This window comes from Papio anubis, chromosome 1, assembly GCF_008728515.1.
Source record: "Papio anubis isolate 15944 chromosome 1, Panubis1.0, whole genome shotgun sequence".
In the NCBI taxonomy this organism is placed as follows: Eukaryota; Metazoa; Chordata; class Mammalia; order Primates; family Cercopithecidae; genus Papio; species Papio anubis.
Window position 1 is genome coordinate 89,769,045 of NC_044976.1, and position 72,089 is coordinate 89,841,133.

Below are 72,089 nucleotides of genomic sequence, written 5' to 3' on the forward strand. Positions count from 1 at the left end.
TTGTAGGGTACATGTGCATAAAGTGCAGGTTTGTTACATATGTATACTTGTGCCATGTTGTTGTGCTGCACCCATCAACTCGTCAGCACCCATCAACTCGTCCTTTACATCAGGTATAACTCCCAATGCAATCCCTCCCCTCTCCCCACTCCCCATAATAGGCCACAGTGTGTGATGTTCCCCTTCCCGAGTCCAAGTGATCTCATTGTTCAGTTCCCACCTATGAGTGAGAACATGTGGTGTTTGGTTTTCTGTTCTTGCAATAGTTTGCTGAGAATGATGGTTTCCAGCTGCATCCATGTCCCTACAAAGGACACAAACTCATCCTTTTTTATGGCTGCATACTATTCCGTGATAACCAGCTAATTTTTGTATTTTTAGTAGAAACGGGGTTTCACCATCTTGCCCAGGCTGGTCTTGAACTCCTGACCTCGTGATCCACCCGCCTCAGCCTCCCAAAGTGCTGGGATTCCAGGGGTGAGCCACCGCGCCTGGCCTCTCTTTGCTTTTTAATCATACCTTTTCACAGCTTTTTAAGAAGTTGCTTTAGGTATTGCAATATATATTCTTAAACTTTTCAGTCTGCTTAGAGTTATTACAGTATTTTTTGTAGCAATCTAGGTCTATTTACCCCCATTCTTGCCATAATTTATGTTATAGTTGTTCTATATGTTACTTCTACATTATATTTTAAACCCCTCAAGGCAATGTTCTAATTTTTGCTTTTCAAAATTATATACATTTTAAAGAAATTAATAGACAAAATTGTTTTCCACAGTTACCCATATATTTAGCATTTCTCATACTTCTCATTTCTTCCTCCACACCAGAAGCAATAAATTGGTATATACAATATTTATGTACAATAAACTTCACCTATTTAAAAATACAATTTAATGAATTGTGATAGTTGTATGTATCAGCAAAATCACTACCTTAGTAAAAAATACAGAACAGGACTTATTTTAAGTCTTGTATATTACTAAAATATTAGGCCCAGATATGTGATTTCCTTGAATACACCAAGACTTGTATAAAACGTTCTTTCTAGCTTTATCCAAAACCAGAAAGTAAGATTATCTTTCAGTATCTTACTCTATGTACTCTAAATCACAAAATCTCATATTCTGTAACTAACAAGGCTACACTTTCAGTGTGTTAATAGGAACTTTCAAACAAATTTTTAGGATTATTGCTTTATAAACTTACCACAAAAAGGAACTTCTGCCTTCATTTCTTTATAGTAGCTATATCGCTCCCAACTTGCAATGTGTTTGCTTATTTATCGTTAATAATTTGACTTAGAAAAGGAGGAAACAGAAAATCTTAAAGATATAGACTTAGAAATCTTGGTCATTTAAAGATAAGTCAAAATTGGGGATAAAAATTCTCTGCAACCGTAATGTACAATGGTAGTTTCAAAAATCATAATTTTCAGAATTTGAGAATATTTTACAATAAATGGTGTACACAACTGTAGTATGAACAAAGTTCAACTATATATTGCTTTAATAATAGGTGTAAAATCATTTGAGTGATTCTGTTTAACTTTCTCTATTCTTCCTGGATAGATACTGCCAAATATTCACCAACATCCATTTTTCTCATCTTTCATATAAATGAATTTATAACTGGGCTTATCTCACCAAGGACAGCGTTTGTAACCCCAACTTGCAGTTCACTGGAATAACACAACTGAGTCCCTGCCAATAAAATGTAATGAAAGTGAAGTGTGTTACTTCTGATTCAGACATTCAGATACATTCTCTTTCCCACCAGTGAGAACTCACAGTGACCCAGTTTTAACCATGCAGATGGCAGCAGTGCCCCAGGGATGACAGTACAACATGATGGATGAAACATGGGTCCTTAAATTAACACCATCAGAAGGGCTGTCTGCCAGCCTGGGACAATCACAGCAGACTATTATATGGGTGGAACAAACCTTTACTTCTGATATAGTTTGGCTGTGTTCTCACCCAAAATCTCATCTTGAATTATAATCCCCAAAACCCCCACTTGTCAAGGGCGGGATTAGGTGGAGGTAATTGGATCATCGATGCAGTTTCCCTCATGCTGTTCTTATGACAGTGAGTGAGTCTCAAACAATCCAATGGTTTCATAAAAGTCTGGCATTTCCCCTGCTTGCGTTCGCTCCATCCTGGCACCCTGTGAAGAAGGTGCCTGCTTCTCCTTTGCCTTCCGCTACGATTGTTAAGTTTCCTGAATCCTCCTCAGCCATGTGGAACTGAGTCAATTAAGCCTCTCTCCTTTATAAATTACCCAGCCTCGGGTATTTCTTTATAGCAGTGTGAGAGTGGACTAACACCTTCTTTAAAAAACTGAATTTATGTAGGTGTCTTTGTTTCAGCAGGCGAGCCTTATCCTAACACACCTTGGGTTCGGTCTCAGTACTTCTAGGTGGTAATAAGGACAGAGAGAATAGTCAAAGCAGCAGATTTTACAATTCCATGTGCTTTCACATGGAACACCAGAAGAATATGTACCTGTCATTCCAAGTGTGAGATTCCTTCCAGGCAGCTATGTGAGTTGATTAAGCAGAGAGACAATGTAGATACAAGTTATTGCCTACACCAACTTTAACCAAGGTTGACAGAAGAAATAACAGATATGCTTAATTCCCAGTAGCTCTCTTACATGAGAAGACCAAAATCAACTGTCTTAAAATAATTCACATTCTTCACCTCCTAACCTTATTTTCTGGGACACAAACCCTATGCACTTGTCCCCAGTCTTCTCCCAAAGTGAAGCTAAGTGGTCAGGAACACCATTTTAAACAACTCTAGGAGGTGGCATTCACATGAGTCTAATTGCTGTTTTTTCTGTATGATAATATTATTACCGTTAAGGACAGCTTCCATTGTCAGGGATGTTGGGAAGTGGCTAAAAGCCTGAGGATTTCCTCTGAGAATTTAACTCTTTTTGGTGAAATATGTACTATATTCTTGACTTCCTTACTCTTGAGGGCAAAAGAATGCAAAATATTTTATAGTCCTGCCTGCCTTGTCTATTTTGTTTCCCTCTCCTTAAAGTCTCACTGACCTGTACAGTATCTCATGAATTCACTAACTTCCCAACAGTCTGCTTCAGATATTAATCTTCATATATTTCTTCCTCTAATACAAAAGAAGTTCCATCTCAATTTTTATTCTAATTAATATCTCCCTCACAAAACCTCTTTCTCTCAAATGGTGAAAGGCTGTTCCTTTTCTGACTTCTTTTTTAAATCTCTGAATGCAACAGGATTCCTAAGATGCCATTTTGTAACTCTTTCTGTTAGAATGCCCATTCCCTGGCAGCTCTTTGCTGAGCATTTCTCTAGTCACCTCATGGTCTGTCTTGGGTTCCAGATATGTCAGAGATATCAGGAGCCTCACTAACTGTGTTTGTTCTTCCTCTGCACAGGATTTACTACATTTCCCAGTCCCACTGTCTTTTATAGGATCAAGAGACTAATTCTTACTGTGTGATTAGAAGGGATGTGTCATCCTGGGGCCAAGGCAGTTAACAAATAGTGTGTCTTTTCCACTTTCTATTTGCTCCTTGGCTGTCCAGATAGAGGGGATCCAGGAGGAACTCAAGATCCTAGAAGAAAGCAGAGTCATGAGACAGAAAGAGCCCGAGTCCCTGAACCTTCAAGTGGAAAGCCACCTGTCAAACATCTCATTAGACTGTTAAGTGCAACAAATAAACTTTTGTTGTTTTAAGCCATTGAGATTTGGGAGCAGGGTGGTGAAGGGGAGGGGAGAACATTGTCACCACATTCTAGCTTCACCTACCCTAATACGCTATGTAATTTTTCTTCAGTTATACCTGACTATCCTCTCACTGGGATGTTAGAATAGAAGTAATCATATGAACTTAATTAAATCACACAAAAGATAAATTTTAAACACTTTTTCTGAAATGTTTAACTCTAATAATTTCTGCTACTAATTTTTCTTAATAAGTTGTTATTCAGGTTATAGTCACCAATGCCTTCTCACTAAGTAGAGAGATTTAGAGATTTGGATGGTCTCAATTCTTAAGCAAATGCTTTGAGTTATAATGCACCTACATACAGAAAAGTACAAAAATCCTAAGTATATAGCTTCATGATTTTTTACAAAGTGAACACTCTTGTATTCCCATCCCATCCCATGATCAAGAAATAATCTCCCTCCAAATACAACTTCCATAGATTAATATTGCCTGTACTTGAACTTTTTATAAATGGAATCATATCATATGTACTCTTATGTTACAGCTTTCCTTTGCTCAATATTACCTTCATGCTTATGACTGTTTCATGTAGTAGATTTGTTGACTTTCATTGCTGTCTAGTGTTCCAATTTAAGAATAAACCAAATTTGTTTAAGCATTCTTTTGCTGATGGATATTTTGGTTGTTCCTGTTTGGGAGCTATTACAAATAATGTTGCTGTGAGCATTCATACACATGTTTCTTAGTGCACTTATGAATGTATCTCTGTTTGGTTTATACTGGGAGCAGAATCTCTGGGTCATGCAACATGCACATGTTCAGTTTTAGCAGGTACTGCCAAGCTATTTTTCAAAATGGTTGTACCAGTTTACACTTTTACTAATTGCTCCACACCCTAGCTAATTCCTTTTTGTTTTTTGAGACAGTCTCATTCTGTCACCCAGGCTGGAGTGCACTGGCACAATCTTGGCTCTCCACCTCCCAGGTCCAAGCTCTCCTCCTGCCTCAGCCTCCAGAGTAATTGGCACTACAGGCGCACACCACCACGCCCAGCTAATTTTTGTATTTTTGGTAGAGGTAGGGTTTCGCCATGTTACTCAGAATGATCTCAACTCCTCTGCTCAGGTGATCCACCCGCCTCGGCCTCCCAAAGTGCTGGTATTACAGATGTGAGTCACCACACCCTGCCTAATTCTTGGTAGTGTTAACTTTTTAAATGTCAACCATTCTGAAAAGTGTGAGGTAGTATCCCCTTGTGGTTTTAATTTCTATTTCCTCCCCACCTTTTTTTTTCCCGGAGTCTCGCTCTGTCACCCACCCTGGAGAGCAATGGTGTGATCTCAGCTCACTGCAACATCTGCTTCCTGGGTTCAAGTGATTCTCCCACCTTAGCCTCCCAAGTAGCTGGGATTACAGGCACATGCCACCACACCTGGCTAATTTTTTGTATTTTTAGTAGAGATAGGGTTTCACCATGTTGGCCAAGCTGGTCTCGAACTCCTGACTTCAGATGATCCACCCACCTTGGCCTCCCAAAGTGTTGGGATTACAGGCGTGAGCCACTGTGCCTGACCTAATTTATATTTCTCTTATTGCCAAGGAGCCTGGACACTTTTTCACATTTTATTGTCTATTTATGTAACTTTTGAGGGGCATATACGAAATGCCTGTCCCAATTTTTACCTCCTCTTAATATGGTCCTTTGATCAATGGAAGTTCTTAATTTTAGCGATGCTCAATTCATCAATATTTTCCTTTTTGATTAGCTCCTGGTTTAAGAAATCTTGGCCTATCCCAGGTCACAAAGCTATATGTTATCTTCTAGAAGTGTTACTGCTTTCATTTGCACAAGTATTGATTTTGTGTATTAATTTTCCATATGAATATTCAATTAATCTGGCACTATTTATTGAAAAGACCACCTTTTCCCTCACAAAACTACAGTGGCACCTTTGTCATATGCCAAAGGCGAGTTTGTTTTTGAGCTCTGTAGTATTTCATTGTCTGTTTTTCTATCCTTATGCCAATATCACATTGTCTAAATTACCACTTTAAAATAAGTCTTGGTATTCGGTAATAGAGGTTTTCTAACCTTATTCTTTAAGACTTCCTTTTTATATGAGTTTCCATATAAATTTGAGAATTGGTTTGTCAAATTCCACAAAAAGTCCCGCTGGGATTTTTATTGGCATTGCATTGAGTCAACAGATTGATTTGAGGAGAACTGAAATCTTCCAATATTGTTATTATCAGCTGATTTCCTGTTTAGTAATTTTTAAAATTTTGTCTTGTTTCATAAACTGGGATATAAAGCTCAATGTTTATTCCTCTTATTTAATGCTGTATTCTGGAACTGAAGAATACTTGGCACATTGTGGGTTCTCAGTAAATATTTTTTGAAGCAGCGAATTAATATTCTACTGGGGTACCTATTTTGTCCTCCTCACCCCCTTTTCTTGACCAGTCCAGCTAATTCTTCAGATCTGAAATCATATGCTGTTTCCTAAGGGGATGGTCCTGGCCTGATCTCCCAGAGTCAGGCTCCCCTGTTGTCTGTCCCTGTTTTGACATCCTCCATTGTTATATTCATACTGTTGCATAATAAAACATTATAAAATAATTATATAATTATTTAATATCAGTCTTCCATCTGCAGTGTAAGCTCCCTGAGAATGGGGACCAAGTCTGTCTTAATTTCTTACTCACTTCTGCACTCCTAGTATGTAACCTATTACTGTGCACAAGGCAGGTGTCAACAAATATTATTAAATTACTTTCTAAAAGAGGCCTAGACCCCCTCTGCTGTTTTTTAAAAATATGTTATTATATTGCCAACATTTTGCTACCCTAACATCAAAAATCTCTGTAGATGTTTTCTGCTGCTTTTATCCTGTGGCTTATCTAATGGATGTTTTCTATCAGATTTTCTAGGGTGGGAAAGGGGGTTCTTCATGTCCCCCACCCCAGCCCAGATTGGCTGAATTGGCAGACTCAGTTCTAAGCCGAAGTCCTAAATTACAGCTGGAGAAGCTACATTGCTAACAAACTCTGCAGGTAACTGCTGCACTGGCGAGTTCGGCACCCATTCTTTGGTAACACTGCTCTGGGTCCAGATTCTCTCATCATTTCAGCCCGTGCTGCGTTCTGCTTTTGCTCTTAAGGCTGCAATTTTTTCTTTGGCCACCTGCCCTTTAAGGACAGCTGGAAGGCCACCCCAGCTGCCTAGTTAAGAAGCTCATTAATCTCATCTTTATCTTCCTGGTCATGCCGACCAACCCAGCTTTATGGGCCACAGATTGTCACAGCTCTCTGATCCAACTTCATAGACAGTGCAAAGGAAATAGCCCAAGATTTGAAATAAGGAAACCAGAATGCATCTCCACACAATTGTTTGCTATCTGTGTGACCTTGAAAATATTACTTAACTTTTCATTGCTTCAGGTATAATAATAATATCTGTCCTCCTTACCTCAGAGACATGAGGATCAAATGACATGATGTATTATGCCAGAACTTTATAAACTGTAAGTGGATATATACATATTAATTATAAATAATAATCTCAGGCATCTTGCTCTTTGCATGACAGAGGAACTATTTACACACTGACATCTTTAACAAGAAAAGACAGTCTTCCTAGCACTGTCTTGTTCCTTCTTTTTTAAAAAAATTATTTATTATACTTCAAGTTCTGGGATACATGTGCAGAATGTGCAGGTTTGTTACATAGGTGTATATGTACCATGGTGGTTTGCTGCACCCATCAACCCGTCATCTAGGTTTTTAGCCCCACATGCATTAGATATTTGTCCTAATGCTCTCCCTCCCCTTGCTCCCCACCCCCGACAGGCCCTGGTGTGTGATGTTCTACTCCCTGTGTCCATGTGTTCTCACTGTTCAACTCCCACTTGTGAGTGAGAATATATGGTGTTTGGTTTTCTGTTCCTGTGTTGGTTTGCTGAGAATGATGGTTTCCAGCTTCACCCGTGTCCCTGCAAAGGACACGAATTCATTCTTTTTTATGGCTGCATCGTATTCCATGGTGTATATGTGCCACATTTTCTTTACCCAGTCTAACATTGATGGGCATTTGGGTTGGTTCCAAGTCTTTGCTATTGTGAATAGTGCCGCAATAAACATATGTGTACATGTGTCTATATAGTAGCATGATTTATAATCCTTTGGGTATATAACCAGTAATGGAATTGCTGGGTCAAATGGTATTTCTGGTTCTAGATCCTTGAGGAATCGCCACACTGTTTTCCAGAATGGTTGAGCTAATTTACACTCCCACCAACGATGTAAAAGCGTTTCTATTTCTCCACATCGTCTCCAGCCTCTGTTGTTTCCTGACTTTTTAACTACCGCCATTCTAACTGGCTTGAGATGGTATCTAATTGTAGTTTTAATTTGCATTTCTCTAATGATCAGTGATGATGAGCTCTTTTTCATACGTTAGTTGTCCACATAAGTGTCTTCTTTTGAGAAACATCTGTTCATATCTTTCGCCCACTTTTTCATGGGGTTTTTTTCTTGCAAATTTGTTTAAGTTCCTTGTAGATTTTAGATATTAGACTTTTGTCAGATGGATAGATTGCAAAAATTTTCTCTCATTCTGCAGGTTGTCTGTTCACTCTGATGATAGTTTCTTTTGTTGTGCAGAAACTCTTTAATTAGATTCCATTAGTCAATTTTGGCTTTTGTTGCCATTGCTTTTCGTATTTTAGTCACAAAGTCTTTGCCCATGTTTATGTTCTGAATGGTATTATCTAGGTTTTCTTCTAGGGTTTTTATGGTTTTAGGTTGTACGTTTAAGTCTTTAATACATCTTGAGTTAATTTTTATATAAGGTGTAAGGAAGGAGTACCGTTTCAGTTTTCTGCATATGGCTAGCCTGTTTTCCCAGCACCATTTATTAAATAGAGAATCTATTCCCCATTGCTTGTTTTTGTCAGGTTTGTCAAAGATCAGATGGTTGTAGATGTGTGGTGTTATTTCTGAGGACTCTGTTCTGTTCTATTGGTCCATATATCTCTTTTGGTACCAGTAACATGCTGTTTTGGTCACTGTAACCTTGTAGTATAGTTTGAAGTGAGTTAGCATGATGCCTCCAGATTTGTTCTTTTTGCTCAGGATTGTCTTGACTATGCATGCTCTTTTTTGGCTCCATACGAAATTTAAAGTAGTTTTTTGTAATTCTGTGAAGAAAGTCAATGGTAGCTTGATGAGAAAAGGATTGAATCTATAAATTACTTTGGGCAGTATGGCCATTTTCACGATATTGATTCTTCCTATCCATGAGCATGGAATGTTTTTCTATTTGTTTGTGTCCTCTCTTATTTCCTTGAGCAGTGGTTTGTAGTTCTCCTTGAAGAGATCCTTCACATTCCTTGTAAGTTGTATTCCTAGGTATTTTATTTTCTTTGTAGCATTTGCAAATGGGAATTTACTCATGATTTGGCTCTCTGTCTGTTATTGGTGTATAGGAATGCTTGTGATTTTTGCACATTGATTTTGTTTCCTGATACTTTGCTGAAGTTGCTTATCACCTTAAGGAGTTTGGGGCTGAAATGATGGGGTTTTCTAAATATACAATCATGTCATCTGCAAACAGAGACAATCTGACTTCCTCTCTTCCTATTTGAATACCCTTTATTTCTTTTGCTTGTCTGTTTGCCCTGGCCAGAATTTCCAATACTACATTGAGTTGGAGTGTTGAGAGAGGGCATCCTTGCCATGTGCCAGTTTTCAAAGGGAATGCTTCCAGCTTTTGCCCATTCAGTATAATATTGGATGTGGGTTTGTCATAAATAACTCTTATTATTTTGAGATATGTCCCATCAATACCTAGTTTACTGAGTGTTTTTAGCATGAAGAGGTATTGAATTTTGTCGAAGGCTTTTTCTGCATCTGTCGAGATAATCACGTGTTTTTTGCCATTGGTTCTTTTTCTGTGATGGATTACATTTATTGATTTGGGTATTTTGAACCAGCCTTGCATCCCAGGGATCAAGCTGCCTTAATCATGGTGGATAAGCTTTTTGATGTGCTACTGGATTTGGTTTGCCAGTATTTTACTGAGGATTTTCACATCAATGTTCGTTAGGGATATTGACCTAAAATTCTTTTTTTTTGTTGTATCTCTGCCAGGCTTTGGTATCAGTATGATGCTGGCCTCATAAAATGAGTTAGGGAGGATTCCCTCTTTTTCTATGGATTGGAATAGTTTCAGAAGGAATGGTACCAGCTCCTCTTTGTACTTCTGGTAGAATTCGGCTATGAATCTGTCTGGTCCTGGAATTTTTTTTCTTGGTGGGCTATTAATTAGCACCTCAATTTCAGAACCTTTTATTGGTCTACTCTGGGATTTGAGTTCTTCCTGTTTAGTCTTGGGATGGTGTATGTATCCAGGAATTTATCCATTTCTTCTAGATTTTCTAGTTTATTTGCATAGAGATGTTTATAGTATTCTCTGATGGTAGTTTGTATTTCTGTGGAATCGGAGATGATGTCCCCTTTTTCATTTTTTATTGCATCTATTTGATTCTTCTCTCTTTTCTTCTTTATGAGTCTTGCTACCAGTCTATCTCTTTTGTTGATCTTTTCAAAAAACCAGTTCCTGGATTCACTGATCTTTTGAAGGGGTTTTTATGTCTCTATCTCCTTCAGTTCTGCTCTGATCTTAGTTATTTCTTGTCTTCTGCTAGCTTTTGAATTTGTTTGCTCTTGCTTCTCTAGTTCTTTTAATTGTGATGTTAGGGTGTCGATTTTAGATCTTTCCTGCTTTCTCTTGTGGGCATTTAGTGCTATAAATTTCCCTCTACATACTGCTTTAAATGTGTCCCAGAGATTCCAGTACATTGTGTCTTTGTTCTCATTGGTTCCGAAGAACATCTTTATTTCTGCCTTCATTTTGCTATTCACCCAGTAGTCATTCCAGAGCAGGTTGTTCAGTTTCCATGTAGTTGTGTGGTTTTGAGTGAGTTTCTTAATCCTGAGTTCTAGTTTGATTGCACTGTGGTCTGAGAGACAGTTTGTTGTGATTTCTATTCTTTTACATTTGCTGAAGAGTGTTTTACTTCCAATTATGTGGTCAATTTTAGAAGAAGTGTGATGTGGTGCTGAGATGAATGTATATTCTGTTGATTTGGGGTGGAGAGGTCTGTAGATGTTTATTAGGTCTGCTTGGTCCAGAGCTGAGTTCAAGTCCTGGATATCTTTGTTAAGCTTCTGTCTCATTGATCTGTCTAACATTGACAGTGGGGTGTTAAAGTCTCCCATTATTATTGTGTGGGGGTCTAAGTCTCTTTGTAGGTCTCTAAGAATTTGCCTTTTGAATCTGGGTGCTCCTGTATTGGGTGCATATATATTTAGGATAGTTAGCTCTTCTTGTTGAATTGATCCCTTTACCATTATGTAATGGCCTTGTCTCTTTTGATCTTTGTTGGCTTAAAGTCTATTTCATCAGAGACCAGGATTGCAACCCCTGCTTTTTTTTTTGCTTTCCATTTGCTTGGTAGATCTTCCTCCATCCCTTTATTTTGAGCCTATGTGTGTCTTCACACATGAGATGAGTCTCCTGAATACAGCACACTGATGGGTCTTCACTCTTTATCCAATGTGCCAGTCTGTGTCTTTTAATTGGGGCATTTACCCATTTACATTTAAGGTTAATATTGTTATGTGTGAATTTGATGGGTTTTGAATTTGGTGGGTTTTGATCTTCTTCCCCTTCTTGGTGCTTGTCAATTTCTGCAATAAATTCAGACATGGACAGATGCATTAAGCTGATTCCCCTACACACATAACAATCCACTGTCTAATCCTCATACAGGGACCTCAGGCTCCTCAGCATAAGAATAGGACACTGTGAGAGATATATTTCAGGAGGCCTGAAGGCTGGTCATGATAGAGATTCCTTGGTTTTTGTCCCAGAAACTAAGGTAAAATGTCCCTATTCTGGTAGATCATTATCCCAATATCATTTGTTCCAAGTTTGTGCAAACGGTTATGCCATATTTTCCCAATCAATTTAAAGCAAATGCCCTCAATGGTTTCTAGGAGAAAAAATTGCAATCTTCAGCCCTTTCTCATCAAATACTCAGATTGTTCATGGTTGTGAGGATTTTTGACACTGAAATTAGATTGAAAAAGAAAATCTACAAACCCTTGAGTCAAAATTATAGTTCTCTGAGTTTATCACATCTGCCCAGGTCCAATGTCTTCAGAGTAGAATCAGAGTGCCATGGGCATGGCCTGAGACTAGGAAGATAGCCATGCTCACTGACCCATCCCATGTCTGGGCTTCCACGTAGAACTAGAGTTTCACTGAACCTACATGTACCTATAGGTCCTCACTGTAGCAATGACATCTCTCAGCTCAGTAATGGCCACTTGGAGCAGGAATATGATCTCTATAAGGAAGACTCAGTGGATCCTTATTACCTTCATAGAAAGGTACTCACCGTCCACATCAAGAGAAAAGCCAATGTGTTATTCCTCCAATGAGTAAAAGGAATTTCCGTAGGACTGGCCTGAATTTGGCAGTTCAAGATAACTGGAAGGAGTCGAATAATAACTATTCAGTGAGTCCTGCAAGACTTCAGGCTCTACTACCTGCAGCAGTTCCCTGCTGAGCCTGGAAAAGCAGAAAAAGTAAAGAATAAGCCAGGGAAAAACAGACACAACAGAGCCCCAACTAGATTTCATGGGTAGGATAAGGAAGTGGTTAAAAAAGAAAAAGGATAGATCCATTAATGAGGTAACAAATTATTGCCTTCATATTGGGACAGTAAAGGGCCAAATGGAAAAGAATTAAAGAGAAAGACAGAGAGACAAAGAGAGAGAGAGAGAGAGAGAGAGAGAGCTCAGTGAATTGTCCAGGTGACACACTGATGAGGGAGTAACAGGACACTCTGAGTTAGTGCCCTCAGGACACACAGTATACAGTGATCATGAAAAGACTGTGCTCAATAATTTTCCATAAAATGTGCTCAAGATTCCATGCAGTCACCATGAGAATACAGCTTTTGAAGTATGGTCGGCCTATAGTAGGTTTGTAAATGATAAGGGGAGAAAGAAATGGAAACCTAAATATCTACTGCAATGAAAACCAACAGTAATGTTAGTAGGAATAATTCAGGCTTGGTTGAAAATATGTAATTGATATTGTCGGCCCGCTCTGTTTTCTCTGAACCAGGAATCTCCAAGTGTCAACACAGAATTAGCTGTTCACAATTGCTCAAAGTTACCTGGGGCATGGTGGGCCTTGGTCTTCTCCCTCTTCTTCCTTTTTAATTCCTGCAACAAATTCAGACAGGGACAGACAAAATAAGCCAATTCACCTACACCCATAACAGTCCACTGTCTAATCCCCACATGGGGACCTCAGGCTCTTCAGCATGAGAACAGGACAATGTGAAAGATATACATCAGGAGCTCTGAAAGTCGGTCATGATAGAAATTCTGTGGTTTGCATTTCAGAACCAAGGGTGAAATATCCCTATTCTGGTAGATTGTTATCCCAAAATCATTTATCCCAAGTTTGTGCAAACAGTTATGCCTTATTGTTCCCATCAATTCAAAGAAAATGCCCCAGATGATTTCTAGGAGGAAAGCTGCAGTATCCAGCCCTGTCTCATCAAATACCCAACTTGTTCATGGTTCCAAGACACTGAAATTAGAATAAAGGAGGAAATCTACAAACCTTGAGTCCAAATCATAGTTCTGTGAATTTCTTAAATCTGCCTGGATCCAATGTGCTGACAGTGGGATCAGGTTGCCACAGTCATGGCTGGAGACTAGGAATACAGCCATGCTCACTGACCCATTTCATGTCTGGGCTTCCAACTGAAACTACAGTTGCATTACAACCTATATGCGCCCATAGGTCCTGCCTGCAGCAATGACATCTCTCAGGTCAGTAAGGGCCACTTGGAAGAGGAATATCACCCCTATCTGGAAGACCGGGTGGAGCCTTATCTCCTTCATAGTAAGTTACTCACTGTCCACATCAAGAGCCAAGCCACGGTGCTGTTCCTCCAATGAGTAAAAGGCACTTCTGTAGGGCTGACATAAGTCAGGCAGTTCAAGATAACCAGGAGGAGTCGAATAACATCTATCCAGTGAGTCCTGTAAGACTTCAGCTCTTTCTCATCCAGCAGTTCCCTGTTGAGCCTGGAAAAGTAGGAAAAGTAAAGAATAAGCCAGGGGGAATCAGAAACCACACAGCCCCAGCTAGATTTCATGGGTAACATAAGGAAGTGTTTGAGAAGAAAAAGGACAGCTCCATTAAAGAGGTAACAAATTATTGCCTTTATGTTGGGATAGACCAGGACCAGGTAGAAAAGCATGAAAGAGAAACAGAGAGAGAAAGAAACACACACACACACACACACAGCTCAGTGAATTGGCCAGGTGACACACTGATAAGGGAGTCAAAGGACTCACGACACATTTGTGCCCTCAGGACACACGGTGAACAGTGATCATGAAAAAAGTGGGCTCGATAATTTTGCATAAAATGTGCTTAAGTTTCCCTGCAGTCACCATGAGAATACAGCTTTTGAGGTATGGTCAACCTTCACTAGGTTAGTAAATGATAAGGGTAGGAAGAAATGGAAACCTAAACATTTACTGTAATGAGAACCAAAAGCAATGTTAGTAGGTGTAATTCAGACTTGTCTGACAAGATGAAATCATTATTTTCAGCATGTACTGTTTTCCCTGGACTTGGTGTCTCCAGGTGTCAACATCAAATTAACTGTCCACAATTTCTCAGACTCACCTAGGACCTGTTGCTTCTGCTGGTGATACCCAGGCAAACAGGGTCTGGAGTGGAACTCCAGCAAACTCCAACAGACCTGCAGCTGAGGGATCCACCTGTTAGAAGGAAAATTAACAAACAGAAAGGAATAGCATCAACATCAACAAAAGGACATCCACACCAAAACCACATCTGTAGGTCACCATCGTCAAAGAACAAAATAGTAGATAAAACCACAAAGATGGGAGAAACCAGAGCAGAAAGGCTGAAAATTCCAAAAACCAGAAAGACTCTTCTTCTCCAAAGGAACTCAACTCCTCACCAGCAAGGGAACAAAACTAGATGGAGAATTAGTTTGACAAGTTGACAGAAGTAGGCTTCAGAAAGTTGGTAATAACAAACTTCTCTGAGCTAAAGGAGGATATGGAAACCCATCGCAAGGAAACTGAAAACCTTGAAGAAAGGTTAGATGAATGGCTAACTAGAATAAACAGTGTAGAGAAGACCTGAAATGACCTGATGGAGCTGAAAACTATGGCACAAGAACTACATGATGCATGCACAAGCTTCAGTAGGTGATCTGGAAGAAAAGGTATCAGTGATTGAAGATCAAATTAATGAAATCAAGTGAAAAGAGAAGTTTAGAGAAAAAAGAGTAAAAAGAAATGAACAAAGCCTCCAAGAACTATGGGACTACATGATAAGACCAAATCTACATTTGATTGGTGTACCTGAAAGTGACGGGGAGAATGAAACTAAGCTGGAAAACACTCTTCAGGATATTATCCAGGAGAACTTCCCCAACCTAGTAAGGCGGGCCAACATTCAAATTCAGGAAATACAGAGAATGCCACAAAGATACTCCTCAAGAAGAGCAACCCCAAGACACATAATTGTCAGATTCACCAAGGTTGAAATTAAGGAAAAAATGCTAAGGGCAGCCAGAGAGAAAGGACAGGTTACCCATAAAGGGAAGGCCATCAGACTAACAGCCTATCTCTAGGCAGAAACCCTACAAGCCAGAAGACAGTGGGGGCCAATAGTCAACATTCTTAAAGAAAAGAATTTTCAACCCAGAATTTCATATCCAGGCCCACCTTACAACAGCTCCTGAAGGAAGCACTAAACATGGAAAGGAACAACTGGTGCCAGCCACTACAAAAACATGTCAAATTGTAAAGACCATCGATGGTAGGAAGAAAGTGCATCAACTAACAAGCAAAATAACCAACTAACATCATAATGACAGGATCAAATTCACACATAACAGTATTAACCTGAAATATAAATGGGCTAAATGTCCCAATTAGAAAACACAGACTGGCAAATTGGACAAAGAGTCAAGATCCATCAGTGTGCTGTATTCAGGAGACCCATCTCACGGGCAGAGAAACACATAGGCTCAAAATAAAGGGATGAAGATCTACCAAGCAAATGGAAAGCAAACAAAAAAAGCAGGGGTTGCAATCCTAGTCTCTGATAAAACAGACTTTAAACCATCAAAGATCAAAAGAGACAAAGAAGGCCATTATGCAATGGTAAAGGGATCAATTCAACAAGAAGAGTTAACTATTCTAAATATATATGCACCGAATACAAGAGCACTCAGATTCATAAAGCAAGTCCTTACAGACTTAGAAAGAGACTTAGACCCCCCACACAATAATAATGGGAGAATTTAACACCCCACTGTCAATATTAGACAGATCAATGGACAGAAGCTTAACAAGGATATCCAGGACTTGAACTCAGCTCTGCATTAAGCATATCTAATACACATGTACAGACCTCTCCACCCCAAATCAACAGAATATACATTCTTCTCAGAACCCCATCACAATTATTCTAAAATTGACCACATAGTTGGAAGTAAAACACTCCTCAGCAAATGTAAAAGAAGAAAAATCAGAACAAACTGTCTCTCAGACCACAGTGAAATAAAATTAGAACTCAGGATTAAGAAAGTCACTCAAAACTGCACAACTACATGGAAACTGAACAACCTGCTCCTGGATGACTACTGGGTAAATAACGAAATGAAGGCAGAAATAAAGATGTTCTCAGAAACCAATGGGAACAAAGACACAATGTATCAGAATCTCTGGGACACATTTAAAGCAGTATGTAGAGGGAAATTTATAGCACTAAATGCCCACAAGAGAAAGCAGGAAAGATCTAAAATCGACACCCTAACATCACAATTAAAAGAACTAGAGAAGCAAGGCAAACAAATTCAAAAGCTAGTAGAAGACAAGAAATTACTAAGATCAAAGCAGAACTAAAGGACATAGAGACACAAAAAAACCCTTCAAAAAAAAAAATCAATGAATCCAGGAGCTGATTTTCTGAAAAGATCAACAAGAAAACCCTGTTTGGGTAGTTCATCTGGCTCATCTGATTGCAAGTTCCTATCTTGAGAGGACTATGAAATTAAAACCAATACAAGTGCCACAAATAACACACATTGTTAATAAGGACAATTTGTAACTGGGTGAATGGAAGAAATATTTCTATTCATCACTTCCTCGTTTTCCCTAAATCTACAATCTCCTGGTGTCACTACTGAATTAACAGCCCACAATTCCACAGCATTACCTGGGAGACACTGGCCCTTTTTCTTCCTCTTCCTCATAATCACTTTCATTTTCTGTAAATAAATTCAGAGAAGCAGGTCACATTAAGCAATTCACACTTCACATATGACCAAATCACTGTATAGTCATAGCACAAGAACATAACTATTCTCAGTGCAAGAATATGGATTCTGACAGGAATATTCTAGGGTGCCCTAGATTAAGTCTGGTGAGAAGTAGATGACCCTGCTTTCCAGACCCACAGGCCAAAATCTCCCTCTCTGTGTAGACCATAATGCCATATTCCCTGCCTGAGTCAAAGTTAAACAAAAGTTTTCCCCCAAAAAATCTCCGAAAACTGGTCAAACAATTTTCTAGGAGTGTTGCTGCAATGCTGACTTATATTACCAGGTAATATGGACATTAAATGTTTAGAGGCATCTACACATGAAACTTGACTGATAGATAAATTAGAACAACTCTTGCTTTAAAAAGAATCTGTGATTTGGGAGGCCAAGACAAGTGAATCATTTGAGGTCATGAATTCAAGACCAGCCTGGCCAATATGGGGAAACCCCATCTCTACTAAAAATACAAAAATTAGCCAGATGTGGTGGTGTGCACCTGTGGTCCCAGCTACTCAAGAGGCTGAGGCAGGAGAATCACTTGAATCTGGGAGGCGGAGGTTGCACCAAGCCAAGATGGTGCCACTGCACTCCAGCCTGGGTGACAGAGCAAGACTCCATTGCAAAAAAAAAAAAAAAAATCTATGACGCTACAAAGAAACAACATTGGATCAGCCATTGCACTGATGGGGTGGAGAACCAGGGTCCAGCCTTGCTTTACGGAAATATATCAGCAAAGTAAAGAAGAAAAGTTTCTGTCCTGATTTCAAGGTGACTGCACAGCTAAGCAAGCTGACTTACAGGAGATCAAGGTTAAAGCTGAGAGCAGTGAAGCCTGGAGAGCAATATATCCAAATACAAAGGCAAGGCTGCTAGTCTCCTTCAAAAGGCATAGAAACTCCATGGACATTGTTCAGGGACAGATGACTTAATCACAGGTGACAAGAGATACTGAATCAAAGCTAGGAGGCCTGACAGATACTTCCTGTGCATCTCCTGCACAGATGACTATGAGATCATCACGCTTGCGTAGGGTCCAGTAACTTGATACTGGGGACTGGCAGACAAAGGCATGACATGAGTTGAGAAAGACAAAAAAACTCACTGATATCTGTGTTTAGAATCCGATCGGAGTTCTTTATTCAAACCAATTTGTGCGTATAGAGCCTGTCTTCAGAGTTTATCTTCCTCAGCCTAGACAGAGGTATGAGACACAAGGAATACAGAGGCTACCTGGGATAATTTGTACAACATCCTCCCATTCATCATGAGAGGATGAGTCAATGACAGTTGAGTCGACTTTGTCTTCCTCAAATGTGATTTTGGTGTTTCTGTGTGGCTTGTTGGAGTCACAAGGGCTGTGGCTATTTGAACAAGGGACGGCACATACCTCCAGTGAGTCCTCAGGGATTTCCCTTTCTTCAGCCTTCTGCACCTCCCTGATGAGCCAGGTGGGACAGAGATGGCAGAAGATTAAATACAGAGGGATTAAGACCCCAGGGAGTCCTAGCTGGTTTTGACAAGAGGCATTAAGAGAGTGGTCCCAGAAAGCAAACAGGAGGTTCCCTTTGAGAGGGAACAGGCAAACCTCTTCTCTCTGCAACAGACCATGGCTGCCATGGGAGCCAGAGAGGAAGAGAGCAACTGGTGTTCATTGCACTGGACAGATAGGAGCTGAGGAGGATGAAGACTCAGCTACCCCGTACGGTACAGACATGACACTCAGCACATACAGAGAAACACAACACAACAGCTGCTATACACTGTGTCTAAGCTGGGTTGAATTTCACATACTGTGGCTAAGGGAATGCAGGCCTATCGGGAGAACCCGCTCCCGATGTTTAAAGTGGGTTCTTTTCTATTTCCTAAGTGTCTCGGCTGGGTTGAGAAATAAAGGGAAAGAGCACAAGAGAGAGAAATTTAAAGCTGGGTGTCCGGGGGAGACATCACATGTCAGTAGGATCCGTGATGTTCCCCAAGCCGTAAAACCAGCAAGTTTTTATTAGCGATTTTCAAAAGGGGAGGGAGTGCACGAATAGGGTATAGGTCACAGAGATCACATACTTCACAAGGTAATAAAATATCACAAAGCAAATGGAGGCAGGGCTAAATTACAGGACCACCAGATGAGGTGAAATTAAAATTGCTAATGAAGTTAGCATTAGCAATTTTTTTTTTTTTTTTTTGAGACAGAGTCTCCCTCTGTCCCCCAGGCTGGAGTGCAGTGGCCGGATCTCAGCTCACTGCGAGCTCTGCCTCCCAGGTTTATGCCATTCTCCTGCCTCAGCCTCCTGAGTAGCTGGGACTACAGGCACCCGCCACCTCGCCCAGCTAGTTTTTTGTATTTTTTTTTTTTAGTAGAGATGGAGTTTCACCAGGTTAGGCAGGATGGTCTCGATCTCCTGACCTCGTGATCCGCCTGTCTCGGCCTCCCAAAGTGCTGGGATTACAGGCTTGAGCCACCACGCCCGGCCAGCATTAGCAATTTTAATGACGCATTGTCATTGATAACATCTTACCAGGAAACAGGGTTTGAGAGCAGATAACCTGTCTGACCAAAATTTATTGGGTGGGAATTTTCCTCCACTTAATAAGCCTGGGAGTGCTATAGGAGACCGGGGCTTATTTCATCCCTTCGGCTTCGACCATAAAAGACGAGAGGCCTTAAAAAAGGGCCCAGTCTATAAGCCTACCTTCAGGGTGCATTCTCTTTCTTAGGGATGTTCCTTACTGAGAAAAAGAATTCAGCGATATTTCTCCTATTTGCTTATGAAAGAGGAGAAATATAGCTCTGTTCCATCCGGTTCACCAGCAGCCAGTTCAAAGTTACCTCTCTTGTTCCCTGAACATTGCTGTTATTCTGTTCTTTTTTTAAGATGCCCAGATTTCATATTGTTCAAACACACATGCTCCACAAAAAATTTGTGCAGCTGATACAATCACAGAGTCCTGAGGTGATATTCATCCTCCTCAGCTTACGAAGAAGATGACAGGATTAAGAGATTAAAGTAAAGACAGGCATAGAAAAACACAAGGGTATTGACTGGGGAAGTGACAAGTGTTCATGAAATCTTCACAATTTATGTTCAATGATTACAGTAAAGACAGGTGTAGGAAATTATAAAAGTATTAATTTGGGGAACTAATAAATGTCCATGAAATCGTCACAATCTATGTTCTTCTGCCACGGCTTCAGCTGGTCCCTCCGTTCGGGGTCCCTGACTTCCTGCAACACAGGGCTTTGGCCTATCATAGCTGCCAGAGAGGGTGTGCCTCCTAGACCTTTTTCATATGTTACAACCCATTACTTACTCCTGAGTATTCAGTGTTACCTGGGGGCACATGATTCCTGTACTTTCTCAGCCTCCTCAACTTTAACATCTTCATCCTCATCTTCATCATTTTCTGTAAATACAGAAGTGTTCCTTCAGATATTTCCCACTTCACACTCTGCAAGCACAGTCAGCCCAATGTGCACAGAAACATGAACATCTAGGCATGAGTCATCGTTCAGCTGAAATCTCTCATGTTTTATCTTTAACAAAATGCCCTGGCATGGTTTACAGATCCATCAGGCAATGCATTTCTGATCTGGAGGGCCACCATCAAGATGTGGCCAAATATTGAAAAGACCCTTTGCTCCCCATATCACTGGAGGCTTGTGCAGCCTCTCTCTGGACTTTGGCAGCTGTCTCCCTCATCCTGCCACAGATCTGATTCCCAGGCACAGACTTGGTGTCCTGTCATAGTTCGCATTTCGAACCTAATTCTTTCTCTTAGGAGAGGACAAACTTGCCCCACAGTCCTCTATGCATCAGGAGACTTCACAGGCCCTCCATGTGGCTTCTGCTGTGTTATTCAGGGACATGCTCTCCATGGGGAGTGCTCCAGTCTGAAGCACTTCCTACCACCAAATGCCCCCACATCAACTGCCTTCTCCAACACCACACAGTGAGGGGCTTCATCTCATTTTGAAAAGCAGTTGTTAAGTGTTTCCACATTTGGATGCTTCAGACCCTTGCAAGAGACAATTTGCCTGCCTTTGCAGATGGAGACAGAGAAACTCAGGAAGGATAAATCACTCACTGACAGTTACTAAGAACATTGCCAAAGAGACAGCCTGGGAACCTTCATTCTTAGTCCAGAGCTCTTTTCACTCTAACAAGCGCCCTCCTGTCACGGCCTCCTTCTTGTCCTTTAAAACCAGATAGATGCTGCCTCTTGCTCCAAAGACCACCTTCCATCAAGGAAGGAGGGACATTTGTAATACTGTGACCTCCAACCCCATGGGTTTCCCATCTCTGTTCTTACCCAGGAAGTCCTGGTCATGTCATAGCCACATATGTTTAGTGGAAAAAACACCACCGATACAACTGTCATTGTGAAAGTATGGAGGTCTGGAGTCTCTCATAAGCCTGGGGTTTTGGGTCATCAGGTCCTATGGAAACCTTACCTGGGGTGAGCTTTTGGACAAGGTGCTGTGCCAGCCTACAGCCTTCGGCCAGCTGTTCTTGGAGGTCCTGCCCTGGGACTTGTCTGGCTCATCCGGAGCGAGGAGGGCCTGGACATGCTGATTCGATGAGCAGGAGACATCTCTCCCTTCCCATAACATCTCCCTTAACTGGCTCAGCTCTCGTTCCTGAGAGTGAACCAGGACTTTATATTGCCTAAGGTGAGATAGTAGAGAAAATTTAACAGTGGAAAGGGGTGAGTGATCAGTTCGAATATTGCGACAGAGATTTCTGAGACAATGTCCTCAAGGAGACCTCCAAGGAGAAGGTCAGCACATGTTTAAAGGAATGTCTGTGGCCAAGAGAAAGAATAAAAAATGGTTTACAGCCTTCCTCTATATCAGAGAGGCCTCCTGTAAGATCCTCGATGATGTTCCATTAATCTTTCCCTTCTGTAAACAAAAGTAGGTGTCTTCCTTATTCAGTTTCAAAAAGACATCCTTTCAGTTCCTCACTCTGGCCATGGACATTTCCATGTGAAAATACACATAGTGCATCTTGCAGTGACTAGATACAAAGCCATGTACAGAAATGAGGCCAGGTGCAGATGGGGCCAATTGAAAAGATGAAACAAGAAAAGAATGACAGGCTCCAGAAGGCAACATTGATTGAGTGAAAGGATGAGAAGCCGCAGTCAGTCAGGAGGTGATTCTCACTAAGGGTAAGTGGGGTGGTGATGGCACACCATTTTGAGTACACTGAATGCTGCTGGGTGGTTCCCACTCCTTTGGTTAATTTTGTGTTATGCAAATTTCACCTCAACAATTACTTGTTTGAGAAAAAGAAAACAAGGCTCTGAGAAACAACTGCAACCCATAACTTACTATTATCCTTGTTCTCTGTTGGATAAATATTTGTGTGTCGTGAGCCTGCCATGGCAATTCCTGCCCTTCCCCTGGCCCAGCTTAGCTCTTACTTTTCCCCGCTGAGCTGCTGTACTTCAGAGATTTACACACCTGCCCACCTGCCTACCCCCACGGGATCCCCTCACCTGAGCTCCTTAGCCTGCCTGAGCTGCTCTGCAACCTTCTCCTCCTTGAACTGAAGCTCATCCCTCAGCATAGATTTTATGAGGTCTTTGCACTCTTCATACTCTGAGAAAAGACAGACATGCCTGCCTCAGTGGAAGGCTGGACATGCTGCTGTGGTCACTGCCTACAGGGCAGGAGTCAGGTCCATCCCAAGGACAAAACTGTCCCCAGTACCAGGCTCTAGGAAGGGATTTCCACATCTTTACTCTTCAGTCTCCTGACTTTCTAGCATCTGTTTCTCCAAAATTTAGAGATGAAGAAAGAGAAACTCAAGAGCACATCAAGGAAGTTGACCAGATGATTCAACCACAATGAAGTGGAGTCAGAATTCACAGCCCCTGAGGTCTGACTCTGAATGTGGAGCCACTTGTCCAAGCCTTGCAGCCTCTCCTCTAAAACACTGCACTGGGGCATGAAGTAGTGATTTCTTGTATGGTCGGAAAGGCCCCTAGGACTATGGGACAGATGGTTTCCCTTTTACCGGGAATTTCAAAGAAAAATACGTCAAAGATTTTTAAAATATTTGATTTTTAAATCATAATCGTATCTGAAGCATAAAGTATGAGACATAAGGCCATGAGGGAAATATGCCCAAATACAAATAAAGCTTGTGTTAATTTAGAAACAGTAGAATAAAGAACTAATAGATAGTGTTTACTCTGTGCCAATAAATGTTCTAGGAGATTGACAAGAAATAGCTCATGTAATTCACTGCAGCAATTTACAGAGGTAGGTATTATTGTAGTATTGTATGAACAGATGAGGAAACTGAGGGACAGACAAGACAAGCAACTTGGATGGAGCCCAGGAGACAGGCCCAGGGTCCCTGCTCTGTACACTGCACTGCTACTTCCACACATTCTTGGGTGTGATCTTTCTTCCTCTTTAGGAACAAGAGCCTGTGCCCTAGGACTTCCCTCTTACCAGAGTACTCTCTGCTGTTTATTTTTTTATTTTTGTTTGTTTGTTTGTTTGTTTATTTTTGACCAGTCTTGCCCTGTCACCCAGGCTAGAATGTAATGGCACAATCTTGGCTCACTGCAACCTCTGCCTCCTGGGTTCAAAGGATTCTCCTGCCTCAGTCTCCCGAGTAGTGGGGATTACAGGCACCTGCCACCATGCCCAGCTAATTTTTGTATTTTTAGTAGAGATGGGGTTTCTCCATATTGCCCAGGCTGATCTCAACTCCTGACCTCGTGATCTGCCCACTTCGGCCTTCCAAAGTGCTGGGATTACAAGAGTGAGCAACTGTGCACGGCCCCTACTCCCTCCTCTTGATTCTGTCACTTATAGATACCACAGGTTCTATTAGGAGCAGAGTCTTCTTGAAGCTCCTCAGAGCAGGTACTGGGCACTATCACCAAGTTTCCCTCAGGGTCACTAGAACAGAGCTTTGCCTATAGGGCCTCAACAGAAGCTTGAACTGAATAAAAGTTCACTAGTCCCAGACATTTAGAACAGACTAGACGTTATTTGTCTGCAGGATTTTATATGGTACAGACAGTAGTCTTGAAAACATGATTTAGCCTCTTGGAGAAAACAGGTCGTTCTGTGCCTGTGACAGAAATCAACTGAGATTTTAATTCTAGTCCCACCCCCACCTAACTGTAAGTATGGAAAGTTGTTAAATACTTTGGTACCTCTGTCTTCCAACTTTAACAAAATGCTAAAACACCCATTTCTATTTTCCTAGAAGTACGAGAGGGATGAAATTATTTTTGATGGAGAGTGCATTTAGTTTCTCAGAGAGAAGACAGGACATCATTCATCACTTTTGTGATGGTGAGCCTATTGAACTTACGGTATGTGTTCTGCTGGTTGGCCAGGAAGTAGGCCACTTGAGTTATAAGAAATTTCTCTTTGATATTTCTGAACTGCTGTTTGTTCTCTGCCAGCTGGGGATGCAAATTCTCACTGATTTCTAGAATGTTCATCTCTGCCTTCTCACTGGACCAAGGGCCAGCAGATACCACCATGCTGACATTTGTTGCAGAAAAGGTGGAGCTAGGGACTGGGGAGAATAAACACAAACACAGGATGGGTTAAAAACTGGTGAAATCAAATAGGTTTAATTAGGACTGAGGGATGTCAGTAACTAAAATTCTTAACTTACTGTTGAGAAAAACGTGATCACTCCCCACAGCACTTTAGGATCCTTAACCACAAAACCAAGGTTTGAGGTGCCTGAGCTCAGAGCTGAAGGCACTGCCAGTCACTCAGTCTCTGACAAGAGTGAGGATGATTGTGGCCAGCATGCCACGTAACCGTCTGCAGTTGCAATAACAGAATTAGAAGGTGGGGGTGTCATGGAATCTTAGGATCCCTGCATTCCAATTGCCCAGGCTTTGCTGAAACACAGGCACCCTGGTCTCACCTGAGGGTAACCACCAATGGGGATCATTCCTTCAGCATTCACTCTCAGTATTCATGTACCCTTGTGACAATGCCACCGACCCATCTCTTTCCCAATACATCTAAGCATATTCCTCACTGTTTATCTCTTGTCCGTACAACATCATCAAGGCAGAAACACTTCCCAACAGGTTATATGAATTCCTTATATACTCTAGGTACTAGACTCCTGTCAAATATATAATTTGGAAATAGTTCTCCCATTATATGGATTATCTTTTCACTTCCTTGACAGTGTCATTTGAAGCATATAAGATTTTTATTTTAATGAAGTCCATTTATCTATCTATTTTTGGGTTGTTTGTGCCTACTTAAAAAATGTCTAATCCAAAGTCACAAAGATTTGTACCTATGTGTTTTCTTCAAGACATCGTTTTTTGAATGAGAACTTTCCTGGGTTTTAGTGGAGGGTGGACATTGTTTATTTATGCCTCCTGTCCATTACCAATGTTTGTCCTGATTGTTATTCATATGCTCACCACCCCTCCATGGAGCACCCCATGGCCTGTAACAGAGCTCTGGGGACTGATATCCTTCCACTGACTTTGGCGCTGGTGAGAGCCCTGGTCGTGTGGTTCAGCTTGGCCTTAACCCAACCCACTTGCACATATTCCTCAGGGCCTTTAGAGTTGAAGTTGAGAGCCTCTCTGAGAACGCTTGCCAGCCCATGCTGTTCTAAGGCTGGAGCAAACTTCCTCCGTCTATTCCAGACAGAGGGGACTGCAGGGGTTGGACTCAGTCAAGACATCTCTGGTGTTAGAAAGTAGACCTGTTTCAGGGTTTGGGGAAGATTGTTCAATATGAACTAGGTCCTCTCTAATTATTTTTACTATATGTGTGACTTCTTTCTAGAAACAAAGGAAAAATATTTATGTTAGAACATTTTGTCTATTCTTTGTCAATTGTTGTTTGTCTACAATTTTAACATCGTTAAAGAAGAGCTCAGTGTAAATATATTCTTAAAAATTATGGTTCATGTCCACTGCCATGCAATCATATTTAAATCCATGAACAATCCTGTTACTTAGGTATTATCCTGCTCCTGATGAGAAAACAAACTCAGAAAGATTGCAAAATTTCCCTAGGTCACAAAACTAGTGAGGAGAGGAATAAGAATTAGAAACCAGTTCCTTTTGGCCTTCAAAGCTAACCTTGTACCATTAGATCAAACTGATTTACATACTTTTGCTGGAATTAGTCTCAGAGTTTGTGGTTCTCACTTGATTTTCCCAAGGAAACAGTGTGCCACTTTAATATCATTTCAAACTTTGAAATTTAAAACTTTTTATTATACTTTTTTAAATCTTTGTTTTATTCCATTGCTTTTGGTTTCTTCTCAATGGATCCCTCTTATTTATATGCTAAATATTTGCTACCTATTTTCTGTCAATTTTCACTTTTTTTTTTTTTTTTGAGACAGAGTTTTGCTCTTGTTGCTCATGCTGGAGTGCAATGGCACAATCTTGGCTCACTGCAACCTCTGCCTCCCAAGTTCAAGGGAGTCTCCTGCCTCAGCCTCCCGAGTAGCTGGAATTACAGGCATGCACCACCATGCCCGACTAATCTTTTGTATTTTTAGTAGAGACGGTTTCTCCATGTTGTTCAGGCTGATCTCGAACTCCCGACCTCAGGTGATCTGCCCACCTCAGCCTCCCAAAATGCTGGGATTACAGGCGTGAGCCACCACGCCCGGCCAATTTTCACATTTTTGAGTGTTTGTTATCTCTCTCTTTGTTGTATGCTAACAGTTCTTCACTGAGGTATAATTTGCAGAGAGTATACTGCAAAAAACCTAAAGGTACAGCTTAATAAATTTTAATATAACTATACATTGTATAATAACACCCAGTTAAAGACAGAGAACATTTTCCCCCATGCCACAAAGTTCTGATGTGGTCCTTGCCAGTCAATACTCATCCCCCATATGAAGAATATATTCTGAATGTTGTCACTGCCTTAGTCCTTTTGTGTTGCTGGAAAGGAATACCAGAGGCTGGGTAATTTATAAAGAAAAGAGGTGCATTTTGCTCATAGTCCTGCAGGCTGCACAAGAAGCATGGCACCAGCATCTGCTCCTAATGAGGGCCTGAGACTGCTTCCACTTGCAGCAGAGGTGAAAAGGAACCAGTGTGTGCAGAGATTATACGGTGAGAGAGGAAGCAAAAGAGAGTAAAGGTGAGAGGCACTTTTTAATAACTAGATCCTATAGGAACTGAGAGTGAGAATTCACTCACTACCTTCTCCCAGGGTGGGGTTTAATCTATTCATGAGGGATCCACTCCAATGACCCAAACACCTCCCATTAACCCCCTCCTCCAACACTGGGGACCACGTTTAAACATGTGATTTGGAGGGGACCAATATTTAAACTATAGCAGCCACCATAGATTAATTTTGCTTATTCATGTGCTTCATAAAAATGGAATCATTTTGGTCAGGCCTGGTGGCTCACACCTGTAATCCCAAGACTTTGAGAGGCTGAGGTGGGCAGACCACCTGAGGTCAGGAGTTCAAGACCAGCCTGGCCAACATGGCAAAACCCTGTCTCTACTGAAAATACAAAAATTAGCCACACGTGATGGCAGGTACCTGTAATCCCAGCTACTTGGGAGGCTGAGGCAGGGAAAATTTCTTGAACCTGGGGGGCAGAGCTGAGATTGTGCCACTACACTCCAGTCTGAGGGACAGAGTGAGACTACGTCTCAAAAAAATTAAAAAAAGTAATCATTTAGTATGTTCTCTTGTTTTGACTTCTCTTACTCAGGTGGTTATATATGCCACTAATTTGTCTGATTGTGTTTTTCCCTTGTTTCATTTTGTTTTGGCCAAGTAATAGCCTATTGATTGTATGATTATCACACAATTTGATATCCATTTTTCTGATGGGAAGCAGGTTTACTTGTTGGCTACTGTGCATAAGTAACTATGAATATTCTCATACAATTATTTCCGTGAAGATACATACTTATTTTCCTGGATATGTATAGCTAGGGATGGAGTTGCTTGGTGAATGGGTAGAAAATGGACACAGAGTTTTGCAAAGTAACTGTATTATTTTACATTTCTATGAAAGATGCAGGCCATTTTCAGTTGCTCTACATTCCCACACACTTAATATTTTCAGTCTTTTAAATTATAGCCATTCTACCAGGTGTCTAGTGACAATCTATTTTGGTTTTCTCATGCCTAATGTTCATTTAGATACCTTCTTATGGATAATATCTTCTCAAATTTTTATGTTCATTGATATACTGGGGTGTTTGTCATTTTCTTTGTAATCTATAGGAGTTCTTTATATATTTTGAATGAGTCCATTTATATATACATATTTTTTGCTATATTATATAGCAAATAATTATTCCTGGTCTACAGATAGCTTTTAAGTTATTAAACAACAACATAATAAGGAGAAGGTTTTTAAAAATGAAGTGCAATTAAAATGGTTCAGGTCAGACCATGGCTCATGTCTGTAATCCTAGCACTTTGGGAGGCCAAGGCAGGTGGATCACTTGAGGTCAAGAGTTAGAGACCAACCTGGCCAACATGGAGAAACCTTGTCTCTACTTAAAGTACAAAAATTAGCCAGGCATGGTGGCGAGTACCTGTAATCCCAGCTATTCAAGAGGCTGAGGCAGGAGAATCACTTGAACCCCGGAGATGGAGGTTGTAGTGAGCTGAAATCACGCCATTGCATTCCAGCCTGAGGAACAGAGCAAAAACTTCATCTCAAAAATAAATAAATAAATAAAGATGGTTCATTACTTAACTCCACATATTATGATGTGAAAATATATCATCTTGATTTTAATAGCAGATTTTTAAAAATTCCTTTTCTTGTGCTTACCAGACAAGGTTTGGTAGCAAATACCAGTCACAAGCACAGATGAACCATTTCAAGGAGAGTCATAAACAGGATCACTATTATGTTCCCCCAAAAACCATCCCTAGAATGCAATCTCTTCTCTACTTGTCACAAAACGAACACAATAGTCCACTATATAAAGTCCCAAACACATGAAAATGTAGATATAACGAAGTCTGCTTTCCAAATATTTATTCTACTTAGACCCAGTCATGGGGACCAGGGATTAGGAAATGACTACAATGAGGTTCAAGGGAATTTGGGGAAGAGACAAAATGTGCTAACGTAGAACTCTGCTGATGGCTGCACAATTCTATAAATCAATTCTATAAATCATTGAGTTGTACACTGATGATAGGTGACTTTTATAACAAGTCATTCTTTAAACGAACTTTTGGGTTTCTATTCCAACACGGAAAGAGCTAGGCAGTCATCACTTGTCCTCACAGCTAGAAAAAAAAGCTGAATGAACTGAAAGTCAACCCTTCTAGGGTGGACAGGAGAATTGAGGTCACAGGGAAAATGGCCTCCCTAAAAATGAGAAAGACAGGCTAACACACAAGGAGTCACAGCTCACAGGAAGAGAAGCTACTGGGGACAGCAAGTGTGAGGAGCACTTAAATGGTATTGATGGATTACTAGAAGCTGAGGGTGGCCTGGCTAGAGCATTAAAAACTCCTTGAAAACCAGACTAAGGGGGAATCTCACACATTTCCAAGTTTTACTACAATGATCTCAACCAGGTTCTCATGATGAAGTTCAGAAAAAACCCCTGAGGTTTGGCACTACCAACTTCAGGGGTTACATTAAGCTACAGTAACCCAAATAGTGTGAAAAGAGAAAGCTGGTGAAGCTGGTGAAAAGAGAAAACACACACAAACAGATCCATGGAAAAGAATACAGAGCCCAGAAACAGGCCTACATACAGTCCACTGATCTTCCATGAAGGTTTAGAGACAATTTAAAACAGCAAAGATAGCCTTTCCAACTAGTGGTGCTAGAACAACTGGACAATCACATGCAAAAAATAAATAAATAAATAAATCCAGGTATGCATGTTATACCCTTTATAAAATAAATCTTACACATAAATGTAAGGTGCAAAACCATAAGAATCCTAGGAGATAACAGAGGAGAAAATCTCCGGGATTTTGGGTTCAACGATGGCTTAGATACAAAACCAAAAGCACAATCTACTAACGAAAAAAATTAAGTTGAGCTTCATTAAAATTTAAAACTTCTGCTCTGTGAAAGACACTGTGAAGAGAACGGAAAAAGCAAGTCACAGACTGGCAGAAAATATTTACAAAATAATCTGATGGAAAAACTGCTGTTCGAAATATATGAAGAATTCTGAGAACTAAACACAAAGAAAAAAAAGGTGAAAGATCTGAACACCTCATTAATAAGATATATAGATGGCAAATAAGCATATGAAAAAGATGCTTAAAATCATTTGTCGTCAGGGAACTGCACATTAAAACAACAATGAGATATCACTGTAAACCTATTAGAATGTCTAAAATGCAAAAAGGTGAACACACCAAATGCTGTCATGCTGTCAAAGATGAAGAGCAACCAGAACTCTCCATAGCTAGTGAAAATCAAAAGGGTGCAGTCACTTTGGAAAACTTAAGTTCACTCAAAATCCTGCACATAAGTACTTACAGCAATTTTATCATCATTGTCAAAACTTGGAAGTACCCAAGATGCCTTTCATCAAGTGAAGGAATAAACAGTGTTGTAGCCATACAATGAAATCTGATTCAGTGATTTTAAAAAACAAGCTATCAAGCCATGAAAAGACATGGAGGAACTTAAAGTACATAATGCTAGAAAGAAGCCAGTCTACAAATCTACATACTGTACGATTCCAACTCTATGACACTCTTGGAAAGTCAAAAAGATAGAAGTAGTAAAACAATGAGTGGTTGTCAGGGGTGGAGGAGAGGAGGAGGCATGAAATGGTGAAGCACAGGGAATTTTCAGCAGTGAAACTATTTTGCATGATGCTGTATTGGGGATTTAGGACATCATGTAATTGCCAAAACCCATAATCTGTGAAACTCAAAGAATGAACTCTAATGTAAACTATGGACTTTAGTTGATAATGATGTATCAATAGTGGTTCATTAATTGTAACAAATGGACCACACTAATACAACAGGGGAAATTGTGTGCTGGAGGACACGGGAGCCTAGGAGAACTCTCTGTACTATCCACTCAGTTTTTCTGTAAACCTAGAACTATTCTTAAAAATAATGTCTATTAATTTTTCTTAATTAGGATGCAGCAGCCCCTTATCAAGGTTTTGGTGGCATCCTGTTATTGTGTGGTTAGTACTTGGCATTGAGGTGTATAACCTGGAGTCAGAGTAGTGGGAGATTTCAATGCCTGTGCCATTTACCTCTAACCCTGGGGCACCCCCGGAACACAGATAGCAGATCAGTTAGGTAAAAGCAGCCTCAGCCATCTGGACGGTGCAGGCTTCTGGTAAGGACAGGTACAAACCATCTGGGTGTGCAGAACTTGGTGACTAGGAACCACCGAGACTCAGAAGCTGCCCTAGTGGCACCCACGAATCAAAGGAGGAGGAGGCTGGGAGGAGCTAAGGGCTACAGGAGGAGCTCCCTGCCTGCGAGACAGAAGCAGCTCCAGAGATTTTGGTAAATAATGTAGGTTTCAGTACAGTGTGGTCTATTCAAAAAAGTAGAGAGAACGAAAAGGAAAGAAAAAGAGAGAGTATGAGAGAGAGAGAGAAAAAAAGAAAAGAAGAAAGGACAGAAAGGAGGGAGGGAGGGAAGGATGAAGGAAGGGAGGGATGGAGGGAGGAAAGGAGGAAGGAAGGAAAGGAGGGAGCAAGGGAAAGAATAGAGAGACAGTGGGAGGGAAGTAGGGAAGGAAGGAAGGAAGGGAGGGAGGGAGGGAGGGAGGGAGGGAAGGAGGGAGGGAGGGAGGGAGGGAAGGAGCGAAAAAATTTACGTGAAGATGACAACATCCAGGGGGAACTTACACCACCAATATTTTCCATTAACAGGAACACACTAACTAGTTATTAGAGAAAGATGCACTGCTGTAAAACCATATACTGTTTCCATGGGTTACAACCCCTTCCTCCTCCCCCACTGTTGCCAGAGACACTAAGTCTTGTCTTTGGATAAGTTCTGGTGCCCACAAAAATGAGATGAGACAGTGGACCCCAGAACACCAGGCCACGACCTTCCGTGCTGCTCCTTTTCCACTCTAGAAGCTGCAGGTGAGGGCCTCAGCCCCTGGGCCTGACATCGCCCATTTGCCTTTCTCACTGGGCATCTCTCCTTGCACTGGTTCCCACTCCCCCAGGACCTGGTGGGTGACCACATGAGAAGGACACAAACAGGCCATGCCCCTTTCTTTCTCCCCCTCTCAATGCCTGCAGTGGTGGGTTCTGTGGGGTAGTTACCTGAGATTTACTCATTATGGGGCCTCTAGCCCAGAGCAGGGCCTGGTACCTAACAGTCACCCCATGAATGCTCAGGGAAAGCAGGCGTCCACCACAAGGTCCTGGGGAACCAAGAATTCCACTGTGGCCCATAAATTCTACATCCTACAGGATTCCGGAATGGGAAATGGCAAAGGCCTTCAAAAGTGGCCACTCTTTTAACCCATTATACTGGCAACTGAGCCATGTTTCCCCATCCTGGGCACATCTAGAGGGCACTGCCTAGAACCAGACACAACTCCCCACCCAGGACAGTGCAGGGGCCTTAGCCTGGGGGATGCGGGTGGACAGGGAGGGGGTGAGCCACGAAAGCTGAAGAGGAGAAAGCAGGTGAAAGGGGACAGCAGGGTGGAAACAGAGAGAGAAATGGGGGCAGAGAATGGGGGGTGAAAGGGGAAGAGTGAGGAGAGGGATGCAGATCTAGCTACTAAGGAAAAGTCCTGAAGAGAACACTGTCCTCTCCTGAAGTAAAATCACTTCCACCTGACCACGGCATTGCAGGTTGTGGGCGGCACACGCTGTGAAGATTTGTTCATTCATTTAACAAATATTTTTTAATATCTTTTTCATTCCAGGCAAGGCCCTGTGATGTTTAGGGCCCTTGGTGTCTTCCCTTCACATCTGAGTCATAACAGAAAGAGGACTCTCTGACCCCATCGAGCTGGCGATGCCTCGGGACTTTTACCTGTTGGATCTGGCAGCTCTTCCTGTTGGCCCACACCGTGTGAGGCTGCTCTTGGTGCACCGAATGGGGACGTTTCTACATCAGTGCCTCGGAGAGTCCACTGGAAGCCCTGGATAGTGGGAGTTGGTGGCACCCCCAGTGTGGAGGCCAAGAGCACAGAGCACTGAAGCTCCAGACACCCTCAGGAGGACAGTAAGGGACAATCTGCTGGTGAGAGCCTGGGTCACCAGGAACCTTCGCCTGGGTCTAAACAGGATTTGCCTTCAGATTACCTGTGAGAGATAAAAGAGAGAAATCAAGGTTAACATTGAGATTTGGGGCTTGGGCAACTTGAAGGATAGAGCTGCCATTTACCAAGACTGGGAAGACCCAGGGAGGAGCAGGTTGAAAGGTGGTGGGGAACTAGGGTTGGTTGGGTTTCTGTCATATGTAATCAACAGTCCTGACCAGCCTGGGCAACACAGTAAGACCCCGTCTCTGAAAATAAAAAATGAAAAATTAGCTGGGCATGGTGGCACATACTTGTAGTCTCAGCTACTCGGGAGGCTGAGGCAGGAAGATTCCTTGAGCCTTGAATTAGAGGTTAGTGAGCTATGATGGCACCACTGCACTCCAGCCTGGGGGGTGGGGGGTGGGAACAAAGAGTCCTGACTAAATACTTGAGTAGCCAGGGAAGTTTTCACAAAGTAAGTAATATTTGAGGCAGATCTTAGTGAATAAGAATTTGATTCTTTCTGTTAAGGAATTAAGAGTGTGTGGGTATAGTTAATGCTTATTGAACTATCTTTGTAATCTCATATACTGGTCTATCTGGTCTATCTGTACATGTATATTCTATATGTGGTCTCACTAAGCTTTTGCTAGGTTACGCCACAGTAACAAAAGCTCCAAAATCTTAGCAGCTACACAAAGGTTTATTTTTTATTGACATTTCCTTTTATGGCAGGTTGACTGTGACTCTGCTCTATACAAGCTATTTTATTTGTTAGATGGTGAAAATTGTGATACTTGGAGATTGTTGAATATGGTATTAGTATGTTCATTCATTCATTTAACAAATATTTATTCAGTATCTGTTTCATGCTAGGCAAGGTCAAGTACTGAGAATACAGTGGTGAATAAAAGAGATAAAATCTCTAATTTCCAGGAGCTTATATTGAAAATGAGATTAAACACATACAAAATAATCATAATAACAATGACTACTAGATTCATAAATAATAGCTGTAAGAGATTTTAGTAAATCTTTTAAATTAGAAAAATATAAAAATTATTAAAACTAAAATGGCCAGGGGTGATGGCTCCCACCTGTAATCCCAACACTTTGGGAGGCCACCTGAGAACAGTTAAGCATAAAAGAGTTACTGCCTTGACAGGAAGATTGTAAAAATTGTAAAAAGACAAATAAATAAATAAAAGAGTCAAACTGTAGCTCTGTGAGGCTCAAATAACATCTAATTCAAGTCACAATGAACATCTAGCAATCATTCTGAACACCATATAATTCACTTAATACATTTTGCCTGAACTCCCAATGCATCTGAATTACCAACACCTGTATGTAGCCAAGAAACTGACAATCATTTATAAATTATCACCTATGACTCCATCTGCTCTACGCACTTATTTTTAAAATTTTATTCATTTATTTATTATTTTTATTTTTTGTAGAGATGGGATCTCACTATGTTGCCCAGGTTGGTCCAGAAACAGACCCACACTAATTTCATAAATCAGATGACCATACAGCCATTCGATTTATGAAAAAATGTGCCACACGGTGCAGAAGGAAAAGGATGGTCTTTTCAACAAATGGTGCTGGATCAAGCAGACACATCCATGTAGTAAAAAGTGAACTATAGCCGGGTGGGGTGGCTCACGCCTGTAATCCCAGCACTCTGGGAGGCTGAAGTGGGCAGATTACTTGAGCCAAAGAGTTCGAGACCAATCTGGGAAACATGTTGAATCCCCATCTCTACAAAAAATATGAAAATTAGCCAGGCATGGTGGCACACACCTATAGTCGCAGCTACTCAGGAGGCTGAGGTGGGAGGATCGCTTGAGCCAGGAGGTGGAGGTTGCAGTGAGCTGAGATCCTGCCACTGCACTCTAGCCTGGGCAATAGAGTGAGGCCCTGTCTGAAGGGAAAAAAAAAATGCAAAAACTAAAGTAAAATTGCTATAAGATTAACACATAAAAATGTGTCCATATTCTTAGCATTGATTTCTTAAACAGGACACAAAATCAGTAACCATAAAGGAAAAGATTGATAAAGTATAATTTCATTAAAATTAAGAATCTCAGGCCAGGTACAGTGGCTCATGCCTGTAATCCCAACACTGGGCCCAGGAATTCCAGACCAATCTATACAATGTGGCAAAACCCCACCTCTACTAAAAATACAGAAAAGAGCTGAGTGTGGTGGTGCTCCCCTGTAGGTCCCAGCTACTTGAGGGCTGAGGCAGGAGGATCACCTGAGCCTTGGGAGGTCAAGGTTGCGGTGAGCTGTGATTGTGCCACTGCACTCCAGCCTGGGCAACAGAGTGAGATCCTGTCTCAAAAAGAAAAAAAAGAGTTAGAGAATCTCCATTCATGAAAAAATACCATTAAAAGAGTAAAAAGGCAAGCTACAGATTGAAAAAAGGGAAATGCAATACATATATATCTTAGAAAGGACACATATCCAGAATAAAGTATTACAAATCAACGGAAAAACAAGCATATCAATGAAAACTGGATAAAAAGATTTAACAGGCACTTTACAAAAGAAGACATGTAAATGGCAATAACAGATACTCAATCTCAATACCAGGAAAATGCAAAATGAAACCATGCTGATACATTACTGCACCCCTACTAGAATGGCAAAATAATTTTTAACTGACAGGCATCAGCAAGGATGTGGGGTAACCAGAATATCCCTGTTAAATGGTACAACCGCTTTGGGGAAATGTTCAACAATATGCAATACTAAAGTTTTATTCATATACCTCTAAAACCAACAATGCCACTCCTAAAAATATACCCCAGTCTAGTAATGTTCTATTTCTTGATCTGTGGTGGTTCACTTGGTAAAAATTCATTAACTGTACTTTTTTTTTTTTTTTGAGACAGGGTCTCACTCTGCCATCCAGGCCGAGTGCACTGCCATGATCACGGCTCACTGCAATCTCAACCTCCCCGGCTCTGGTGATCCTCCCACCTCAGCCTACCGGGTAGCTGGGACTACAGGCACACACCACCACATGCAGCTACCTTTCGCATTTTTAGTGGAGATAGGGTTTTGCCACGTTGCCCACGCTGGTCTGGAAATCCTGGCCTCAAGTGATCTACTCACCTTGGCGTCCCAAAGTGCTGGGCTTACAGGTGTGATCTACTGTGCCCGGATCACCTGCACATTTAAAATTGTGAACCTCTGTATACTTCAGCAACTTTTCGAATATTTCTTTGACACAAAGTTCTCAGAAATCTTAAAGCTAGCATTTCAGAATAGAAAAAAAGAGATTCTGGTTCACCGGTGAAAATTTTACTAATAAAATTTAAAAACAAAAAGAAAGCTACTAACGTACATCAGCTCAGAACAGACTAAACACTACTAGATCACTTCCCTTCAACTTCGTGAAGCACTGGGATTCATTATTTCGACAAAGAAAGGATGAACAACACTGTAACCCAAAGAAAAGATACCACTGCAAGAAAAGACTTCCTTTCGAAAGCAGCTCTAGCAGCAAAAGATAGGAGGAAAGCGAGGAAACCATGCCAAATGTCTCGGTTAACTCTTCGGTGAAAAGGACGCCAAATGAGATGATGTAAGAAGCCCCAAAGATAGGCAGACACAGGGAAATCACAGCAACTCTTTGGAGTGCAAACACCAACACCACAATCCAACCTACCGGAAATCCTGCGGTTAATTTGAGGCTTGTCCCGCTAGTCATGAGGTGATTCAGTGATGGCTACAAACGCTCCTCATGTACATCCTGGACCTGGCACACCTGGCTTGCCCATCACCAGCCTGGACACACCGCCAGGCGCAGAATCCCGGAGGCCAAATAAAGACGCCAACTTTGCAAGTCAGAGGCGCGAGCACTCTGGGCCTCTCAGGTCCTCAGAGGGAACCGATTTCCGGCTGTGAGGGTCGGGGTGCGAAGTCAGTGTCCTGCACAGGATATACCAGGGCGTGCCCCGAAGCTGCTCAGTTCCCTCCATCCCCTGGGATGCCACAGAACACCCACCAGCGACTTTCTTCCCCAGCGCCCACAAAAGGTGGGCTGCCGGCGGCCCGACCGGCGAAGAATCCAGCACAGGGAACTTAGGCCCCGGCGGTGCGCCCCTCCCGCCCCCCCCCCCCCCCCCCCCCCCCCCCCCCAGCGGTGCGCCCGCGGGTCCCGGATTCACCGCCCGCAGGGCCTGGCGCGGGGCCCTCACCTCCCAAACGCCAGGTGGACTTCGCCCTAAACCTTAATTTCCCACGCAGACTGCAGCTGCGGCGGCGGGCGCCGCAAGTCGCCGTCCCGCGTTCCCAAAAGCACCGCGCTCACTCAGAAGCTCAGACAGCCTCGCCACCCTCACCTTCCCCTCCCAGTACCGCCGCTGTCTCAACCGCCACCCAGCCCCTACCCTGCAGCCCGCTGACTCCTCAGGGTCCAGTTCGGCCGCGTCAGGAGAGCCCAAGGCGCAGGCACGGCGGGGCCTTAAAGTGACCCGGCCGCCTCTACCGCCCAACGGGTTAGAGCAGGTTAGGGGCCGCCGGGGCCAAGAAAAGGAGTAACTGAGGGATGGACCGAGAGCAGCGGAGACAGGGAAATCCCTCTCTCCCCTCCGCCTCTTGTTCAAAGCACCAGCCATCCACCCTGCAAATCGCTGATTTCCCCGGCCACTTGAACCGCCCCTGCCAAGTTAAAGAGGCAGAAGACACACCGCCACTGGGGCCGGAGCGACCCCTACGCTTAGGACTGCAGGCCTCACGCTGCCACACCGCCCCCGAGTCTGACTTCCAGGCCTGGGCATGCGGTGCAGACGCGCGGGTTTCAGAAGGCAGCCCCCAGCTCCCCCTGAGAGGTGACCTTAGGTCACTCGCAAAAACAACCCAAGTGTCAATGGCACTTGTAATTGTTTTCTAACTTAAATTTATAACAGATGTTGCAGATGGGCTTCCACTGAAACAAGCCTTTGAGAAAAAGAAAAACTTTTTTTTTAACAAGATTAGGAAATACCAAGAAATAGAAAGTAAAGCCATGCCGTCCACCCAGCTAAAAACTTTGAAAACTTGAAATTTTATCTAAGCCAAATGTTTGCATAACTTTAGGTCATGCCATTATTTAAAGTCAATTCCATTTAACAATTTCATTGCAACTGAATCCATCTTGTATAAGAAAACTAAGATACATCCCTGATAATCTACCTCTCCCCTCCTGTATTCCATCCATGAGCAAATCCTACTGGTTTTTACCTTTCAAATTTTCTTGAATCTGTCCTATCTCCTCCATCACCACCCTAGTCTAGGATACCTTCACCTGGGGAGTGGGGGTGGAGAGACTACTGACCTGGTCTTCTTGTGGTTTATCCATATCCCCTTTATTGCCTCTCTAATCTCAACACAACAGGCAGAGTGGCTTTATCAAAATGTAATATGACCCTGTCACTTCTAAGCCTAAACCACTTAAACACCTTCCCATTCTCTTAAACAAAACCTCTTAACTAACCAAGCCCTGAATGGCCAGGAGCCTTGCCCACTTCTCCATCTCTTCTCACTACTCAGACCAACTCCATCCTGCTCTCTCTGTTCCAGCCAAACTGGCCTCTTTTATTCCCTATTTACCAGCTTCCTGGCCTCCACAGAGCTTTTGCTTATGCTCTGCTCTGTGCCTGGAAGGTTCTTCTAACCCCTGTCCTTCTGAGAACAGCTGTACTCTCCACCTCTGAGAAGCACCTTCTGACCTCCTTACGGTGGTCCCTTACTCCTATCACGTTGCATGAAACTGTAATTGGGTGGTTATTTTAGTGAATTTCTTACTATCAGCTACATAAGCCCAGAATTTGGTTTTGTTTGGCTCATGGTTTGTATTTCCACATTTGCTAAATACATATTTGTTCATAAATGAGAATGATAGATGCTAGAAGTTGAAGTAATTTGGCATAAAGTCAGAGAAAGGTAAAATGTCACAATCTGACATTTGGAGTCAGAATGTAGAAACTTCAGTTATATTAAAACTGATTTTGGGGGCACTCCCAAGATGGTCAAATAGAAACAGCTCCAGCCTCCGTCTCCCAGCATGAGCGACACAGAAGACGAGTGATTTCTGCATTTTCAACTGAAGTGCCGAGTTCATCTCACTGGGTTGTGTTGGATGGTTGGCACTGGTGGGGGGGTGCAGCCCGACTAGTGAGAGCTGAAGCAGGGCGAGGCACCGCCTCACCTGGGAAACTCAAGGGGGAAGGGAATTCCTTTTCCTAGCGAAAGGAAATTGAGACACACAACACCTGGAAAATTGGGTAACTCCCATCCTAATACTGTGCTTTCTACCAAGGGTCTTAGCAAATGGCACACCAGGAGATTATATCCCACACCTGGCCCAAAGGGTCCCACACCCACGGAGCCTCCCTCATTGCTAGCACAGCAGTCTGAGATCTAACTGAAAGCCAGCAGCGAGGCTGGGGGAGGGGCGCCTGCCATTGCTGAGGCTTAAGTAGGTAAGCAAAGCCCCTGGGAAGCTCGAACTGGGTGAAGCCCACCTCAGCTCAAGGGGGCCTGCCTGTCTCTGTAGACTCCATCTCTGGGAATAGGGCATAGCTAAACAAAAAGCAACAGAAACCTCGGGAGAGATAAATGACCCTGTCTGACAGCTTTGAAGAGAGCAGTGGATCTCCCAGCATGGAGGTTGAGATCTGAGAACGGACAGACTGCCTGCTCAAGTAGGTCCCTGACCCCTGAGTAGCCTAAATGGGAGACATCCCCCACTAGGTGCAGACCAACACCTCACACCTCACACGGTGGGGTACACCCCTGAGACGAAGCTTCCAGAGCAAGAATCAGAGAGCAACACTCGCTGTTCAGCAATATTCTATCTTCTGCAGCCTCCGCTGCTGATACCCAGGCAAACTGGGTCAGGAGTGAACTTCAAGCAATCTCCAACAGACCTACAGCTGAGGGTCCTGACTGTTAGAAGGAAAACTGACTGTTAGAAGGAAAACTAACAAACAGAAAGGACACCCACACCAAAACCCCATCAGTTCGTCCCCGTCATCAAAGACCAAAGGCAGATAAAACCACAAAGATGGGAAAAAAGCAGGGCAGAAAAGCCAGAAATTCAAAGAATCAGAGCGCATCTCCCCCTCCAAAGGAATGCAGCTCATCGCCAGCAACGGATCAAAGCTGGACGGAGAATGACTTTGATGAGTTAAGAGAAGAAGGCTTCAGTCAATCAAATTTCTCAGAGCTAAAGGAGGAACTATGTACCCAGTGCAAAGAAACTAAAAATCTTGAAAAAAGAATGGAAGAATGGATAACTAGAATAATCAATGCAGAGAAGGCCATAAACGAACTGAGAGAGTTAAAAACCATGACACAAGAAATATGTAACAAATGCACAAGCTTCAGTAATCGACTTGATCAACTGGAAGAAGGAGTATCAATGATTGAAGATCAAAAGAATGAAACGAAGTGAGAAGAGAAGTCTAGAGAAAAAAGAGGAAAAAGAAATGAACAAAGCCTCCAAGAAATATGGGATTATGTGAAAAGATCAAATCTACGTCTGATTGGTGTGCCTGAGAGTGAGGGGGAAAATGGAACCAAGTTGGAAAACACTCTTCAGGATATCATCCAGGAGAACTTCCCCAAGCTAGTAAGGCAGGCCAACATTCAACTTCAGGAAATACAGAGAACGCCACAAAGATACTCCTCAAGAAGAGCAACACCAAGACACATAATTGTCAGATTCACCAAAGTTGAAATGAAGGAAAAAATGTTAAGGGCAGCCAGAGAGAAAGTCGGGTTACCCACAAAGGGAAGCCCATCAGACTAACAGCAGATCTCTCGGCAGAAACTCTCCAAGCCAGAAGAGAGTGGGGGCCAATAGTCAACATTCTTAAAGCAAAGAATTTTCAACCCAGAATTTCATATCCAGCCAAACTAAGTTTCATAAGTGAAGGAGAAATAAAATCCTTTACAGACAAGCAAATGCTTAGAGATTTTGTCACCACCAGGCCTGCCCTACAAGAGATCCTGAAGGAAGCACTAAACATGGAAAGGAACAACAGGTACCACCCATTGCAAAAACATGGCATCACAATTAAAAGAACTAGAGAAGCAAGAGCAAACACATTCAAAAGCTAGCAGAAGGCAAGAAATAACTAAGATCAGAGCAGAACTGAAGGAGATAGAGACACAAAAACCCTCCAAAAATATCAATGAATCCAGGAGCTGGTTTTTTGAAAAGATGAACAAAATTCACAGACTGTTAGCAAGACTAATAAAGAAGAAAAGAGAGAAGAATCAAAAGAACACAATAAAAAATGATAAAGGGGATATCACCACCAACCACACAGAAATACAAACTACCATCAGAGAATACTATAACACCTCTATGCAAATAAACTAGAAAACCTAGAAGAAATGGATAATTTCCTGGACACTTACACTCTTCAAGACTAAACCAGGAAGAGTTGAATCCTGAATAGACCAATAATAGCAGGCTCTGAAATTAAGGCAATAATTAATAGCCTACCAACCAAAAAAAGTCTGGGACCAGACGGATTCACAGCTGAATTCTACCAGAGGTACAAGGAGGAGATGGTACCATTCCTTCTGAAACTATTACAATCAATGGAAAAAAGAGGGAATCCTCTAATTCATTTTACAGAGGCCAACATCATCCTGATACAAAATGACAGAGATGCACAACAAAAAAGAATTTTTAGACCAATATGCCTGATGAACATCGATGCAAAATCCTCCAATACAAAATACTGGCAAACCGAAGATCCAGCAGCACATCAAAAGCTTATCACCATGATCAAATTAGGGCTTCATCCCTCGGATGCAAGGCTGGTTCAACATATGCAAATCAATAAATGTAATCCAGCATATAAACAGAACCAAAGACAAAAACCACATGATTGTATCTCAATAGATGCAGAAAAAGGCCTTTGACAAAATTCAGCAACCCTTCATGCTAAAAACTCTCTCAATAAATTCGGTATTGATGGAACGTATCTCAAAATAATAAGAGCTATTTATGACAAACCCACAGCCAATATCATACTGAATGAGCAAAGAGCACTGGAGAAGCATTCCCTTTGAAAACTGGCACAAGCAGGATGCCCTCTAGAACCACTGCTACTCAACATAGTGTTGGAAGTTCTGGCTAGGGCAATCAGGCAAGAAGAAAGAAATCAAGGGTATTCAGTTGGAAAAAGAAGTCAAATTGTCCCTGTTTGCAGATCACATGATTGTATATTTAGAAACCCATTGTCTCAGCCCAAAATCTCCTTAAGCTGATAAGCAACTTCAGCAAAGTCTCAGGATACAAAATCATTGTGCAAAAATCACAAGCATTCTTATACACCAGTAACAGACAAACAGAGCCAAATCATGAATGAACTTCCATTCTAGTGCTTCAAAGAATAAAATACCTAGGAATCCAACATAAAAGGGATGGACCTCTTCAAAGAGGAGAACTACAAACCACTGCTCCAGTGAAATAAAGAGACACAAATGGAAGAACATTCCATGCTCATGGATGGGAAGAATTAATACCATGAAAATGGCCATACTGCCAAAGGTAATTTATAGATTTAATGCCATCCCCATCAAGCTACCAACGACTTTCTTCACACAATTGGAAAAAACTACTTTAAAGTTCATATGGAACCAAAAAAGAGCCCGCATTGCCAAGATAATCCTAAGTCAAAAGAACAAAGCTGGAGGCATCACACTACCTGACTTCAAACTATACTACAAGGCTACAGTAACCAAAACAGCATGGTTCTGGTACCAAAACAGAGATATAGACCAATGGAACAGAACAGAGCCCTCAGAAATAATACCACACATCTATAGCCATCTGATCTTTGACAAAAACAAGAAATGGGGAAAGGATTCCTTATTTAATAAATAGTGCTGGGAAAATTGGCTAGCCATAAGTAGAAAGCTGAAACTGGATCTTTTCCTTACTCCTTATACGAAAATTAATTCAAGATGGATTAGAGACTTAAATGTTAGACCTAAAACCATAAAAACCCTAGAAGAAAACCTAGGTAATACCATTCAGGACATAGGCATGGGCAAGGATTTCATGTCTAAAACACCAAAAGCAATGGCAACAAAAGCCAAAATAGACAAATGGGATCTAATTAAACTGAAGAGCTTCTGTACAGCAAAAGAAACTACCATCAGAGTGAACAGGCAACCTACAGAATGGGAGAAAATGTTTGCAATCTACCCATCTGACAAAGATCGAATATCCAGAACCTACAAATAACTTAAACAAATTTATAAGAAAAAAATAAACAACCCCATCAAGAAGTGGGCAAATGATATGAGCAGACACTTCAAAAGAAGACATTTATGCAGCCAACAGACACAGGAAAAAATGCTCATCATCACTGGTCATCAGAGAAATGCAAATCAAAACCACAATGAGATACCATCTCATACCAGTTAGAATGGTGATCACTAAAAAGTCAGGAAATAACAGGTGCTGGAGAGGATGTGGAGAAACGGGAACAGTTTTACACTGTTGGTGGGACTGTAAACTAGTTCAACCATTGTGGAAGACAGTCTGGTGATTCCTCAAGGATCTAGAACTAGAAATGCCATTTGACCCAGCAATCCCATTACTGGGTATATACCCAAAGGATTATAAATCATGCTGCTATAAAGACACATGCACACGTAAGTTTATCATGGTACTATTCGCAATAGCAAAGACTTGGAACCTTGGGTCGTGGTGGCTGGAAGCTAACCCAAGTGGCGGGCCACCTCTGGAGTATTCTCTGTGCTGGATCTAATCTCGAATTTACAGTTCCTCTGCTCAAAGCCTGTCTTTGAAAGTGGGGGTGTTTCTGGTGGGTTGCTGCAATTTGGAATACTGGGAACTAAATAAAGCCTTTACTACTTTCATCTAGTCTCAGGGCAAACCCCTGGGTAACCCAAAGGCCATTAGACGGATTCCCGTGCTGGACTTTTCCTTGCGTTAGGCCACATCTCACTATGGAGTGAGGATCAGGAAGTAAAGGTCCCGGAAGGAGAGAAGCTGCAGGGGCTGGGGAGACTCTTCCTTGGTCGGAGAGGCGTCAGCGGCCCAAAGAAAAGGGAGGATTGTGGGGAGGTATGGGCATAGAGATGAGTGAGGGGAGCTGCAGAGACAGAGTCTTACTCAGAGGTGTGCCCAGACACCCTGAACCAAGTTACTTAACCTCCTCCACCACCGTGGCATCTGCGGGGTCCGTGGGCCTGTCGGTCTTCCGGGAGGAATTCTGTGTCCCTGTTATTGTGTATCAACAGATGTTAGCCTGATATTTATATTTTTAATGAAAGAAAACGAACTCCAGAATTTGGGAACTGTTTTTCCGGTTTTGCTTTATACCTTTTGGAAATTCCTTAGAAGGATTTGATCTGAGAAGCCTTGGGGTGTGACTATGGTAGACAACGGATGATTAATTTTCATCCAAAAGTCTTTGGCAGATTCCCCCACTCTCGGCTCCCCAGTCTAACAGTAGTTTGAAACAGAAGATCAGCAACATTTGGAAAGTTTTTTTTTCTTTGTGTTTTAATGATAAACTTGATTTATTAAATTCCAAAAGTTTTCTTATTCCGAGGTTGTCTTTCTATATTTTGAGTATAAAACGATGGCCATACTTATGTTGGAACCACCAAGGTTCTTCTCTTCACTTGTTTATTTGTAATTTGTAATCTGAGAATTTCCTGAGTAAACTGGGAACTGTTATATGTAATTCCTTATTTTTGAACATTCTTTGTAAACAGGAATCAGGATTTGGGGTGGGGAGGGAGGGAGGAGTAGGAGTCCTGATTTGTGTAAGGGAATATAATGGATTACTTACGTGATGGAGCAAAGGATTTAAAAACTCTTAGCGTCCCCAGATTTCCCCTTTTACTGTTTGCTGAAGAAAATTCTGTCTTTGACTCCCTTCCTTACCCTCTCCTGGCCTGTGAGAAGCTTCTTCCCTATTCGGTTTACTTCCTCCTCGCCTCCCGGCCCACCGCTCCCCAACCCCGTAGCCCCCTCCTCTTTTTCAGTGAAGCTGCTGGAGGAAAGTCGGGTTTGGGAGAAGACGCACACAGGCAAGGACAGCAGGAGAACAATGACATAGTTACACTTTTGTCGCCAGCACTTTTATTAAGACGTTGTGAAAAGACAAAGACAACTGAGGAGGGCAGAGAATAATATCTCCGTTTCAGCTATTCCAGGATGTTGTGCCAATTGTCCAGAGTCCTTGATCCGATGTAGTAAAGAGCTAGGGACATTTTCCCTGAAGGCTTTGATTGCTGGCAAAATCTCATTAAAGGTGTATATATTGATAGGTTGGCCACAGGATGGATAAAAGAAGAGCCTCTGGCCTACATCTGCCAAGATATAGGTGTAAGAATGCTCTCTGCAGCATTATTTTTTACTGTAAAATAGCAGAACGAATTTATTATTCAATAATTATAAAATGTTCAAATGTATGTGACTATATTCGGACAATGAAAAATGCAGATGTTAAAAATAGACAACACTGACGATTCACTGATGAAAATAACAGATGATGTTACTGATGAAAATAATAACAGACGACAATTATTGAGCATTTATGGCACTCTTACATGCATTACCTTATTTAAAGTTCAGAACAACCAAGGAAATGAGTGACTTGTGGCGGCCGTGAGAGGTTCCGAGGCACAAAAGGAAGATAAGCATTCGAGGAACACCAGGATAGAAGACCTGCAGTAGGAGAAGCGAGAGGAAGAGGAGTCCGCCAGGTGGGATGCTGGAAGCCGCTGGATAGCTCGGCGGAGAGACGGCGCTCCTGCTCCGAAAGCCTCCCTGTGACCGCACGCCTCCGGCCGCCTTCTTCCAGGAAGACGCGTCCTGCTTTCCTCTGGTCTCCGGTGAGACGCTGCAAAGCGCATCGTCCTCGAGTATTTCTCTTCTCCCCAAGACCCTCCGAAGGAAGGATGGGCGGACGGAAGCTTCACCCCTAAGTGGTCAAACGCGCAGAGCTCCGGCTTCCGCAGGAGCATTTCCCGAGTGTCTCTCATGGGTAAGTGTGGGCCATGTAGGGTAATGCCTCCCGTTCCCTGAGGAGCAGTGCGGGAGTTGCCCACGTGGCCAGCTCCTGGGCCACGCGAGCCAGGCCCTCCAGGAGAAGCGAGGAGTCCTGGGCCCTGACCGGCTATGCCAAGAGAAGCAGCAAGAGAAGGGGTCCCCTTCCGCCTCAGCGTCTCTGTCCTCCTGGGGTTAAGAGACGGGCATCCAACTCCCTTTACAAGTGCTGGAGAGGAGACTAGGTCTTTCCCACGACGGCTGGGGAGGAAGAGGAGGCAGAGGCGGATGAGGAAGCCAGCTGAGACGTGTGAAGCAGCTCTGGCTACAGCGGGTAGGGAGAGGGCCCGTGAGACCCAGGAGCCTCCGTGCGGAGCCAGGCTTCAGGAGCAGCCGCCTTGTTCCTGGAAGGGGTGCCTCCGTCCATCTTGTCTCCAAAGACTGTAGGGAGACCTTCTCGCCCGGTAGGAAAGCGACGTCTCCCATGCTTTCCCAACACGCAGGCCTTGTGTCCTTTCTCCTGCTACTGTCTGCCTGCTAGCCTGCGGGGGCTGCGGCTGCCGCGGTTCCACGCTTGGTGGACGCTGCCTGCCCGCCAGCCAAGAGCCGCGGTTGCAGGCGGGAGTTGGGGAGTAGTGTGCAGGTCCGAAGGAGACCCAAGCTCTTGGTCAGGGCTTTTTTGCTATAGCCAAATTCAGCGTGTAAAAGAGAGCTCACATCTGTCTGTTCGTGAGCTTCAGTGAGAACACCAAGGAAGCGCACTCAAGTTCCCTAGGAGGGCGGGAAGGGTCTCTGGCGGCGATATCCGCGTCGGTGGTGAGCCAAGGCAATGTCAGGAGAGTGAGCGCGCGAACCCAGCCGCCGGGCAGCACTAACACCACCGCAGATCAGGGCCCCGCGTGTGGGGATATCGCAGGGGTCAGCGCTGCCGAAGTGCGGTGGACTAGCCTCGTCCAGGGAGAACCCCCTTCCTGACCACGGCCTGTCCCCCGCCAGGTAAGGGGAGAGGAGGGACAGCACAGCCTCCTCTCCCCTGGCCGGACGCTCAGGGTCACCACCTTCCCCTCTGTTGTCCCCTCGCCATTTTTCCAAATCACTCTCCTCCAAAGATTCCACCGACAGTCACCCTCCCGACAACCCAGGCCTCCCTCAGCAGCGGCTCCCACCCCGCGATTCTCCCACACGCGATGGCTATGGGCTCCCACCCCATAGCCACCGCGCCCTCTCACCCCGCGATTCTCCCCGCCGCCTCTGCCGAGTCTGTGCACTTCACCTCCCTGGCTCCCGCTCCCTACTGAGCTTCCAGTGGACGAGAGGCAGGACCGGGCGAAGGCCATTCTGCTGCCCTTCTAGCTTCGGAATTACCCAATGCACGGGTTTCAACCGTAGCCGGCAAGATGCGTGTCTCCGGTTTTCCGAGGCTTTGGAGCCTGCACAATTGTTGTACAAAAGGTGGTGGCTCCGCCTAGCGTTGGATGGGCGCTTGCTCTGCGTGGTGATGCGGGAGCGAGGGTCGACCGTCGGTGTGTCGCAGTCGGGTGGTGTGCTTGCTTCCAAATCTGCAGTTGGCTGGTTCGAGCCTTTTCTGTGGAGCGTTTCTTGCACTTTAAAAATGCTTAAACCGCTGGCAACTTTCTTGTGTCCAGCACATGCTCTAATGGAAAGGCAGAGGGCGACCAACTTTAAAGCGAGACCAACTTTACCCTCCTCTCCTCCATGTCTCCCATACCACATGAGGACTTAAATCAAGGTCCGCTAGGATTCAGGGCTCGCTCTCTTTCTTTCTCTCTCCTCTCTCTCTCTCTCTCTCTCTCTCTCTCTCTCTCTCTCTCTCTCTCTCTCTCCTCTCTCTCTCTCGTCTCGTACTGTTACTAGACTGGAGTGCAGTGGCGCGATCTCCGACTCTCTGGTTCAAGTGATTCTCTTGCCTCAGCCTCCCGAGTAGCTGGGATTATAGGCACGCTCCACCATGCCCAGCTAAATTTTGTCACTGTGAACATAACTGGGAACATAACATAGCTTCAAAACTGGGAAGTCTTGTATAAAATAACAGATCGTGTCTAAATACTAAATACCTTAATGATTTTTTTTAATGATCACAATAGAATGGAATGAAAAAGGGAGAAAAGGAAGAAGAAGGAAGTGTAAAATGAAAGAGGTAAGTCTCTAGAGACACTTCCTCCAGCTTCCTGTTCTTTTGGCTTGGAAAGTTAGAATTAATCTTTAGCAGAAGTTCTTAAGCTTTCTTAGTTTAAGGCACATTTAGTGTTTAGATGAAGCATGGGTGGAGGTTCAAGTATCTTATATGACTGAAGATTAAGGACTCTGAATGCAAAAGGGCCTAAGGGTTAAAACCATCCTGAATTTTTATATCTCCATAACAACTTTCTGGTATCCAGTTACCCGAGAAAGGGAAGTAAGCAAAAAGAACTCAGGAAGAAGCAAAATACAAGTCAGAAAAGGCCATGGACCATGCCATTGGAGTTGGCAATTATATTTCTTGGAATATTCCCTGAAGAATAAAAGGGCATATACTAAGTTATAGTCACAAGGATGCACAGCAAGTTACTGATATAATAGCAAGAAGGTGGAAACTATCTAAGTTGTCTAGCACTGGGTGCTTATTTAATAAATCCAACAAGAGAATTCTAAAGAGCCATTCAAAAAGATGTAACAACATCGTAAGTGATAAAAGCAGCTTACCAAAAAGTATTAATATATTCCTTTTTCACACAAAAAATTTAAGATATAACTGCTATCATTTAAACGTGTCCCCCAAAGTTCATGTATTGAGAACTTAATCCCCAATGCAGCAGTACTGAAAGGTAGGAACTTTAGGAGGTGATTAGGTCATGAATGCTTTGCCTTCATGGATGGATTAATGCTGTTATCAAAGGAATGGATTCATTACCAAGAGAGTGGTTGTCATAAAAGCAAATCTGACCCCTCTTGCTCGCTCGTGCTCTATCTTTCTCTCTCTCTCTCATTCTTACTCTCTTGCCCTTCCACCATCCACTATGGGATAATGCAGCAAGAAGGTCCTCACCAGATACAGCCCTTTGATCTTGGGCTTCCCAGTCTCTAGACTGTAAGAAATAAATTTCTGTTCTTTAACAATTACCCAGTCTATGTATTCTGTTGCAGCAGCAGAAAACAAAGACAATAACAGAGTTTAGAAAGATATGCATTATACTAAATCAAGTGATAAAAGCAAGTTACCAAACAGCATATATCTAGCTATGGTCCTGATTAAGAGTTCAGTTGTAAGTAGTATATGTGTGTTGAGGAAAGAATTTGGAAGGATGCTGTCAGGGATATTATCTGTTGATGACAGAATTGTCAACATCATCCCTATCCTTTCAAGTTCTTTCACAGTGCCTGGAAGCCTGGAAACTACATTTCCCAGATTCCTTGTAGGCCGGATTTTGGCTTAGGCTCTGTGAATGAAAGGCACTCATGTGAAAGTAAGAACACTGGAGAGAAGCAACCATATTCTTCCTCCAGCAGTGGCTGATAGAAGTGGGGACAGATGTTAGAGTGATGTGTACATGGCTTCTGGGTAAAGCTCCTGATAATCACCCACTGTAGGGCTATAGGTGGCTGATATCATAAGTGGTGGCTTCCTATTATTCTACCATTTCTTGATATCCTCAGAGTAATATCAGTTATTACCAATCTTCTTTCCCTATATCAGTGCTCTTCTTGCGAAAATACTTGTAGCAATTTATCTTTTCCTGTTTTAGTTTAAAAAAGAAATGATCTCTAGTATGTGAGATGATAAGTGACCTTTTTATTCTTATTAACATTTTCTGGGTTTTTAAAATGTGTACTGCATTTGTAATATGAGAGGAGGTTTTGAGATTTTTAATTCACTCTTGAGGCCTTTGGTAAGCACTAAATTATGCATACTTTTCTTGCACAATTTTAAAACCCTTGATTACCTGTTTTCCATGTTAAAAGGAAAGGACTACTGAAGAAAATGTAACAACAGGAGTAAGATGTGATAGCTGATAGAAAAGGAGTCAGAAAAAGCAGTTTTTAAAAAAATTTACATAACCATCACCCAATACCCCCGCCCCACTCAAACACACACACACACACACACACACACACACACACAAACACACACACACAGACAATATAAAACATTCTGGAAGTATTCGGTATAAGGAGAAACTTCTCTAAATACCTCAGCAAAATAACAAATACTTGCTATGTAAGTACAACAACTGCTATTCATATTAATTATTGCATTAAATTATGTACTTTACATCCCGTTAAAGACATGAGGGAAAAGCTTTGATAGATTGATGTTCCTGTGAATAACTGAAACAAAAATATTTATCTGCTATTTTAAAACAACTGCTTTTTCAGAGTAATTCATGTGTTGCCTTTTATTTTAGATACTTTTCACTAACACCTTTAAAATTTTGCATTCAGTGGTTATACTATTTTGTTCATTTCTAAGACTCTTAGCAGAAAGAGCCATGGTACTGATTAATTGGACATTTAACACATAGAAAACTATCCTCCAAATGGTTAAAAACGAAATTACCTCAGTAATGTTTCATAGCTCTTCCAGCTACTCCAAAAGCAACTGTCATACAAGTAAAAAATTGTTATATGAGTATTTACTTCAATAGACTTTATAATAGCAGTTAACTCCACTAAAGGATTTTAAATCAATAGAAGTTAAATGAAAGATGAGTAGACAATGGAAAAAAATGGTCATAATTTTTTCAGAGCTTTATATTTCCATTATCAACAATAAGTTTAAAAACCTGCTGAACCCATTTTAATCCAGTTGGTACAGATTAATGACAAATTCCATACCCGTCACCTACAGCAAAGTATTGAATTCATAAACAGTCCTATTTAAAACATGGGAAATTTCCTCAAAACTTACAATGTAATCTCATTTTTCTTGATGCATTTAACAAATTACCAAGTCTATATAATTATAAACTCAGTTTTAACCTCTCAGGATTCTTGCAGGTAGTTTGCAATGATTCCTTTAAATATCATAATGTAGTGCAGGTATCCAGACTCTCTGCCACGTATAGATATCCTTTAATTGTGTTATCTTCTTTATGGGAAGATGAGAAAATATTTCTAGTCAGTGAAAAATACATTAAATGTTTCATAATAATCTTTTCTTTCAACTATCAAGCTTGCTCAGCTTCACATTCCAAATCTGATACAGGTTATTTGAACACTGAAATTAAGAAGTGGCAGGCATCAGTCATAGCCAAATTAATAATGAAAATAATTATCATTATTGATAATATTGAGCAATTACTATGTGCAGATACTGTGCTAGCACACTGCATGAAATCTTCATTTAATCCTCACAACTCTACGATAAAAGCATGATTATCCTCATTTTACAGAAGAGGAAATGAACTTGAAGAGGTTAAGCTGAAAGCCCAAGATCACACAGCTACTAAGAAGTATCAGTGGAATTTGTATCCAGTCCTATCTAATTCCAAGGTCTTACCAATACCCAATCTAAGCTTTTCCATATACAGATAAGAACATAAAAGCAAAAATAAACATCTGCCATGGGTCATCAGTTATTAAAACAAATACAGGAACATAAGTGATAAAATCCCCTCTTCCATGTCCTGAAGAAGAAAACCACATACTTTTCACTCCAAGAAGGAGGCTTTCAGATGAGTCTTCAGAATTTAGTAAGTCAATCTACATAAAATATTATGCTATTTGTTTTCACTAAGCTACATGATTAAAAGCCCCAATTAGCATTGCTGCAGTGACAGCTGACAGCAAGGGAAAGGCCAAAAGTACAATTGAAGGTCACAGTAATGACCCTGGTTCCAGGATAAAAATGAATTCAATATACTGTATTTCATCACAATGGATTTTAAAACATGTAATACTAATAATGTAAGGTTTTCATCTCAAGTTTGAAAACTAAAATCTCAGCTTTAAAAGGGTAGGCTTGAGGCCAGGCGTGGTAGCTCATGCCTGTAATCCCAGAACTTTGGGAGGCCAAGGCAGGCAGATCACCCAAGGTCAGGAGTTTGAGATCAGCCTGGGCGACGTGGCAAAACCCCGTCTCTACTAAAAATACTAAAATTAGCCGGGCATGGTGGCACACGCCTGTAATTCTAGCTACTCAGGAGGCTGAGACAGGAGAACCACTTAAACCTAGGAGATGGAAATTGCAATGGGCTGGGATCATGCCATTGCACTCCAGGTTGGGCCACAGTGCAAGACTCAGTCTCATTAAAAAAAAAAAAAAAAAAAAAAGCAAGGTAGGCTTGAGCCATATAAAATTCACTTAGGCAGAATCTCTCTCTATTCAACACCACCAGACAAATAAAAGATTACTCAATTGCTTATTATCCTAAAAATAAAGCAGACTCCCTTCGCCTCCCAACTTCTACAAAAAATCAATAGCACATAAGGTTAGAAATTTTAAACAGTTATTTTCCTTTCACAAAAAGAGTACTTCTAAGCTTCTAAAAGTTGGAAAATACAAAGAAGCATAAATTAGAAAATAAAAGTTACCTGTAACCTTACTAACATTAACGTGTATATATCTGTGTATTATATTCCTTTGTTTTTTTCTTTCTTATGAGCTATGTATAAAACATAAGCTTAATTCAAGTAACTTGCAGACAAAGAAATAATGAGTTCAACACAGGAGAAACATTCAAAATGACAGTAGGTCACCCATGTAGTGATGCCTAATAGAATAAAAATGCTGTGTCTCCCGTAAACACTACTAGAGACAGACAAATTTTGAATGTGTTACATACAGCAAGGTATTAACCCACTCTGAAAATGGTTTATATAATTTTTAAATCTATAAAATAATTAAGATATATAAATACATAAAACATAAATCAAGTCATTTAAAGGTATGCTCAGTATTTTCATTCTATTTTAAAGAAAAAATGTTCTATGGGATAGTGGGCCACCATAGAGACTCCTGCTAGAGCAAGAAAAGTAGCATTATTATCTCTCAGGGGAGAATTAACTGTTAGCAGATTGGCCAAGTGAGAAAGAAACAGGTTCTCAATTGGGATATAATATCAAGGGGAATGTAAAATAAAACTTCATATCAGCCTGTGTTTAAACACCCTGACCCACAAATTTAGCACAGACAATTGGACAGGTCCTTTAGTTCCTCTGTCCATCAATTACATTATCTAGAAGCAAACACAATAGACTTACTGCAAACAGCACTAATTTAAACAAAAGTATAGTGCATATAGATTAAGGTGTCAAGTGCCATGATGTAGTAATGACACAGAGCAGCCAGGCAGGGACTACATGACTTGGAAGTTTAAAAGAAAGTAAATACCATGTTTTTTTGTTTGTTTGTTTTTTGTTTTTTGTTTTTTTTACATTAGTTTCCTGTGAAGAATGAAAGCTTTGTGAAATTTGTAGAACATACAGAAAACATACCTAATGACTATCTTTTCTAAAAAGCAGACATTTGACAAAAATCTTTCTGACACACAAAAAAATAACAACTTCAAAGGCAGACGAATGCTTTCAAAAGAGAATCTATCAGTTAGAAAGTACTAAACAAAACTACTGCTTTTTTGTTTTGTAGTTTTGAAGAAGAAACCTTCAATAACCTCAGGTTTTAAAAATGCCCAAGAAAATACCACCAAGGGCAGACAGTGATTAATATTTAATATTTGCATCACTGATTTTTTTTCCCTAACAACACTATACCAGCCACTTAAAGGCTTATCCTCTGATTTTTGAAAAGGTCTTAGAAAATAAAATTCTAAGAGTATTAAAGGCATGTGTTGAGAGTGGACAGGAACTCAGGACTCTGGCCTGCGGGGACAAATGGTAGAGAGAAGAGCCTGAGATCCAGTTTCCCAACCTATCATTCTGGCTTTTCCTCCTACACTACTCTCTCCCTTCTCTGATCTCTCACTTCACAAACATTAAGCACCATGTAAGTTAGATCTAATTTTCTTAAGTTTTTTCTCACCAAAATATAAACTAGGTCCTCCAGGTCAGGGACTAGATACCTGCATCTGCACCTCTTCTGGAATAGCAGGTGCACTACTGGGCAACTGCAAACTTGGTTGACCCTTAGGAACCACATCTGTCTAGCGAATTCCTTTATGGAAAAGAAGTCTCAACTACTCATCTCTGGTTGAACTGAAAAAAAATCTCAGACACTTTTTCCACAACCACACTTTCCATAGCATCAAAACCACTTGATACAGTGGTCAGATCCCTAGGATCAAGGAAGTCAACATACCTATTTCTTGTTTATTTCTCTCCAGGGCTAATATGAAGATGGCAAGCTCATGTTTATACTACCTCTAAACTAAGCTATTGTAATCTTTTTCATGTAGGTTATTTAAAAACTATAAATAGATTATATCCCATCAAGAGCACAAATATAAGACTGTCTTTTCTTTGTAGAGTCCATACTGTCTACAGCAATCCATATCTATATTTAATGTTTTAAATTTTTAATCATATTTTAAATGGTTCTGGCATCAGATTATACAAACCAAAAGCAAAGGAAATGTTTAAGATGAGTTCCACAAGCTAATGCTCCCCAGAGAAATGTCAGAAGGCCACAGACATAAACTGCCCATATGGAAGATGTAGTCAATTTAAGTGTGAACTATCCAGTTTGATGGTCCTCTGGCATGCCATTGTGCCCAGGGTGTATACACAACCAAGAGTACAAAATTGAAAGTACACTGCTAATCACTCATAGCAACAGCAATAAAAATTTTAAATGCTCTAAATTATAATCAGATAACTGGAAAAATATGTTCTTTTCCCATAGCAAGAACTCAATTCATGAGGCAAAGGGAAGGAAATGCATTGACCTTAAAAGTATTCATAAATTTCCAAGGACAAATTCCAAAGATGATCAGGGCTTTTAAACAATCGTGAAATATATAAGCACACAAAAGAGTCTCTCTTTCTCAAAATCATATTTGAGTTCTCTAGCCGAATGTTGTCAATATAGTTATGCACCAACCTATACACAGGAATCATCAACCTTGGCAGAGTGGAGTTTTAAGGAGGCACTAACAAAAATTTTAATTTACAACATCACAAATTATTACTATTATTATTATTATTTTGAGGTGGAGTCTCACTCTGTTGCCTAGGCTGGAGTGCAGTGGCACGATCTCAGCCCACTGCAACCACCACCTTCCAGGTTCAAGCAATTCTCCCTCCTCAGCCTCCCAAGTGGCTGGGATTACAGGCACCTGCCAACACACCCAGCTAATTTTTGTATTTTTAGTAGAGACGGGGTTTCGCCACATTGGCCAGGCTGGTCTCAAACTCCTGACCTCAGGTGATCCTCCCGCCTTGGCCTCCCAAAGTGCACAAATTATTTTTAAGACTTCAGATGGTTGGTTTTTATATAACTGCAAATGTCTTATTGTTTATATACAAACATACAAAGAGATGATAGGCAGACAGATGACAGACAGATGAATGTAAATGGCTAATGGGTAGAGAAATCTCAGGAATAGAGGAGACAAACTCAACTGTGCAAGCAGAGCCAGACAGAAATGTACACATGAGAAAATTCAAAGGGCAGCTGACACACGAACCTCAATTTTATCTTGCAACAGTGATGTGCAATAAACGTTACTGGGCCCTGCCTTCTGGAGCTCGCAGCCTGGTTGCTCCTGTCTCTCCTGTGGCAGGGCACTAGAGTCACACGAGCTGGCACCAAGTCCTAGCTCCTGCCATGTGATTTACAGGCAAATTATTTGAGTCCTAATGCTATCACTCCTCAATGAGGATTAAACAATTTCTCTCCAATAAAATTAGCTTGAGGATTAAGTGAGTGAATGCCCATGAAAGCAATCCGTAACCTGTCATGCACAACACAAATGGGAAGTGTCTCTGTTCTTACAGAAGACTGTGCCTCCTCTAGCTGCCTTTCTCCAGTGTGCCATAATGTCTGGAAAACACTGAGGTTTGCAGTTATAATTAGGAAGTACAAACTCTGTAATTAAATTTACTTCAACCAACATTTTAGTGCTTACTTAGTAGGCATGATCCTATGCCCAGCATTCTACTAGACACTGTGGGAGACAGAAAAGAAAAACAAGATTTGGTCCTTTTGCTCCAGAAATTAAAAGTCTCACTAGGGAACAAAACCAGCACACATAAAGCAGCAGCAAGGCCTGGAGGCTAGCACAGGACTGAAGGGCAAACCCTGCAGTGGAACTTACTTTGAAAACTAAAGGGAAGAATGCTTTTTTAATTTTAATTGGCCAAAAGTTTGTGGAAGGCATTACAGAGAGAGAGAGAGAGCCTAAAGACAGGTATAAAGGTAGGAACGTATCTGTAGGCCCGACTAGGGACTCACTTGAATAGTGAGGGGTTAAAAGGAGCAGAAATTGTTCAGACTATGGAGAACCCAAATACCAAGAACAGATTTTTAAACTTAATCCAATAGGCCCAAAATATAGACTAGTCAGTTTCCAAAGTCAAACAAAAATATCACCATGAAAAATTGTGGTAACAAGAAAAGAGTTTCAAAGAAAAGAGGATAAGACTGACTAGAAAAGGTTTAATGAGATGCAAAAGCGTCAATCAGTAGTGGGCTCATTTCCAAACCTGAATTCCTTGCCCCAGTTTTTAATGCAAACCCAAAAACACATGAGCCAAGAGAAACAGATTTAATTTCTGATAAGCCAGGTGCAAGTTACGACTATCACCCCCATGTGATTTACTGGCGGAAGTAGCACAGGTCTCAGGTGAAGGATTTGGAAATCAGACAGAGGCAGGTTCCAATCCTATGTGAACTTGAGTAAGTTACTTGATCTTGTCCTCATCTAGAGAGGGAAATGATATCTCTTCACAGAGTTATTTTGAGGCTTAAAAAAAAATCTAGAAACTTTAAACAGTATATAAATGTCAGTTAAATAAGATAAATTTAGCACATTTTGCTAGTTGATGAGCACCCTGTGGACAGGGGCTGTGTTTTATTCTCCAATGCAAACCCAGAGCCCAGCTCAGTCCCTGACATCTACAAGAATGCAGTAAGTATTTGATTAGTGAATGAATGTCAAATTTACTGCAATGCATCTTTAGTGAGCACTCGTTATATGTGCTGTGGACTTACTAGGTCCTGGCAATTGAGTCATGAAGAAAACAGAAAGAGCTCCTGCCCTCATGAAGCATGTGGTCTAGTAGGAAAATTAGACACTATACAAATAATAATAACTCTGGAAAGCATCACAAAATAGGAAGCACAGGGGATGTGCACATTGAGAGCAATGAGGGGAGCATTTAACTCCGCATAGAAGGTCAGAGAAGGCCTTCAAGCCATGCAAATGACAATCATCAGTTACTTCTATTATTTTCCACAGTAACAAAAACTATTAATACTTAACTGCTTGTTGCTCTAAATATAGAATTTTTTCAAATATTAATTCAGACATCACATTAAAAAGGAAGGGGAGTGTTACACACAAAAAAAATATGAAAGGAAGATAAAAACTTTCTGGTAAGTTCAAGTGATATCAAATGTGTTCTACCTACTATTGGTAAGAATAGAAGCATACTGTCCACTCATGGTCAAATTTTTATCAGAAAAATCTCAATTACTACGATCAAACTATGCTGTTACAGATCTTTCTTTCTTTCTTTTTTTTTTTTTAATTAATTTATTATTATTATACTTTAAGTTGTAGGGTACATGTGCATAACGTGCAGGTTTGTTACATATGTATACTTGTGCCATGTTGGTCTGCTGCACCCATCAACTCGTCATTTACATCAGGTATAACTCCCAATGCAATCCCTCCCCCCTCCCCCCTCCCCATGATAGGCCCCGGTGTGTGATGTTCCCCTTCCTGAGTCCAAGTGATCTCGTTGTTCAGTTCCCACCTATGAGTGAGAACATGCGGTGTTTGGTTTTCTGTTCTTGTGATAGTTTGCTAAGAATGATGGTTTCCAGCTGCATCCATGTCCCTACAAAGGACGCAAACTCATCCTTTTTAATGGCTGCATAGTATTCCATGGTGTATATGTGCCACATTTTCTTAATCCAATCTGTCACTGATGGACATTTGGGTTGATTCCAAGTCTTTGCTATTGTGAATAGTGCTGCAATAAACATACGTGTGCATGTGTCTTTATAGCAGCATAATTTATAATCCTTTGGGTATATCCCCAGTAATGGGATGGCTGGGTCATATGGTACATCTAGTTCTAGATCCTTGAGGAATCGCCATACTGTTTTGCATAATGGTTGAACTAGTTTACAATCCCACCAACAGTGTAAAAGTGTTCCTATTTCTCCACATCCTCTCCAGCACCTGTTGTTTCCTGACTTTTTAATGATCGCCATTCTAACTGGTGTGAGATGGTATCTCATTGTGGTTTTGATTTGCATTTCTCTGATGGCCAGTGATGATGAGCATTTTTTCATGTGTTTGTTGGCTGTATGAATGTCTTCTTTTGAGAAATGTCTATTCATATCCTTTGCCCACTTTTTGATGGGGTTGTTTGTTTTTTTCTTGTCAATTTGTTTGAGTTCTTTGTAGGTTCTGGATATTAGCCCTTTGTCAGATGAGTAGATTGCAAACATTTTCTCCCATTCTGTAGGTTGCCTGTTCACTCTGATGGTAGTTTCTTTTGCTGTGCAGAAGCTCTTTAGTTTAATTAGATCCCATTTGTCAATTTTAGCTTTTGCTGCCGTTGCTTTTGGTGTTTTAGACATGAAGTCTTTGCCCATGCCTATGTCCTGAATGGTACTACCTAGGTTTTCCTCTAGGATTTTTATGGTATTAGGTCTAACATTTAAGTCTCTAATCCATCTTGAATTAATTTTCGTATAAGGAGTAAGGAAAGGATCCAGTTTCAGCTTTCTACTTATGGCTAGCCAATTTTCCCAGCACCATTTATTAAATAGGGAATCCTTTCCCCATTTCTTCTTTCTCTCAGGTTTGTCAAAGATCAGATGGCTGTAGATGTGTGGTATTATTTCTGAGGACTCTGTTCTGTTCCATTGGTCTATATCTCTGTTTTTGTACCAGTACCATGCTGTTTTGGTTACTGTAGCCTTGTAGTATAGTTTGAAGTCAGGTAGCGTGATGCCTCCAGCTTTGTTCTTTTGACTTAGGATTGTCTTGGAGATGCGGGCTCTTTTTTGGTTCCATATGAACTTTAAAGCAGTTTTTTCCAATTCTGTGAAGAAACTCATTGGTAGCTTGATGGGGATGGCATTGAATCTATAAATTACCTTGGGCAGTATGGCCATTTTCACGATATTGATTCTTCCTATCCATGAGCATGGTATGTTCTTCCATTTGTTTGTGTCCTCTTTTATTTCACTGAGCAGTGGTTTGTAGTTCTCCTTGAAGAGGTCCTTTACATCCCTTGTAAGTTGGATTCCTAGGTATTTGATTCTCTTTGAAGCAATTGTGAATGGAAGTTCATTCATGATTTGGCTCTCTGTTTGTCTGTTACTGGTGTATAAGAATGCTTGTGATTTTTGCACAATGATTTTGTATCCTGAGACTTTGCTGAAGTTGCTTATCAGCTTAAGGAGATTTTGGGCTGAGACAATGGGGTTTTCTAAATATACAATCATGTCATCTGCAAACAGGGACAATTTGACTTCTTCTTTTCCTAACTGAATACCCCTGATTTCTTTCTCTTGCCTAATTGCCCTAGCCAGAACTTCCAACACTATGTTGAATAGGAGTGGTGAGAGAGGGCATCCCTGTCTTGTGCCAGTTTTCAAAGGGAATTTTTCCAGTTTTTGCCCATTCAGTATGATATTGGCTGTGGGTTTGTCATAAATAGCTCTTATTATTTTGAGGTACGTTCCATCAATACCGAATTTATTGAGCGTTTTTAGCATGAAGGGCTGTTGAATTTTGTCAAAAGCCTTTTCTGCATCTATTGAGATAATCATGTGGTTCTTGTCTTTGGTTCTGTTTATATGCTGGATTATGTTTATTGATTTGCGAATGTTGAACCAGCCTTGCATCCCAGGGATGAAGCCCACTTGATCATGGTGGATAAGCTTTTTGATGTGTTGTTGAATCCGGTTTGCCAGTATTTTATTGAGGATTTTTGCATCGATGTTCATCAGGGATATTGGTCTAAAATTCTCTTTTTTTGTTGTATCTCTGCCAGGCTTTGGTATCAGGATGATGTTGGCCTCATAAAATGAGTTAGGGAGGATTCCCTCTTTTTCTATTGATTGGAATAGTTTCAGAAGGAATGGTACCAACTCCTCCTTGTACCTCTGGTAGAATTCAGCTGTGAATCCATCTGGTCCTGGACTTTTTTTGGTTGGTAGGCTATTAATTGTTGCCTCAATTTCAGAGCCTGCTATTGGTCTATTCAGGGATTCAACTTCTTCCTGGTTTAGTCTTGGAAGAGTGTAAGTGTCCAGGAAATTATCCATTTCTTCTAGATTTTCCAGTTTATTTGCGTAGAGGTGTTTATAGTATTCTCTGATGGTAGTTTGTATTTGTGTGGGGTCGGTGGTGATATCCCCTTTATCATTTTTAATTGCGTCGATTTGATTCTTCTCTCTTTTCTTCTTTATTAGTCTTGCTAGCAGTCTGTCAATTTTGTTGATCTTTTCAAAAAACCAACTCCTGGATTCATTGATTTTTTGGAGGGTTTTTTGTGTCTCTATCTCCTTCAGTTCTGCTCTGATCTTAGTTATTTCTAGCCTTCTGCTAGCTTTCGAATGTGTTTGCTCTTGCTTCTCTAGTTCTTTTAATTGCGATGTTAGAGTGTCAATTTTAGATCTTTCCTGCTTTCTCTTGTGGGCATTTAGTGCTATAAATTTCCCTCTACACACTGCTTTAAATGTGTCCCAGAGATTCTGGTATGTTGTATCTTTGTTCTCATTGGTTTCAAAGAACATCTTTATTTCTGCCTTCATTTCGTTATGTACCCAGTAGTCATTCAGGAGCAGGTTGTTCAGTTTCCATGTAGTTGAGCGGTTTTGATTGAGTTTCTTAGTCCTGAGTTCTAGTTTGATTGCACTGTGGTCTGAGAGACAGTTTGTTATAATTTCTGTTCTTGTACATTTGCTGAGGAGTGCTTTACTTCCAATTATATGGTCAATTTTGGAGTAAGTACGATGTGGTGCTGAGAAGAGTTCAATTCCTGGATATCCTTGTTAACTTTCTGTCTCGTTGATCTGTCTAATGTTGACAGTGGAGTGTTGAAGTCTCCCATTATTATTGTATGGGAGTCTAAGTCTCTTTGTAAGTCTCTAAGGACTTGCTTTATGAATCTGGGTGCTCCTGTATTGGGTGCATATATATTTAGGATAGTTAGCTCTTCCTGTTGAATTGATCCCTTTACCATTATGTAATGGCCTTCTTTGTCTCTTTTGATCTTTGATGGTTTAAAGTCTGTTTTATCAGAGACTAGGATTGCAACCCCTGCTTTTTTTTGTTCTCCATTTGCTTGGTAAATCTTCCTCCATCCCTTTATTTTGAGCCTATGTATGTCTCTGCGTGTGAGATGGGTCTCCTGAATACAGCAGACTGATGGGTCTTGACTCTTTATCCAGTTTGCCAGTCTGTGTCTCTTAATTGGAGCATTTAGTCCATTTACATTTAAGGTTAAGATTGTTATGTGTGAACTTGATCCTGCCATTATGATATTAGCTGGTTATTTTGCTCGTTAGTTGATGCAGTTTCTTCCTAGCCTCGATGGTCTTTACATTTTGGCATGTTTTTGCAATGGCTGGTACCGGTTGTTCCTTTCCATGTTGAGTGCTTCCTTCAGGGTCTCTTGTAAGGCAGGCCTGGTGGTGACAAAATCTCTAAGCATTTGCTTATCTGTAAAGGATTTTATTTCTCCTTCACTTATGAAACTTAGTTTGGCTGGATATGAAATTCTGGGTTTAAAATTCTTTTCTTTAAGAATGTTGAATATTGGCCCCCACTCTCTTCTGGCTTGGAGAGTTTCTGCCGAGAGATCTGCTGTGAGTCTGATGGGCTTCCCTTTGTGGGTAACCCGACCTTTCTCTCTGGCTGCCCTTAAGATTTTTTCCTTCATTTCAACTTTGGTGAATCTGGCAATTATGTGTCTTGGAGTTGCTCTTCTCGAGGAGTATCTTTGTGGCGTTCTCTGTATTTCCTGGATTTGAATGTTGGCCTGCCCTACTAGGTTGGGGAAGTTCTCCTGGATGATATCCTGAAGAGTGTTTTCCAACTTGGTTCCATTTTCCCCCTCACTTTCAGGCACCCCAATCAGACGTAGATTTGGTCTTTTTACATAATCCCATACTTCTTGCAGGCTTTGTTCATTTCTTTTTCTTCTTTTTTCTTTTGGTTTCTCTTCTCGCTTCATTTCATTCATTTGATCCTCAATCGCTGATACTCTTTCTTCCAGTTGATCGAGTCGGTTACTGAAGCTTGTGCATTTGTCACGTATTTCTCGTGTCATGGTTTTCATCTCTTTCATTTCGTTTATGACCTTCTCTGCATTAATTACTCTAGCCGTCAATTCTTCCACTTTTTTTTCAAGATTTTTAGTTTCTTTGCGCTGGGTACGTAATTCCTCCTTTAGCTCTGAGAAATTTGATGGACTGAAGCCTTCTTCTCTCATCTCGTCAAAGTCATTCTCCGTCCAGCTTTGATCCGTTGCTGGCGATGAGCTGCGCTCCTTTGCCGGGGGAGATGTGCTCTTATTTTTTGAATTTCCAGCTTTTCTGTCCTGCTTTTTCCCCATCTTTGTGGTTTTATCTGCCTCTGGTCTTTGATGATGGTGATGTACTGATGGGGTTTTGGTGTAGGTGTCCTTCCTGTTTGATAGTTTTCCTTCTAACAGTCAGGACCCTCAGCTGTAGGTCTGTTGGAGATTGCTTGAGGTCCACTCCAGACCCTGTTTGCCTGGGTATCAGCAGCAGAGGCTGCAGAAGATAGAATATTTCTGAACAGCGAGTGTACCTGTCTGATTCTTGCTTTGGAAGCTTCCTCTCAGGGGTGTACTCCACCCTGTGAGGTGTGGGGTGTCAGACTGCCCCTAGTGGGGGATGTCTCCCAGTTAGGCTACTCAGGGGTCAGGGACCCACTTGAGCAGGCAGTCTGTCCCTTCTCAGATCTCAACCTCCATGTTGGGAGATCCACTGCTCTCTTCAAAGCTGTCACACAGAGTCGTTTGCGTCTGCAGAGGTTTCTGCTGCTTTTTTGTTGTTGTTGTTGTTGTTGTTGTGTAGCTGTGCCCTGTCCCCAGAGGTGGAGTCTCAGTTGAAAATGCAGAAATCACCGGTCTTCTGTGTCGCTGGCGCTGGGAGTTGGAGACTGGAGCTGTTCCTATTCGGCCATCTTGCTCCGCCCTATCCAGATCTTTCTTAAAAAGAAACATATACCTGGCCGGGCGCGGTGGCTCAAGCCTGTAATCCCAGCACTTTGGGAGGCCGAGACGGGCGGATCATGAGGTCAGGAGATCGAGACCATCCTGGCTAACGCGGTGAAACCCCGTCTCTACTAAAAAAATACAAAAAACTAGCCGGGCTAGGTGGCGGGCGCCTGTAGTCCCAGCTACTCAGGAGGCTGAGACAGGAGAATGGCGTAAACCTGGGAGGCGGAGCTTGCAGTGAGCTGAGATCTGGCCACTGCACTCCAGCCTGGGCAACAGGGAGAGACTCCGTCTCAAAAAAAAAAAAAAAAGAAACATATACCTAAAGCATAACATACAAATCTGATTTCAAATATATTGCAAGTAATATTTTTGATTTTGAAGGTGTAGTTTCAAACCTCAAGCTATGAATGTGACCCTCTATAGTTAACCAATATTTGAGTTCCTTCTCTGTGTAAAATATCAAATAAGACATTAAAGGAAATATTAAAAGCTGTAAAATACCTAGCTATCAAGTAATTTACAATTTGTACAGGGAAAAAATTTTATAGAAGTTCAACAAATAAATGCAAATTATACAAAGATGTCACAAAACATGATTCCCTGTAAAATAAATACTGATAAACAACATAAGTTCTGGGATGGTTGGAGTGTCTCTTTATTGATCACCGGTATATCCAAGTGTCTATAACTAGAACAAGTGTCTAGAATCACTACCTTACAAGGAGTGAGTGAATGAATGAATTAATAAGATTCATGGATTAAGTAGGAAGAACAATGTCACAAGAAAGGGTTCAGGAGAAACATCATGGACAGCAAGAATCAGGGGCCACAAATGATGGTTAGAAAACTAGACACAAAGGAGAGGAGAAGAAACTGTGGGATACACGAGACAAGTAGAGGAGATAGAAAGTGTGAAGACAGTGATTGGAAATTCATACAGAGGAGACCAAACTAAGGCTAGAAATGTTGGGGAAGATCAGATTGTCCAAAAGTTTAAATATCAAACTGAGGTGTGCACAGGCTTGATCAAGCTGGGTGCAGAAAGTCATCATGGTTTCTGAGGCGAAGGAAATAATCAAAATCTATTGGTGGAGTCCTGCATGGGCCACAGCAGAGGCCCCTGCTGCAAGAATCCACGCAAGAGATGAGAAACTGTACTGAAGCATCAGCAGCAGCCTCACCAAAGTAGTGAGGTAGCTGAAAAGCATCACAGAACCCCTCATGACACACTGGGAGTCACAGACAGCTCACTCAGCATTCACCACACACCAGGGACCACGCTCAGCACTCTCATGGACATTCTGACACAATCCTCAAAACAAGTCCAAGAAGTAGGAATTTTATAGATAAGGGAACTAAGATTCAACAAGTTAAGTGACTGCCAGAATTCTAGCCATTGGTCTATTTGACAGCTCACAGATCTGACCCCCCATACTCCTGGATCATAAAGGGGCACCATAACTTTTAAAAAGATACTAGACATTTTCAAACCTGACTGACTAAAAGAATGATGATACCACCAGTAAAAACAGAACACAAGAAAACATTGAGTCTCAGACATGTTATGTTTGAATTTACAGAAGAAGAGTCAAGGAGAATTGTCCAGCAGACAAAAAAGTCTAAGATCAAAGTTGGAATATAGGCTGAGTATCCCTGATCTGAAATGCTGAGGCCAGAAATGTTTCGAATTTTGAATTTTTTTCAATTCTGGAATATTTTCAAATTACATACTGTGTGGGCTTCCCTAATCAAAAATCTGAAATCCAGAATACTCTGATGAACATTTCCTTTGAGCCACATATTGGTACTCAGCAAGTTTCAGATTTTGGAGTATTTCAGATTTTGCATTTTCAGATGAGGAATACTTAACCTGTATATATTAAGGGCTGAGATGCACAGACCCAGGAATTAACTGAAAAAGGGTAGTAATGGAATAGAATAACAGTTAATTATTTAATCAACAAATATTCTATGAATACCTTTTCTATGTGAACCACAAAACTAACTTGAGAAGGAAATAAAGTTTTTGCTCTCCAGTAGCTTTCAGACTGGCCAAAAGGAAGGGAATTAATGTATGTCCAGGTCTGAACATACAGTGTGAAAAACACCTTTGGGGAACAGGAACACCCACAGGCAGGGTTGGGAAAAATAACACAGTAAGAAAGGGACATGCTGGAAATGAAAATATTACAGAATCAGATGAAAAACTCAAATACCATGATTTCAGCAAAGCAGTGGAACTAAAAACCAGAGTGCAGGTGGCAATGATTTTACCAACAGCAGACCTGGTAAATGGGACTGTGGAGCTCAGGAGGTCCCTAAATATCTGAACCTAACACAGACAAATCTTTAGCTCTCTGAGAGCATTTAATATTTCAAAAATGTAAACCTGGATTGTCACAAACCAAGCAGAGGTCAATGAAGGTGGAGGGAGGGGGAGGGGCTGTGGATAAATGATGCAAGAGGCAAAAGATACCAAGAATATTCTGACACATTCTATTTCAGAAGCATTTTCTCACTGTATCTGAATTTTTTAGGTATGTTGATGGAAAAAAAATAAACCACCCATGACAAAACTTAACCATAAGTAAAGTACTTTTAAGGCATATATATACACACACACACACACACATATATACACACACACATATACATATACACACACACATATACACACACACACACACATATACATATATACACACACATACACACACACACACATATACACACACATATATATACACACACACACATATATACACACACACACATACATATATACACACACACACATACACACACACACACATATATATATATTTTAAGATGGAGTTTCGCTCTTGTTGCCCAGGCTGGAGTGCAATGGTGCAATCTCAGCTCACTGCAACCTCCGTCTCCCGAGTTCAAGCAATTCTCCTGCCTCAGCCTCCCAAGTAGCTGGGATTCCAGGCACCTGCCACCGTGCCCAGCTAATTTTTTGTATTTTTAGTAGAGACAGGGTTTCACCATGTTGGCCAGGCTGGTCTTGAACTCCTGACCTCAGGTGATACGCCCACCTCAGCCTCCCAAAGTGCTGGGATTACAGGCGTGAGCCACCCTGCTGGGCCAAGGCATATTTTAAAGTATATTTTCACAGTTACATGTGCCAAGTGAAAAAATATCAAAAATATTCCTCAAATTACCATATCTATAACTGAACTGGATACAGCTTACCACTCAAGTTATTCTCCGATGTATGTTTTATTTACCATTCATAAAATCAATAAATCGTTACTCATTGGTTATAAATTTATAATTAAAAAAACAAATCAATCACTTGAAATATACTCAATAGTTATTCTAAAAACAAAACTTACATCTACCTTTAGATGACAATATATTAAAGCTTTATTGAATGGTTATGAATTTTTGTAGAGAAAATTTAACATAATTATCGCTTGAATCAAATTCACTATGGAACTATTATACTATTGCTCATCAATTTAAGCATGTGATTACATTTAGAGGAAAGTAATGTAAATGTATTGAATCTGGACTAATTCTATTACATGGCTCCAATGAGCCTATTTTAATGAAATTTTCATGTGGCTGATAAGTTCTGATAGTTTACGTTTTAACTTATTCTTAATATAAATTGGAAAGTTGTCTGAAAACCCTGGATAAAAGTACAAAAAGTCTAAGAGTTTATCTTCTACAAGACTATTGTTTTAAATATGAGAAAGCAAGGCCAGGAGAAGTTAAATGGCTTGCCCAAGCTGACAGACCTGAACTTTGGATGAATGGATGGATGGACCGGTAGGAAGATAGAGAGGGGAATATATACATTTTGCATAATTTCCTCTAAGTATTATAAAACCTTGTAAGCATTATATTTTATCACAGTTATACAGGTAAACACATAAATACTAACATTGTATAAAGACCTATAGAATATTTCCATAAATATGTAAAAACAATTTCTTAACAGTTAAACTATCTTAAGAAATCACCATAAACCATGTATCTTAATAAGAACAGAAAGAAAATTTAAAAAAAAACGGAATCAATGTCCCAGAAACAGAACTAAGAAACATGAAAAATATTACCTTAATAAAGGTAATTTTAAAAAAAAAATGAAAGAGGAAATTAACACTGGTTTTCATCAGTTGAGGTGATTTTCTTACGAAATAATTCCTTGAAATCACCTGAATAAAAGGGAAAAAAATCAGTGGTAATCTTTTCTTTCATCATGTCTGATCTTATCTCCTTATTACAGAAGCAGTTGAAATATCTTTAGTTTGCATTTCAACCCGACAGGAAACAGTTATACTTTCTTTCCAGAACATAGTGTGTAAAAGCTTCAAGATCTATAATTCACTGAGAAGGGAATGTAGCATAATGCTCTGCTGAACTAGACTTAACGTATAGGATGTGATAAAATGGGAACAGGATTGGCACAATGCTACCATCTAAGGGGTTTCTTAAACCAAGCTTCATTTAATAGTTAAAAAGCTAGATAAAATGCATAGGAGTTCATCATTACCATACACGGGGTATAAACACAACCATCCACTAACGAAACTTCAGGGCAAATAGGCACAAAATTCTTCTCCCCTAAATGATGAGGCTAAAACCAAAGCAAACCCAACAAAAACCTAAGGGTGGTAAACATGTCCACCAACTGTTGCCTTGGAGGGAGAGACAGGGCATTTTGCTCACCTAAAACGCTATGAAATGATATCTCACAAATGTATATATCTCTGGATAATCTGTTTCAAAATCAGGAAATTCTACCCAACTAGTTTGAACTCTCCAAACCATTTCTTTGATGAAAAAGCTCCCCACCTATTCCTTATATTTTATTGCAAAATTGTTTTATGTAATTTATTAAATACTCTTTTTAAAAAATTAAAGTGAGCTCAAAGGAAATACAAACATTTCCTTCTCCTCCAGTGACAAGGGATCCTGAATTTCCTAGAACCTTGTTTGTACCTCTTACGGTGATCAGCATATTTTCCCTTACGATTATTTGTGTGTGTATATAAATGAGGCATACATATAGATATAGATATAGATATAGATATAGATATTTCTCCTTTGTAGCTTTTAAGCTAGCTGAGAACAGACAAAAGCCTTATTTATACTTTGTTCTCTCCACATCTCACATTGTGTTATATACAAAATAAGCAGATAAATAGCATAAAATACAACTTAGTCTTTTAATTAATATTGTATTTTGTACAGATACTATCACAAAACTTTTTAACTGGTTTCCCTCTCTACTGCAATTCACCTTCACCCTGCTCCTTGCTAGATTATTCTAAAACAAAATTAATTCCAATTATATTATTTTCCTACTTAAAATCCTTCAGTAGCTTCCTGCAAGTTCATCTGCATGTCACACATGGCTACTGCAATCCCATCTGCTCTCTCATCGCTTGCTGCAGATATCCGAAAGCCTGGCCTTAAGGATCTATGTATCCTTCCTCTGGGCCTTCACTCTCGACCTGATCCACCCCATTGCCATGTATCAACACTCTACTCCAATCTTTAAACTGCATCACACACTTTCGTGAAACACGCTCCATAATACTTCACTTAGGCCTGCCCTACAGCACTTCTCATATTGCAGAGGGTAAGGAACTGGGGAAAGGTAAACATGGCTCTTTTTCCCCCTCTAAATTGTAAGAAGGTTCCTGATGATAAAAAGCTAGAAACCACCTGCAAGAATGTTTGTCTAAAAGGCTAAATCCAGAACTACACATAAGGCTAGACACAGTAAAGTTCTGGAAAGTGGTAGGAAAGTTTATTCTACTCAAACATGAAACCTGCCTGACAACCAAGTCATCACTCCATAACCAGCCATCCCTTAGAGATGTGTTTCCTAATTTCAACAAAGCACCCAGAGGAAAATGTTTTAAATGAAAATTATGGTGGTAAACACTCTTAATATCTGAAATTATTTTTTATTTAAAAATCCCCCCAATCTTTAGTTCTAAAGTGAAATTATCTACTGTAACATTCTAAGAAAATTTACAAATAGGAAGGCATTAAATACATGATTTTTATTTTCTTAATCTGTAAAAACCAGAAAAAGTGTTAAAAGCATAAGAAATTAAAATATGAGTGCTATTCCTTGCCATTACACTGATTCATGGAGGATAACATTAACCTAGTTATTTAATGTCTTCTCAGCTTTTTTGTGTAAACCAGGCCTTCAACCTGCCTCACAACATAACCCAAGGAATAGACACTAAGTTCTTCGGAGAAAGATTCAGTGCTTGTGAAATGCATGAATTAGATTATAAATCTACTTGATCTGTCAAAACTGTATTCAGGAAAACAACCAGGCCCTCATATATCACATCACCCCACTCCAGCCAGAGTGTTGACAGTTGCCTCCTCTGGGCTCATCCATCACTCTACCTTGCACACACCTCGAGTGCTGTCCACATCAAGCTGTATCATAATACATATTTATATAACTGACTGCCAAAAAAAACTCTAGAAGGAGGAAATTAATGTCTTGTTTTGTGTCTCAATATCCAGAAAAAAGAAATCACTCAGTTTATCCAGGCAGTAGAAGGGATTTTTAGGCACATTTTACCGAAGTTAAAAACTGAAAGTCTATTATCTAACAGAAATAGCAATATCCTAAGTACCCTGTGAGATTTATATTGTGACTTCCACTTTTTAAAGTTTTATATGAATATGTATCTATACAAGTTATATCGTATAAAGAATATTAGCTTAGCTTTTTGTTCTTGCAACATGGCCTAAAAACTAGTAATTTCCTAACCATCATCAACTTAATTTTTAAGAATATTAAGAGGAAACATTTTACATCATTGCTGTTTTTTAATAGAAGTGTGACTCATGTACAATAAATTGTACATATTAAAGAGCACAATTTGATGAGTTATCTCAGGTGTATACATCTATGAAACCACCACCACAATCAAGGGAGTGAACATTTCCATCACCCTCAATGGCTTCCAAAGTTGTTTTTATGCTCTTTTGTCATGTCTGTCTTCCATCCCTTCCTGTCCCTAGCATCTACCAATCTGCTCTGTGTCACTATAAGTTAATTTGCATTTTCTAAAACTTTATATAAATGGACTCATATGGTATATTTCTGTGTGTCTGTGTGTTTGGGTTTTGTTCTGGAATTGCTTAACCCCCAACTAATAACCAGTCCCAGTGCATCAGGCCTGATCTTCCTACCCACAGAATTTGCTATGGTTTGAAGGTTTGAGTCTTCCTCCCACCCTAAATTCATATGTTGAAATCCTAACCCTGAAGGTGATGGTATTAGGAAATGAGGACTTTTAGGAGGTAATTAGGTCATAAGAACAGAGCCTTCGTGAATGAAATTAGTGACCTTATAAAATAGGCCTGTATTAGTCCGTTCTCATACTGCTATTAAAAAAATACTTAAGACTGGGTAATTTATAAAGAAAAGAAGTTTAATTGACTCAGTTCTGCATGGCTTAGGAGGCCTCAGGAAACTTACAATCATAGAGGAAGGTAAAGGGGAAGCAAAAACCTTCTTTACATGGTGTCAGGAAAAATAAGTGCAAGCAGGGGAAATGCTAGATGCTTATAAAGCCATCAGATTTCATAAGAACTCACTTACTATCATGAGAACAGCATGGGTGAAACTGCCCCATGATCCAATCACTTCCCACCAGGTCTCTCCCTCAACACCTGAGGATTACAATTCAAGATGAGATTTGGGTGGGGACACAAAGCCTAACCATATCAAGGCCTAACGGGACTCATCTGCCCTTCCATCTTATAAGGACACAATGAGAAGGTGCCATCTATAAATCAGGAAGCAGGCCCTTACCAGACACCACACCTGCTGGTATTTTCATCTTGGACTTCCCAGCCTCAAGAACTGTGTAATTTCCTGTTGTTTATAAGCTCCCCAGTCTACAGTCTTTTTTTATAGCAGCCCAAATCAACTAAAACAATACTGTTTTGGACTTTTCACTCTGGAGCTTTTAGAACAGTTTTTAGAACATGTAATTCCATATTCTGGAGAAGGGATACCGTCATGGATACAACCTCTTTCTTCTCTCCCATTCCCTGTAGAATCTTATTGGTGAGAAGTGACAGAAATTTGTCAACAATCCATTGCAGTTTTGAAGGCAAAGAATTAAAAATAAGTAAATCTATGTCATTGCTATTTTAAAACTAAATGTCCATGTCTAAATTACAAATCAATTGTTATAAATTCTTTCCACATAATTTTGAATGTTACTAAATGACGTCAGCTTGATAACCAATTTTACCCTCCAGTCAATATTATGACCAAAAAAAAAAACCCTGTAAACACTC

At 41.0% G+C, this 72,089-nt stretch overlaps 2 protein-coding genes and 1 non-coding gene across 3 annotated transcripts; all 3 read right to left on the reverse strand.

Annotated features, from left to right (window-relative positions):
- Positions 1-11,413: 11,413 nt before the first annotated feature.
- On the reverse strand, positions 11,414-26,537 carry LOC100997028 (neuroblastoma breakpoint family member 9-like; the record flags this gene model as incomplete). The annotated part of the gene is given in 12 exon segments (XM_031665336.1): positions 11,414-11,475; positions 12,189-12,361; positions 12,975-13,023; positions 13,728-13,868; positions 13,871-14,124; positions 17,084-17,135; positions 18,420-18,625; positions 20,519-20,591; positions 21,640-21,708; positions 21,711-21,853; positions 22,689-22,791; positions 24,530-26,537. Coding segments are annotated over 12 exon segments (1,500 nt in total), but the record flags the coding sequence as incomplete, so codon positions are not given.
- An 18,961-nt stretch (positions 26,538-45,498) lies between these two features.
- On the reverse strand, positions 45,499-47,591 carry LOC110744210. The gene has a single exon (XM_021943980.2). The coding sequence runs from the start codon at positions 46,424-46,426 to the stop codon at positions 46,013-46,015; it is 414 nt and encodes a 137-aa protein (XP_021799672.2). The 5' UTR covers positions 46,427-47,591; the 3' UTR covers positions 45,499-46,012.
- On the reverse strand, positions 47,268-47,434 carry LOC116271858. Its single transcript, XR_004180606.1, has one exon. It is a non-coding gene; the product is annotated as a U1 spliceosomal RNA (small nuclear RNA).
- Positions 47,592-72,089: the final 24,498 nt, after the last annotated feature.

What these genes read in the sequence shown, in the direction of transcription:
- LOC110744210 (XM_021943980.2), bottom strand. Translation starts at nt 46,426, where the DNA reads ATGAGAGACACTCGGGAAATGCTCCTGCGGAAGCCGGAGCTCTGCGCG.